Source organism: Triturus cristatus, chromosome 10, assembly GCF_964204655.1.
Source record: "Triturus cristatus chromosome 10, aTriCri1.1, whole genome shotgun sequence".
Taxonomy (NCBI): Eukaryota; Metazoa; Chordata; class Amphibia; order Caudata; family Salamandridae; genus Triturus; species Triturus cristatus.
In genome coordinates this window covers 508,859,017-508,931,105 of record NC_140593.1, presented here as the reverse complement: position 1 = coordinate 508,931,105, position 72,089 = coordinate 508,859,017, and the positions used below count along the sequence as shown (strand labels likewise).

The following is a 72,089-nucleotide window of genomic DNA, read 5'->3' as shown; positions in this document are numbered from 1 at the left end:
ATCACAATTTTTTTTTACATCCGACACTGAACTATACAAAAGAGCTGTATTAATTTTCATTTAGACATAATGCAGGACTTTTCACGTAGTATAATCTTCTAACTAACTTCCGCATTTCGGAATGATGTACTGCTAACATTCTTAAATGGTGAAAACGACTTTGACACACTTTCCTAGAAATACAAGCCAGAGAATGACCTTGCAACCCTGTATTTTTTCTCACTTTGCAAGGATCAAGTCCTTGTAATATCCTAATCTTCTGTTTCACAGTTTTTCTTCCATATTCTCTTAAGAAATTTAGTAGAATAGCAAAAGATTGTTGACGTATACTGCAAATACTACTACAATCTCATGTAAACACTGGAGCCTGGGTACGTCTCCCTTGAACTTCCTCAGCTATTACTTCTTCAACATTTCTAGGAACTATCTTTTCTTTTTCAATTGGACAACCATTTTTCACTTCATAACAACGACCACAGGTATCAACTGCATGCAGTAATCTATTTTGTTGAAAATAACTTTCTTCATTAAAAAAAGGTTCTGTTCTAGAAGTATGCTTCCATTCCCCGGAAAATATTTTATGAAAATTAGTTCTATTTACATTTCTTTTTCTTTTACATTTGTCCTTTATACGCTGCATTATTATATTTAAAGTCTTAAATCTTTTTAAAATTAAGATAAACAATTTTCTTTTCAATTCAAACGCATTTTCAATTACACTTAGAATCTCCTATTAGAACAGGAGAAAACAATAAAAGCAAATATTAACACATCATTTTACATATCAAATAACCAGGCCAGTAAACAATGCATGCATGTTCGAGAATTAATACAAAAAAAAAAAGATTTCATATTAAAATTTCAAACAGCGCTGATAGAGAATCAGCCTCCCATAATCCTCATCCTAGCTGAGCCAATTAGTTTAAAAATTTAGGTTAACCACAAATAACAAATAAAGTGACAAGTGCAATATACACAAATAAAGTGCAAAGTGCCATGTGCAAATCATGTTCACTCAAATTTTACATTATCAGACTTAGGTCATGCACCCATAGGGGACAAAGGAACGCCAAATAGTTCTGAATCTTACTACCGCTCCTACGCGTTTGGCATAAGCCTCTTCAAGTTTATAAGTCTTAGTCAGCTTATTTAACCAATGTTCAATACTAGGTTGTATACTGGTTCTCCAATTTTGCAGAACGAGTGATCTAGCAACTGCTATAGCAATTAATATAAAAGATTGCTGGTATTTTGTAAAGCATTTCACTTCTGCTGAGGAGCCATATAACACCAACATTTCTAGGGTTAAAATCCGAGACATTTCCTCAAAAACCCTTTTCCAGAAATTTTGTAAATCATTACATTCAAAAAATGTATGTAACCATCCCCCTTCCCCCTCTCTATTACAGCAGAAACATTTATTTGGGCAATTTAAAAACATTTTGGACAGTTTCAGAGGAGTAAAGTATAATAGCCATCTAGATAAAAAATTCATTCTTTTAAAATTGGCGCCTCTAAGAGCTTTATTTGCTAAATCATTTAACTTAGTCCACTCTTTAGTATTAAACTTGCAGCCTGTCTCTAAATGAAATCTTTTCTTTTTCAATTGGACAACCATTTTTCACTTCATAACAACGACCACAGGTATTGTAGTGATGATACCTATCTCCCTATGTACAATGCTAAGTTGGCATCACCGCGTTAGATGTTAGAAAGCCATCTTGACGCTTTTGCTGCTTTTGCAAGCGACACTGTTGTCACATGTTATTAATTGAGAAATGCTTACTCGACTTTGCTTCACATGAGAACTGTCTGTTGTTTAACATCCTTAACAGTGAGCAGCGACCTTGGTCTGTACATTGTGTAAAGAACCAGTCTGGGTCGCTAGACGGTGCATGTTTTTGTGTTCAGGTTGATCGTACCACTATTTAGCCATAACATGCACGCAGCTGCAGATACCTGAAAGACGAGTGCTTTTTAATATTGCAGTGCAGCATGTTTTAGAGTTGGTCGGCAGAAGAGTGTTCCCAGGAGAGAGCCTAGCTGATCCTGTGATGTGATTCCACTAAGCTGATCTATACGGTATGGGGTTCCCCATTCAAGCCTAGAGACCTTCTATTAGTCTAATAATAATACTATTAGTTTACTAGCGAAAGGAGGGTGGCTGATTTACACTGTCATTTTATTATGATTGCTCCTTTCATTTTCTATGGTATTGTAACAATGCTGATGGTTCTGATCTTAACCATTTGTCTGCTTATGTTAGCCAAGATACTGCATCTTAGGACACGAGGTTTATAAATTAAACTCTTTAAACTTTAACTGTGTCTCTGTTTATTCTGTTGTGGACTGGTATGAGAATAATAACGAAAAGGTATTTCTGATTCCCACCATTCCTGAGAATATTCTAAGTCGCTTGTTCTGGGTTGTCAATACATTGGGACCGCCGAGCTAGATCTCGGATAACGAATGAGACACTAAGCTAGTCGTATAAGGGGTTCTGGGTTCTGGGTTCTGAGGGGAGTTTTTGGTACACCACAATTCTCTGAGGTCCTGGGTTCCTGCGCATAGTTCTGTGCATAAGCAGAATCCATGTAACATGGCGCCCAACGTTTGGTCTATTATTTGAGACGCCTTAGTAGTGCTGATATTAGTCCACAACACCCTCACTCTGGTTTCCGGTTGACGGGAGTGACGGTTTAACCTACCTAGGTTTCGACTAATAGGTTCCTTCAAGCTTGATCATTAAAAAGGTTATTTTTCCTGAACCCTAGTGCTACACTTGATATCGTTGTTACGCTTTAGTGTGTCCTGATGGCGGTCCACATAGCCGCGCATAGTCGTGTACCTCTGCGCCGTCATTTGACGACGTATGAGGTGCCGGATGAAGGGATGGCTGTTATTTTTGTGGTTAGTGCTGATGCGTCATACCCGTATGAGTTGTTTTACTCATGGGTGACTTTTCCGGCGGTGGATGACGACTATACGTTTCACACCTATACTGCCACTCAGCTTCCTGCGGTCTATACCCCATATAGGACACAAGAAATTCCGATCTCTGCCTGGCAGCATACTATTTGGTTTAATGGCACCCTTCCCTATGCGGTTACACCGACGAGAATGGGCCCGTTGTCTATTGCAGGGGCCACATGGCCGGTGCTAGCCGGATTTACGCCTCATCCCCGCTATCTCACGGTGGCGGTGGCTGCGTTGCGTGTGCTCCACACTGCCCTTATTACAGTACATAGGGCTTTAGTGCAGTACGTGTCACGCACCGTACAGGCGGGGGCACCTGGTGTTGCGGGCCAGCCTACAGACCACCACGCAGTGGTTATTAGTCCTGTTATGGTTAATTCAGTGGTCGGCAAGCGCCCCACCAGTAAGGATGAATTTCCTTACTGGCTTGCTGAGAAATTTGATCAACTAGAAGCAGTTTTTCCAAATACTACTCCTGTGGAGAAACACAGGATACTCAACATTACTTTGCCTAAAGACCTGGTCCCGGATATGGCCGATTGTGACAACTGGGGGAAGGTCTTTGCGGCGACCTATTCGAAGTGCTATGGCACTCCGTCTATGTCTGTACTACCCTCCGTCATCAAGAAGGTTCAAGAGAACCATGGTGCGGAGGCGGCTATTGAATTGGGAATGAGGCTTGTCGACAGCTTCGATGTGGTTTGTTCCATGGTGATGGGCAACCTCAAAGGAGATGCCATGCAGTTCCAAGTTGGTAATATGCTGGAATTTGTGGATGTGAACGACAGTCCCAGGGAATTTGCAAAAATTATTGCGAAAGCCTACAGAATGGTGGGCCGTAGCGCCTTGGGTGTGAAACCCACCATGATCATTCCTGATGTAGTACAACAAACTAAGGTGAGTTCGTCTACTAAAGACGAAAAACCCAACTTTCCAAAGCAAAGTTGGAGAGCAAAGAAACAGGGGAAACAGCAACAGAAACAGGGCTCTCGTTCTGCCTCACCCGACCGGTCGATCAGTGACCGCACGTATGATCTGCGCGATCGTTTTCGTATTAAGTCACCTGATAGATTTCAGGTTTCTGAACAACGCTCTCCTCGTTCTTCACAGGAAACATCGGCTTCACAATCCGGTGGCGGAGACCGTGGGAAAGGAAGGGGTGCTCAAGGTCGTGAGCAACCTCGCCAGACCGACGGTAAAGGCAAACAGGACGAGTCTGCACGTCAAAGGCCCCCGTTTCAGAAAAAGAAAGCTGCTGCACTAACGGCGAGGTATGCCTCAGATGGTACGGACACAGCTTCTGAACCTGACATGGGCGCTAACGCTGCTAGACAGCGCGGCGGAAGTTACGGTAGTGCGGCAAGCACTGCGTCCATATCTGGAGGTGACTGCAACTGATACATTTGTGAGTGTTGAAACTGCTGATACCCGCGTGGCTCCCCCTGAAAGACTGTTTGAAATTGTCCTTTTGATTGAGGGTGACATACAACGCAAAGTTAGAGTGGTTTTTTGAGATAATCTGACCTCCACCTATGATATTCTTTTGGCGGAGGCTGATTGGCCCCCGGCTTTCATTTTAGATGCTCCTCGAGGGGAGGACGTGATCCTCCCGTCCTTTGGGCACACAGTGCCGATGGAACATTCTACGAGGTTGGCCGGGGAGTGGGCGCAGGTGCTTGCGCCTGCGTTGTATCGTAATCAGGTCTGCTGGGACAAATTTTCTCCTAACCATGAGATTCCGTTGCGGTCCACGCCCCAGCCACAACCCCAATATCCCATGCGTCGTGAGGCATGACCTCACGTCGCTTCCATCCTTGATCAATTGGAATATCAGGGAGTAATTGAAACATATGTGTCACCTATGAATAATCCTTTATTCACTGTGACAAAGCCTGACGGATCATATCGCCTAGTTTTGGATAACCGGCACTTAAACTCACACTGCCGGACGTGCGCGGTGCAAAATACCCACAGTTCGGCTCTCGTCGATAGTCTCGTGAGAAAACGGTTTAAAACCACACTTGACATTTCCAATGGCTTTTATAGTCATAACCTGGCCCCTCTCAGTTATGAGTGGACAGCGTTCACCTCGGGTGGCATTCAAAAACAATTCAAAAGGCTCCCGATGGGCTATAAAAACAGCCCTGGGGTCTTTGCTGCTCGAGTGGTCTCTCTCTTAGAGATGGTAGACCCGGAGGCGACTCGTATGTCGATGACATCTATCTAACAGACGACGAGTTGCTTCCACACCTTGCTCGCGTGGATAACATAATTACTATGTTTGCTGACTTCGGTTACAAGTTTAACTTTGCGAAGTCCCACATTGCCGAGTATACAGTGTTGTTCTTGGGATACGAACTCAACAATGAAGGTCGAGGATTGGCTCCGCACTTCCTTGAGAAATGCGCATGCCTCCGTGCTCCTACTACACTGAAAAAATTACAATCCCTGCTGGGCTTTCTGAATTTCGGTCGAACGTACATTCCTGACTATGCCCAGCGTATCAAGCCACTTTATGCCTTGGTACAACCTACTTTTTCCAAATCTTGCTGGCTGCCGGAGCATTCAGCTGCATTACAGTTATTGCAAGCTGACCTTCTTGCTTCAAAATACTTACAAACGCGTGATAACCACACTAACCTGGTCATTAGAATTGTACCGGGCGCAGTGGGTTTCACATACTTAACGTTCAATGAGGGCGACACCGTCCCCATTGCATAAAAATCACACCTGTCGAAAAAGTACTGACGGCAGTTCAGATGGCGATTCTGAAAGAACGAGCGCTATCACAAGGGAAACGTATGCTGGTGGTAACACCATATCCTGCCCTCGAGGCAGAGACGAAAGCTAGTGTACCAAATTCTAAGGCTTTGCATCCAAGGTGGATACAATGGGCCACTTCCTTGACTTCGCCGGACGTCACATATATCTTTGACGCGGCATTACAGACTCAGGAGTTCTTGCAATATGAATTCGTTCACCCAGTTCCTCTGTCTTTGCGCCCGCTCGAGGATTACCATTGTGTCATTTACACTGACGGGTCTGCGCAACCCGCAACTGGATCAAAGCACGCCTATTCAGCGGCTTGCGCAATTGTGGTTGGTACATTCGTAAATGGTGAATTCCAATCCGATGTTGTGCATACACAGTCATTGGGTGATTGTACCGCGCAGTTGGCGGAGCTTCGTGCTCTGGTGCTTGCACTGGAGTTTGCTGATCCTCGGGTTACAACTCTGATAGTAAGTGACTCGTTTTATCGTGTCCATGCCTACAACGACGATCTTCATTTTTGGTCTCAAAATGGCTACCATGATTCCAAAGGTAGCACGATTAAGCATAAACTGCTTTGGTTTCGAGTGGCAGATCTTAAAGAACGTCTGCCTCTCGTGAATGTAATTCACACTCTTGGTCACCCACGTGTTGGCGTCCATGCTGTCGGTAACAGTTTGGCTGACGAGGCAGCAAAAGCCGCAGTGGCGACATACTTAGTAGCAGCAGTTACAAGATCCAAAAGTAAGATCGATGATGACATCTTGGCAGCAGTTGCTGATTCCCAACGCGGACTGCAGACCATCTTTGATATCGGCAGCCCACGAGGACATGGCGTCCACGCATGCCGGCGTTTCGGCTACGGTATCTTTATTACAGCAGCGTTACTGGTGGTTCGACTTGTACAAACAAGCGTGCGCCTATGTTCTTAATTGTGACATTTGCCAGCAGATAAAACCTTCCTCTGCAGCGCGTCCACCTCAGACGCAGTTGTATATATCTAATAAACCACTTGTTTGTGTTTATTTAGATCATTGCGGTCCATTTACCTCTGATACTGCGTGCAAGTACATCTTAGTTGCAGTGGATTCGTGCACACGTTTTCTGTGGGTGTGGCCACAAAGGAGTGCTGATGCCCGTACTGTCAAGGATTTGCATGTCTTTGTTGGAAGTTTTGCGTGTGGTACCTTTCATTCTGATCACGGCCCTGCGTTCGCCTCTAAGACGTACAAAGAAGCCATGAGAAATTTGGGGGTCCAAGTCAAATTTTCGTCTCCATACCGGCCTGAGGGCAATAGTGTGGTGGAGCAAATGAACCGTGACTTAAAGCAATCTTTGACAGCCAGGGTTTTAGGTACTGGCCGGAACTGGCTAGGCCACTTGTATGACGTCCAACGTGCACTTAATAATCTCCCTAGAAGGTCTCTGGGTGGGCGGACCCCATACATGATGCTCTTTGGCGTATAAATGTTTGTCCCGGACCTTGATGGTCTAGACATGGCGGCGGCGGCCGCACCCTTTGACCTAGATGATCACTGTGCTGTATTGCAGAATCTTCAAGGAGCCAGAGGCACTCTAGCGAAGGAACACATACCCTCCACATCTGAGGCTGCACTTCAGATTCCGGTAGTCGGCTGGCTACCTCGAGTTGGTGACCTGGTCCATGAGAAGGTGGAGAACAAGAAGGAGTTCAGCCCCTCTTATCGTGCACCAGTTCCAGTGCTTGGAGTACAGGGTACACGTACAGTCATTTTACCTCCACTTCCTGGTCGCAAGGATACCAGGTATATCTCTATTGACAATGTCAAACTACAGCGAGTGGCCGATACTTCTTAGTATGACACCAGCGGTTTCTTGCCCTTCGATGCTGAGAAATTCTGTTGTGGCCCCTGCTTCTAACACCTTGCCTGATGTTGCCGTTGAGATGCATTCAGTTATTGGTCCTTTACTGCCACCAACGGTTGGTGGTCTGCCTGAAGATCCTGAGTATGCTTACCCTACAGAAGTCCCGGCGCCTCTTTTACAATCAACCGCGATTAACCAGTCACATTCTTCCTTTGACAATAATTCCATGACTTCCATTGCCGCGTCGAAAGTTTCCATTTTTGTTGCTTGGTTCAAAAGACATTTTTTAATTCCACCTTGGACTTACATTTGGCTGGTGCTCATATCTATTTTTTTGTTTATGTTCATTGGCTTTGTGGTAGTGTTTTTTAGACTTATCAATGGACACTACCTGAAAGAAAGATCTACATTTCGTTTAATTGATGGAACTTTGGCCCCCCACTCCTCATCACATATCATGAAAATGGACCAGACATTTGTGAACATTACCGCCTGGCCTGTCCGTGATGGGATTGCTTGGGATGCTGTTAAATTTCAAATTCATGGCCCCACTGAAGTGATTAATGTGCCAAATGTATTTCGTGTTTCTATGGGTGATGTAGTTAAACAGAACATCCACTCGGATGATTGGGATGTCAAAGCCATTGAAGCACTGTTTTCTGATTTGAAATATTATGCTGCATTTGATGCTGAAGATTTGTATTTAGATACTGCAAATTAGGATGAGCAATTCTGCTATCAACACTATGGCACACACTTCCTGCACAAAGCAAATACTTTTAGAAATGTTGTAAATTACACACAATGGGAACATTGTCCCGCCCCTAGGCTGGGTAGCTCAGCCACGTTGGTGAACAAATACACTTATTTTTCAGATTTCAGTGTGTCGAACCCGGCCTCCTTTTATTTTAAGGTAGCGCCTGAGTCTGCTTCTAAAGTTAGACTGACACACACCAAATTGTTGTATTCCAAGTCCTTTATGGACGAGTTGGCAATTGGGGGATATGATCTGTGGAAAGCTACTATCGATCTTAAGTCCCTTTGGGGTACTAAACCATGGCAGGTACAGGAAACGGAAGCTTTGCATCGTGCCTGTCTAATCCCGAATCACATGTTATTTTTAAATTCTTCAATTTTTCAGACCACCTGTTTTGGATTGGGTACTACTAAAAAATTAAATTCTCCCTCCATTCCGGATCTGGGTGCTTACCCTGGTTGGGGTAATCATACGGATCTTCCCCTTTCTAAGTTGCAGACATACGTGTCCAACACATCCTTCAACATTACTGATTTGAATCCGGAAGGGTGGTTGGTGTGGCAGACAAGTTCAGATGTCTGTCAACATCGTTTTCTTGGTTTCGAACAGGGGTATACACAAGTTCGTGTGGACCCACGTTTTGAATCCTCTCATAGTGTAACTACCTACTCCGTGGGGAAGGTATGCCAATCCTGGCTGCAACATTCCACTTTAGCGTCTGTTAAACTTCAAAAACGACAAAATAGATTTGAATGATTTTGTTAAGGGTCCTGCTACAGGCAGGTCCAAAAGATGGGTATATGCTATTTACAACGAGGTTTGGAAGCTGTCACAGATTGAGGCTGCGTCCAGATTACGGGCTATTGATCAAGCCAATATGGAAAAGGTATTGGCTGTAATAGATAATAGCATTAACACCCTGTCTTCCAGAATTTATACCTTAGATAATATTGTATCGTCTGTGTTAGAAATTGTGCAGGATGATTTGTCTGTATTGTATCATGGTCAAAATCAGTTGCGTTCTATTATGCAGTTTGCATGGACATTGCAAACGTTAAAGGCAGGGAAAGACCCGTGGGATTACATGAATGTTTCATCTTTGTTCCTCCCTTTTAATTTGACTGCAAAACAACAGTTTATGTCCATGAAAGATGCTACTTATTCACTACTGCACATTGAGAAATTAGAACCTTTACCTTTCTCTGTTGCTGAATTGAATTCTGCTGTGTGGCTTATCCACGGGTTGATCATGTTACCTTTTCCCCTGTTTAAATTTAGTTTGTGCATGAAACATTATGCGCTTGGCAGATATGAACAACTTGGTACTGCCTTCCTGCACGATGTTTGGTCCCTCCTATTCACTTATAGATGTGTGAGAGACGGTACGGAGGTTTACTTGAAAGGGGAGGAGTGTACTTCCACTCCAGATCACTCTGTGGTGTGTAGACACATTCAGTTACATGGTGCTTGTAATATACACGCCCCTAATTTAGCTTGCATCCTGAAAGGGATTCCGGTGCCAGTTATAACACCGTCTTTTACGCTGCTTGCTAACGGTAGTTATTTGATATTAAATAATGAAGCTTGCTGTGGGATGTTAGTGGGAATTCCTTACATAGTAACTGTATCACAGCGAGTAGTTTGCTGCAATAACGTCCTTTTCCCACACCCGCATGGCCGGCTCGATGTCTCCATCTGGCCTTCTATTCCAACCTTGAAAGCAGAGTTCAACAAGATGAGCAGAATAAGGGCTCTATTGTCTCAGAAAGAAGTCGCGTTGACTTCGTCCCGTGAAACATTTGTCCTTCACGTAGCTAACACACGCACGGAAGTACAAGCTCTTTTGAATACTGATCTCCCACTACATTTTGGAACCCTGATTCAGACTATCTTTAATGCCTCGTCAACAAGTGGCTTGGTTCATTTTTTTAAAATTGTGGGCTCCGGCCTCGTGACCTCCTTTCAAACTATTTTTGGTGTAATCCCCGCATTTTTCCAACGTCTTCGGAGGTCTCCCTTTGCTTCTCGCCCTCGTAGCTGGGGTACTTCTACTGATTTGTGTGCTGCGCAATGGCTGCACAACTTTTGTACCAAGGCAGCATGCCCCGGCTGCTCCATCTGCATAACCGGATGCTTGAATACTATGGCATTTTACCGTTGGTGACCTTAAGCAGCGCCTATGGATTGTCATTCCGGTTTCCCTTCTTTACTTGTGTGCAACCTGTCTTTCATTGCCTAGATTGTCCATTCCAATGGGCTCTGGATTTGTGCTTGTCGTCCTCGGTGTCTCCTGCCCCGGATTATGATCAGCTAATGAGCCCCTTAGTGGTTCATGAGTTGGACTGTTCTGGAATCGGGATTATGGCCTGTGCGGCTGCGCATGGAGTCTTTGGAAATTGGGACATCGGAAAGGCTGCTGCTGACTTCTTGAAACGAAGTTATCTTGAAGAATCCGCCTGTTGTCCGAGTGTGGTGCTTGAGGCTCCATTGATCGAGGAACACGTGTGTTCCTTCCCCTTGATTAACTGGATGGCGGATAATTTTGCAGAACGTTCCAATGATTTCCTCTTGGAAGCTGTTGCAACTTATTGTGCCTACACCTTGATGGATTGACTTTTTGCCCTCTTCCTTTCATGGTGCGTCCATCGATGTTACATTTTTTTCCCTTTTGTGAGGTGTTTTCCCTACAACATCATTTTCTTTTTTTCTTCGAACTTTTTCACTTACCTTATATGGACTTACAATTCATGCCCTTGGTTCCGTTCTATCAGACTTGAACTCTGCGTTCTTGAAAGTGCGCCCCTAGTGCTACGTAAAAACGTGCCGCAACATACGTTTTTTATAGTACAAACTGTCGATCATTGCCCAAACATAAGCATGATATCTTCAATCTCCTTGCAGAAAAAAGTCCTAGCGCAGTTTTTTTAACTGAGACATGGCTGCATGACAGCGCCGGCCCGGATGTTGCAATTGCCCTCCCCGATAACTATGCCATTGTTAGAATAGATAGGGAAAATCAGGTAGGGGGTGGGATTGCTATCATTTTTAACAGAGAATTTAAATGCACTTTGGAATCTGTATCTATTCCAGACTGTGAAGCGGGTCTTTTTAAAATCTCATTGAACCCTAATTTTACAATGTCAGGCCTTCTGATTTATCGACCCCCAGGCAGCCCTTCTCAATGGGTATCTAACTTTGCAAATTCTATTACTCCTTACTATATGTCATCAAGCAATTTTTCCCTGCTGGGTGATCTAAATCTACACCTTGAAGATTCCACTATCCCTTCATGCTCTAATCTGTTGGAAGACCTAGCTGCATTTAATTTGTCCATATTTAATTCCAGCTCTACTCACATAGCGGGCCATTTGTTGGACCCCATAATATCCAACATCAGGGAACTTACGTATATTGCCACCATACCCTCTGGGTGGTCCGATCACCATCTTATTAATTTTAGCATTACTCTTCCACCCACCCCCAGGTTGGAACAAAACACTGATGTCACTCTCAGGAAAAATTGGAAGTCAGTCGATATCGATGCTTTAAACGCGGCACTAAAACATAACCCTCCTAGCCTAAATTCCAACATGGACCGCGTAGCAATAGAAACACAAAACTGGCTAACAAATGCAGCAAATAATAATTGTCTGCCCTCTACTCGCACCAAAGGGAGTAGGCATCGTCCTCCAGCCCCATGGTTTAACGACAGCCTTAAAATAGAAAAATCAAAATGCAAAGTGCTAGAACGCAAATGGCGTAAAAAGTACGATCCTAATGCCAAAAGAAGCTATCATGAAGCCAGAAGTCACTATCATGCTGCCTGTACAAAAGCGAGAGCTGCTTTTGTCTCTAAAACAATTATCGAAGCAACTAACATGCCCAAAACTCTTTTTTCCAAAGTTAAGTAATTGGCGGGCGCACATACCACAGCTGTCGCTCCCCCACTAAGCACACAACAATGCCAGGCGCTAGCTTGTTTCTTTACTGAGAAAATCGATAAAATTATCTCAGACATCAAGACAAAAAATTCTGCTTCTGATCCTCCCCCTCCTTCTGACCCATTTTTTCCTCAGCCCATTGCTCTGGGTGAAAATTTACTGGAAGTATGGCCTACTCTTTCATTAGAGAATTTGAAAGGAATCCTAAAGACTGTTAAATCCGGCTCCCCTAGGGACCCCATCCCTATTAAAATTATTAAGAAGTTGGATGACCAGTCTTTGGAAATCATTGCCAATCTCCTAATCTTATCGCTCGATCTCGCCACTGTCCCAGCCATATGGAAGCATGCCATGGTGACGCCCCTTTTGAAAAAGCCTCCTGCTAACCCAGAAGTAATGGCCAATTATAGACCTATATCTCTGCTCCCTGCTTTTTCTAAATGTCTTGAGAGACACGTACACTTTACTTTAGCCACTGTTGCAGAAGAAAATTCCCTACTCCATTCTTCGCAATCTGGCTTCAGGGCTGGTTTCTCGACTGAATCCGCCCTGTTAGGTGTCACTGAACACATCAGAAAACTCCTTGATCAAGGCCAGACGGTTGCACTTGTGTTATTAGACCTAAGTGCGGCGTTCGACACCATCTCTCATGAAACGCTTATTAAAGAGTTATATAGAAATGGTGTAAGAGGAAAGGCTCTGGATTGGATCAAATCCTTCCTGGCAAATAGAACCTTTCAGATTACATCTGCACAAGCCATGTCAGACACCCTACCTGCATCACATGGAGTGCCTCAGGGGTCCATCCTGAGCCCTCTGTTTTTTAATATCTATCTTAAACCTCTGGCAGAATTTGTTGAAAAGTTAGGTCTAACGCGTATGAATTATGCCGATGATACCCAAATCATTTTTTCCCTATCTGAATCTTGTCCCCACTCCCCGTCGTTACTCAAGGAAGGACTATTAAAAATCCTGAACTGGATGACAACTAACCAGTTAAAATTGAACGGCGACAAGACGGAAATACTGATTTTGGGTAAGGACCAAGCTCTCTGGAATCCTGCACATTGGCCGGACCAGATGGGCATTTTTCCCACCCCGGTACCCCATGCTCGAAATCTGGGCTTTATATTGGACAACGCCTTATCCATGGACAAACAGGCCAGTAAAGTAACCGGCCTTTGTCTCACCACAGCTAAATGGTTGAGGAAGATCCTGTGGATGTTGCCAGTGTCAACGCAAAAGACCGTAGTCAATGCCCTTATTACATCAAGGCTTGACTATGGCAACATCCTCTATCTGGGCGCAAATAAATCTGTGACAGGTCGATTACAGGTAGCACAAAACGCTGCGGTCAGACTCCTTTGTAACATACCGAAGAACTCTGGAGTCTCGAACCATCGTCGGAATCTTCACTGGCTCAGGATAGAGAGCAGAATCCGATTCAAGGCCCTGAACTACATGTTCAGAATAAAAGCAGGAACAGCACCAAAATATCTTCAATCTCTTGCCTGCCTCTATGTGCCCAAGAGAAACCTCCGGTCACAGACAGCAGCCTACTTCTGCATACCAAGGTTTAAACGTGCAAGAACAGGTGGTAGATCTTTTGCCCATCTGGGACCCTCCTTGTGGAACACGCTTCCCCCCGGTATCCGGAAGGAAGAAAACTACTGTAGGTTCAGAAAGCTTGTAAAGACCTGGCTGTATGAACAATAACCACCAAACAGTCATCCCTTCCTCTGTCCTCAAGCTAGCTGTGTCTAGGCGCCGGGAAACCCTTGTTGGGTAGCTGTTGCGCCCTATAAATTGATAAAATAAAATAATAAAATAAAATATAGTGGTCCGATCATGGGGGGGTGTAGTGATGATACCTATCTCCCTATGTACAATGCTAAGTTGGCATCACCGCGTTAGATGTTAGAAAGCCATCTTGCCGCTTTTGCTGCTTTTGCACGCGACACTGTTGTCACATGTTATTAATTGAGAAATGCTTACTCGACTTTGCTTCACATGAGAACTGTCTGTTGTTTAACATCCTTAACAGTGAGCAGCGACCGTGGTCTGTACATTGTGTAAAGAACCAGTCTGGGTCGCTAGACGGTGCATGTTTTTGTGTTCAGGTTGATCGTACCACTATTTAGCCATAACATGCACGCAGCTGCAGATACCTGAAAGACGAGTGCTTTTTAATATTGCAGTGCAGCATGTTTTAGAGTTGGTCGGCAGAAGATTGTTCCCAGGAGAGAGCCTAGCTGATCCTGTGATGTGATTCCACTAAGCTGATCTATACGGTATGGGGTTCCCCATTCAAGCCTAGAGACCTTCTATTAGTCTAATAATAATACTATTAGTTTACTAGCGAAAGGAGGGTGGCTGATTTCCACTGTCATTTTATTATGATTGCTCCTTTCATTTTCTATGGTATTGTAACAATGCTGATGGTTCTGATCTTAAACATTTGTCTGCTTATGTTAGCCAAGATACTGCATCTTAGGACACGAGGTTTATAAATTAAATTCTTTAAACTTTAACCGTGTCTCTGTTTATTCTGTTGTGGACTGGTATGAGAATAATAACAAAAAGGTATTTCTGATTCCCACCATTCCTGAGAATATTCTAAGTCGCTTGTTCTGGGTTGTCTATACATTGGGACCGCCGAGCTAGATCTCGGATAACGAATGGGACACTAAGCTAGTCGGATAAGGGGTTCTGGGTTCTGAGGGGAGTTTTTGGTACACCACAATTCTCTGAGGTCCTGGGTTCCTGCGCATAGTTTTGTGCATAAGCAGAATCCCTGCAACAGTATCAACTGCATGCAGTAATCTATTTTGGTGAAAATAACTTTCTTCATTAAAAAAAGGTTCTGTACTAGAAGTATGCTTTCATTCCCCGGAAAATATTTTACGAAAATTAGTTCTATTTACAATTCTTTTTCTTTTACATTTGTCCTTTATATGCTGCAATATTGTATTTAAAGTCTTCAATCTTTTTTAAATTAAGATAAACAATTTTCTTTTCAATTCAAACGCATTTTCAATTACACTTAGAATCTCCTTTCTGTCTGCAAAATGCTGATCTTCTTTTATATATTTTACATTTTTTTAGTAAATTTTTGAGTACTCTACTTTTATAGATTCTTTTTCGAATTTCAGAAAATTGTTTCTTCCTGCTTCCAACTTAATTCTTTTTCTGATAATCCAATTTTCCACTTTTTTGTATATTTTTCTTTTCATTTTGTTTCACTGTCCTTGTTGTGTTTGTCTGTTCTTTATTTTTAAAATTGGAAACTGTTTTTGCAAGTTTTTAAAAAAATCTTTACTTCTCTTACCAGAACACCTTTTCTTTAAAGATCCATGCTGTAGTTGATCTAATTGCTCTTTTCCTTTTTTTTTTTAAATAAACCTCTTTTCTTAGTTCTCTTTTTCTTTGCTCTTTACTTGTCATTTTTACTCTTTCTTAATAATTATGCAAAATATCTGTAAAATAAGAAAAGTTTTGAAAACAATTTAATATAATTAAAATAATTATATATAAATATTCACATGTATATCTATAAAAATACATACAAAGAAACTAGATCAATAATTTTAGCAATGGAACTGTGCTACCTGCATAATTGTAGTAGTGTATGAGTAGTGTGAAAGATACTAGAGCACAGCATTAGTAGTACACATCTAATTGTAGAACTGCATGGTTACAACCTGTATCATTCCATGAATACATGGCTAGTGACTAAAATATTACAATACTACAAGGAGAGTGCCTGAGTGCATATATAAGTGCTTAGGTATTAGCGGAGTGATAGGATAAGTAAATAGTGCTGGATGGGTGAGTGCATAGGACTGACAGGAGGATTCCGACACTGCATAGGTACTAACTGTATATTTAGAGAAGTGTACCAATACTATGTAGCTGGTTAAAGGTCTGCATGGATAGTGCACAGAATATTGTAGTTCTACTTGTGTAGTGGCTAGGCCATTCCATAAGTACATAACTAGTAACTGGAATGATTACAGTGCTGCAAACAGAGTGCATGATGAATTTATAAGTGCTTAGGTATCGGTAGAGTAATAGGGTAAGTAGATAGTGCTGGATGGATGATTGGAGAAGTGCATGACACTGACAGCATGATTGCTAAACTACATGGCACAAAGAGGGACACCTGCGGGTCGGTTAGCAGAGGAACAGCTGCAGGCCAAATACTATAGTAAAATGTACGGGCCGCCTCCTTGCAAAGAGATAGGTACGACCGGTAATGTCGGAAGAGGGAGCATGAAGGGGATATCTCGCAGAGAGAACTGCGGTATATTTCCAGTGTTGGCTTGCAGAGGTACAACTGCGGGCCCAACGGCTCACAGACGAAGAGCTGCGAGCCGAATGATGGTTTGCAGAGGGAGAGCTGCAAGCTGGCGTGCTGGCTCATAGAGGAAGAACTGCAAGCCAACTGACTGGCTCATAGAGGGACAGCTGCAGCCCATGGGCTCGCAGAAGGAGAATGGCGAGCCGACTCACACAGGAAGAGCTGCGGGCCACCACCTATAGAAAAAGTTGCAGGCAGTCGGCTCGCAAATCATAGGTGCGGGACGGTGATGTGGGGAGAGGAAGCGTGATGGGGGTATCGTGTAGACAGAGAACTGCGGTATATTTCCAGTGTTGGCTTACAGAGCTACAGCTGCGGGCCCGACGACTCATAGACGAAGAGCTGCGAGCCGACTGGTGGTTCGCAGAGGGAGAGTTGCGAGCCGGCAGCTGGCTCATAGAGAAAGAGCTGCAAGCCAACTGACTGACTTGTACAGGGAGAACTGTGGCTCGTCGGCTCACAGAGGAACAGCTGCAGGCGAACTGGTATAGGGATAGCTTCGGGACGGTAATGTGGAGAAAGGGATCGTGAAGGGGGTATCTCGCAGAGAGACAGAGCTGCGGTATATTTCCGGTGTTGGCTTGCAGAGGTACAACTGCGGGTTGGCTCGCAAAAGAAGAGCTGCGAGCTGAACAATGGTTTGCAGAGGGAGAGCTGTGGGCTGGCTAGTAGAGGAAGAGCTTCGAGGCGACTATCTAACTCGTAGAGGAACAGCTGCGGCCCATCGTCCCGAAGAGGGAGAGCTGCGGGCTGACTACTTTAAGGAAAGATGCGGGCCATTGGCTTGCACAGGCATACGTGCGAGACACTAATGTGGAGAGAGGGAATGTGAAGGGGCTATCTCATAGAGTGACAGCTGCGGTATATTTCCAGTGTTGTCTTGCATATGTACAACTGCCGACTGCCTAGCAGAGAAAGAGCTGCGAGCCCACCAGTGGTTTACAGAGGGAGACCTACGGGCCATCGAGCTGGCTCGTAGAGGAAGACCTGCGAGCCGACTCGCTGGCTCGTAGAGGAACAGACGCGGCCCGTCGGCTCAAAGAGGGAGAGCTGCGGGACGGTGATGTGGGGGGAGGGAGCGTGAAGGGGGTATCTCGTAGAGAAAGAACTGCGGTATATTTCCAGTGTGGCTTGCAGAAGTACAACTGCGAGCTAGCAAGCAGAGGAAGAGCTGCAAGCCGAACGATAGTTTGCAGAGGGAGAAGTGCGGGTGGCGGGCTGGCTCGTAGAGGAAGAGCTGTAAGCCAACTGGCTCCCTCATAGAGGAACAGCTGCAGCCCATGGGCTCGTAGAAGGAGAGCTGCGGGCCGGCTTGCACAGGAGCAGCGGCGGGCAAACTGCTATACGGAAAGATGGGGCCGTCGGCTTGCAACTCATAGATGCGGAACAATGATGTGAAGAGAGGGAGCATGAAGGGGGTATCTCGTAGAGAGACAACTGCGGTATATTTCTAGTGTTGGTTTGCAGAGATACAACTACGAACTGCCTCGCAGACAAAGAGGTGCGAGCCCACCAGTGGTTTGCAGAGGGAGAGCTGTGAACCAGCGGGCTGGCTCGTAGAGGAAGACCTGCGAGCCGACTGGCTGGCTCATAGAGAGAGAGCTATGGGCCGCCTCACAGAGGAACAGTTGCGGGCCAGCGGGCTTGCTCGTAGAGGAAGACCTGCCAGCCAACTGGCTGGCTCGTAGAGGGAGAGCTGCGGCCCAGCTCACAGAGGAAAAGCGTGGGCCAAGTAGTATAGGGAGAGCTGTGGGACGTCGACTTGCAAAGAGATAGCTGCGGGACGGTTATGTAGGGAGAAGGAGCGTGAAGGGGGTATCTCGCAGAGAGAGAGCTGCGGTATATTTCTAGTGTTGGCTTGCAGAGGTAAAACTGCGGGCCCGAAAACTCGAGTGAGAGCTTATTCCTAAAACCATGTAATCTTTCAAACATATGTCACGTCCGTTTCCTACAATCGAAACTGATAACCACCTTCTCTATACACTACAGTTCCCACGAACATGCCAAGAAAAGTATAAGTGCTATTTTTTCTACTAGATAAAGCTCTATTACTTAATTTTTATAAACACTACAATAAGATGCACAAAATAAAGAATATGAGATGAGGAGAGTAAACACAGGTGTTGATCCTAAACTTTAATTATACCATTCCTTTAATATACGTATATTCAAAGGTTTCAATGGGATAAAAAAATGACGGTTGTGTAAAGCCGGTAGCAGTGTTCAGCACCGGTAAATCCGGCCCACTTAAAGGCCTGCATATATTCAGCACAGAGACACAATCTAACACTTTTCCTCACTTATAATAACAGTTACTTTACTAGTGTGAAAAAATCGTACAGAAAATTTACTAAAACATTTTTTTTCTTTTTTTCTCTCACACATTGATAAAATATCTCTTGTAAAGAAACGCCCCTCTCCACCTTTATTTCGTAAGAAAAAGCAATAAATAATCCCTGTTGGACCTATGTCCTAGGGGTAGCTTGGCCCAGGTCAACAGGCTAACATCTCCACTTGGCCTTTCATGCTTGCATCCTACTCAGCTCACAATCTTGCGCAGCACCACCCAAAAGAAAGGACACTACACTGTACTTTTTTTAGAAAAAAGGTAGAAAAGTTTATCTTCCCTTTCCAAATGAATCAATTTGGTTTTTATCCTCTACATTCCAGTTTCACAACATTGCATTATGTTCTAAATGGTAATACTAGTCAACATCAGATTGGCAGATAATTCATCAACACAGGATAATGTAACCCAGCGCCTTAAATTCCAGCCCCAATTACAGTACCACGTTTATCATGTACATCCCACTGGCAATCAAATGGTTATATATTCTGTACAATCTTCAAGGCAGATGAGTACATTACAGCTATTTCAAGATCCTACAAGGTCTTTGGGACCAGATTGTTACTCTAGCAAGTTTCCTCCAGGGTATACACGATAAGGGCACCCCCAGCGCTATTCTCACATCCCCCAATGCGCTCGGAAACAGTTGGATGCACTACGCTCTATACTCTGATGTACCAGGGATAGTCTTATGCAGGCTGTCAGTTCTTGTCCTCTTGTTGAAAGTTACCCCCAGGAGGCCCAGCTTACACTATGCCTGGCTTCCTCCTCACGGGGTGCTTCACGGAGGCAGGGGCCGAGTTCCTGGCTAATTTCTACTGAAACCCGACATTCAAGGGGGTTCTCCTCAGGGAGGGCGAAACCAGGGACCTTTTTCTTCCGCCCGCCTCCCCGGGATCTTTGCGACTTGCAGGCTCCCAAGTGAGCCGAGGCCCCGCTCCACAGCGCTTCCCCTCCCAGTCCGTCGGCCTCACCTCAGTAACGGTCTCTGGCGGAGTTCAGCGCCGGGGGGAGGTTGTCCTCAGCTCTTCGTTGTCCTCACACCCCCGACACCAGTACTTCGAGCCTCCGCTTCGACTAGAGGCGCACCCGACGCCGCCAGGAGCAGCGCGGCTCTCGGGGGGCGCGGCTTCCTCACTCACCCAGGAGCGGCGGGGGCGGCGCTCCAAAATCCACCCCCGTCACGTGACACTAGTCAGGCCGCTTCAGAGCTCGACACAGCCCCCGTTTCCTCAGCGCAGCCTCCTCACACTCCCGGCTGCGTCGCTGGCCGGCAACTGGCACACTAGAGCCCCAGATCTCCCCACAAGGCCCCCAGAGACTTCAGGGACACTTCTAGATCCGGGTCCGCGGCAGTGAGTGTTCCCAACTAAGGTTCGTGACTGGGGGGGGGTCAAAGTTAAACAGGCGATCTGCACACCCAGGCGGTCACATTGATAAGCCAACTCCTGGGGACTACAGCCAAGTCTCCTTCCTCTCTGTCAGGAGGATGATCAGTCGATAGTTCTGGAGTCCAGTATCCCAGGGGTCTACCAGGATGTAGGAGTGATAGTCCAGGAGGGGGTCTCGCTTCCCTGACTCTCTTCAGAGGTCCTGATTAAGTAGGAGCGTCCTGGGTAAAGGTGACCTCAGACAGTGGCCGGGGACAGGGACAGGTCAAAAGGTCGAGGGTGGTATCGGCTGAGGAGGGAAGGATCGCAGAACCTCAGAACTATCAATTTCCCTCTCTAGCGCAGCCACCTCCCCACTCAGATGCCTTACTCCTGTCTACCTCACAGCCCACCTATCAACCTAAAATGGCCGACCTACCTCACCCCTATTTATAACCTGGGCCCTGACTGACCAGAGTGGTCCAGAAGGTTCCGGAACCCCTCATGATAGTCTATGGCCCAGGTCCTAGGGTGACAGTTTAATCCACCATTTTGTGACAACACTAAATCCCCTCTTCCATTTTAGTGAGACACCTTGCACCTCACCCTCAATTAGTGAGAATGGGGCGCCCAGAGCCTCTACGTCTACACCCAAAAAGTTTAGTAGACAAAAAAATGAGAAGGTGAAAAGGGACATAAAAAAAATTATAAAATGAGGAGGGAACTGCCAAAGGGCTGACAGGTCTAACAATCCCTAACTACTAACACGGTGCAGTATACCCAATTGTAAAGCACAAACACTATTTAGATTATATCTTAAAACATCATCAAATGATTCTAACCATGCATACATACAGAAAGCAACATGTACATTTACTTTGTCCATTTGCTCTCCATGCAATCTGTGAACATTTTCAACAGGTTCGCAGTTTAACACCTGTCTTCACTTATATTCAAATATACCTCACAGTGTAAAATATAACATCACAACCAATGCATATCTAATATTTCCAACATAACACAGTGCAGTTTTTTACCAATGAAACTGATTGCACCATTCTCTATATAGTACATACCCTACCAATATGGCAAAAAACTTAGAAGTGCTATTTTTATAATGCAAAGAGCTGTATTAGATTAGTTTTATAAACAGTACGGCTGGGGGCACAAAATGGTGGTGAGAGCTGGACAGAGTAAATAAAGGTGTAATTCCCAAACTTTTTATGTATAGTCCCTTTACTATACATATATTAACAGCTTTAAGTGGAATGAAAAATGTGGCAACTGTCTTAAACGGGTGGCGGAGCTCAGTACCAACAAGACCTGGACCACTTAAAAGCCTGCGTATATTCAGCAGACAAACACACTCTGAAAATTACCTTCACTAATAATCACATTTACTATACCACTGTGAACAAAATCGTACAGAAAATATACACAGAACATTTTCATTTATTTTTTATCTCTCACATATTTATAAAAAATGTGTTCTGAAGAAACACTCCCCAACAACTTCCATTTGATAACACCAAAATTCAAAGCCGCCCAGTAACACACCACTCTTCACTGATATTGAAATCTACCTCTCACTATAAAAAATACCACAAATTGTCCACATAACATTTCTGTTTTTTGTTCTATCTCTGTTAAGTTAATAACACATGAATTTTCTACTCTTACCCCTTCCCCACTATGTCCACACTAAGCATAATTTAACTTACGTTCGTAGTTGGTATGCAGATACCAAATGTCACAAAAGCATGCAATTCCTTCTTTGTCACACAGTACATGTAATGCACCGCTCTCATCAAGAATGGAATCAGTAATGGCACAATTTCCCTGTTGCTCCACACATAAATACATGTAAAGAACAAATCAGAATAGTTCCTTCATTTTTTCAAATCTTCTCTCTATTGGTTACTTTTGAACTTTCCATATAAACAGTTTTTTAAAAATTTAAGAACACAGGTGAGAAATTCAACGTATTCTGTCAACACACTTTCTAGAACATTCTACGACACGTGCAGGTTAAAAGTTCACCATTGTTTTAAGTTCAAACAGTGCCTTCCAAATGCAAGTAGCAGGTGTGGTTGAACTGAGCAAATGTTATCCTATCATATGTACTCCACGTTCAAACTGCTTTTTATTGACCAATGATAAAGGTGCTTTTCGACAAACTAATATGCACCCTACTTTTAAGTAAACAATGCTTTTCATCTCCCAATCAGTTATTGTTTTGTATGGGACAAAAAAAGTTGTTCCCCATCTTTAAACATATCTCTTATTCTACGAACGGACTGCATGAGCTACAGACATCTATCCATATCTTCCAGCTATACCTTCAAAATGCTAGTGTGGATCGTAGGACATAGCAATGTTTTATGGTGCAAGAGGTATGCAGAACAGAGACATATTGGCTTACACCTAGGTTTACAAAATGTGGACATTAAATGGTTTGGACAGAGAGGATTGAAGTGGCACCAATTGCTCCCTTTGGTTAAAACCTGTTTGCATCTCCAACACCCTGACCTCATGATTGTGCACTTTGGTGGTAACGACCTAGGCACATTGATTGGGGTAGGTTTGGAAATGCTAATGAAGGACACCTTTCGACAAGTGATGTTGCTTTTGCCTCAAACTGTCTTTGTATATTCCAATATATGCCAAAGACAGAAGTGGAAATGGTCAAACCAATTTTATCCTCAGATTAAAAAATCTAGGAAAAATGTCAATAAAGCTGTGTCTGCATACCTCAGAGACCATAGAATGGGGTCGATCTACAACAACAACATATGTTTTGATATGGCCGGTATCTACAGAAGTGATGGAGTACACTTCACAGATCAGGGAAATTGAGTTTTTCTGAATAACCTGAAACTGTGCATCCACACTCATATGTAACTCAAACCAATAAACACAAAGGCTCTTTTTAGAGCCGCCTTATATTCCCAATATCGGTTCGCAGACTGACAGCTGCGATCCGGCTAGCACACGGAGACCTGCGGGCCATCGAGCAGCCTTGCAGAGGGAGAGCTGCAGCCCCTGGGCTCGGCTTGCACAGAGAGAGCTACGGGCCATCGGCTCACAAACACAGAGCTGTGAGCCAATGGACTTGTAGTGTTTTATGGTTTAGGGTAGTACAGTGCTGTTTGGGTAGTGTAGAGGGTCGTGCTGGGGGAAGCATTTTACGGTTTAGGGTAGTGCAGTGGTGTTTGGGTACTGTAGGGGGTCGTGCTGAGGTAGTGTTTTAGGGTTTAGGGTAGTGCAGTGGTGTTCGGGTACTGTAGGGAGTCATGCTGGTGGTAGTGTTTTAGGGTGTAGGGTAGTGCAGTGGTGTTTGGATAGTATAGGGGGTCGTGCTGGGGTAGATTTAGGGTTTACAATAGTGTAGTGATGTTTGGGTAGTGTAGGAAGTCATGCTGGGGGTAGATTTAGGGTTTAGGGTAGTGCAGTGGTGTTTGTGTAATGTAGGGGGTTGTGTTTTAGGGTTTAGGGTAGTGCAGTGGTGTTTGGGTAGTGTAGGGGGTCATGCTGGGGGTAGTGTTGTAGGGTTTAGGGTAGTGCAGTGGTGTTTTGATAGTATAGGGGGTCATGCTGGGGGTAGATTTAGGGTTTATGATAGTGTAGTGATGTTTGGGTAGTGTAGGGAGTCATGCTGGTGGTAGATTTAGGGTTTAGGGTAGTGCAGTGGTGATTGTGTAGTGTGGGGAGTCATGCTGGGGATAGTGTTTTAGGGTTTTGGGTAGTGCAGTAGTGTTTGTGTAGTGTAGGGGGTTGTGCTGGATGTAGTGTGTTAGGGTTTAGGGTAGCGCAGTGGTGTTTTGGTAGTGTAGGAGGTCGTGCTGGGGTAGTGTTTTATGTTTTACGGTAGTGCAGTGGTGTTTGGGTAGTGCAGAGGGTTGTGCTGGGGGTAGTGTTTTAGGGTAGTGCAGTGGTGTTTGTGAAGTGTAGGGGGTCGTGCTGTGGGGTAGTATTTTTGAAAGTTGTATCTGCTGTTAGAGAGGTGAAGGACTTGAGAAACCATCCTTGAAACTTTATGTTATGTATAATACATGTCAAGGCATTGAACTCTATCTCTCCCAGGTTAATAATGTTTGGGAAAGATTGCTCTTGACCAGGTTCTGCAAGGGCTCTATCAGATGGAATCTCTGTTTCCCTTTGGGACAGTATGGCTCTAAATGTATACTTGTGATGGTACCTACCTTCAGACACTGATGCACTTTACCCTTTTCTGTAAATACTATGAACCTTTTAGAAGCAGATTTGTATTACCCATTTTATAAACTCTGGGCTTTGGAAAATGTGGGCCTGCATTTCATTATCTTTGGATTGTAGGCGATCCTGCTGTGTGTTGTTCTGTGGGAGCCTTTTTTTAAATGCATTGCGTTAACGTAATTTGGTGAACTTTTAATGCTATTATGTGTAATGTTTTACTCATTTATATGATGTTTACTGTGTATTTTATGTGATGATTGTTCTTTTATGATTCCTTTTAATAATCAAATAAAGAAAGAGTTTAATTGAATTGATTTGAAAACGTTAGTAGGTGCAGACCCATACTTGTTCATCCTGGCACTATGATGGCCTATTCTATGGCACAGATTTAAAAAGCTGTGACGCAATGCAGGTCAACAAGCAAAGTTGCTGCGCTGTGGTGAGTCAATCGGAGCTGAACTGTGCCATTTCTACTATGAAAGTGTGCAGTTCTGCATTCTCTCTTTCTCTCTCTCTCCACTTACTGCTGCCAAGAGCCAACGCAGGCACCCTTGTTCTATTGTGCAAAGGTGCCCTCGTTGTGGTCAGCATAGTTTTTGTGCAGGAAGGGATCTCTTCATGCCCTAAAACTATTCTGAGGCAATTTCCCCGTTGTGTGTGCACACATGCAATCAGGAAAAAACTAGGAGAAATACAAATATTCTCCTATCGCCTCAGCCTCAGGGAGGTGCAGGAGATTGGCCCAAAATCTATGTCTACATGTCTTTGCAGGAACGGATTTGCATAAAGGCCCACCGATCAATGTACTGGAATGTCCATGCAACCACCATGGAACGCCTCCTGGATGCAAAGCAATGGAAGGCAGTGCATTGCGCTGCATTACTTCTCATTACAACCCAACACAAATGGACATTGGCATTGGTTTGTAAATACTTACTTGGATTTTGCGTTGGGTCTGTGTTAAAAATGTAACGCAATCCTGATGCAAAATCTTTGTAAATCTGGGCCTAGATGTGAGAACAGGCGAAAATTAGTGCGTGTGCTAAATGCTTTAAACCCCAAAACAAGATGGAAACAGACGCATTCCCTCTCCCTTAACCCTTCTTTCATCGCCAAGCTTTCTTCCACATTTTGTGTGTTCTTCCATTGTTGGGCATCTTTGCCATCCATTCCGTATCTGTCTTCTTTGCTTTTTGAAATACACGAGTATTCACAAACTAACGCCCCCTACACAATCACTGCCTCACTGCTCCGTCCACTCTCACACGATAGATTAAAATTGACCTGCCTTTCTCGAGTTTTATACCCACCAGAGCCAAAACAGCATTTCATCCGCCTAAGGTCAGTAGATTGGACACAATCGAAGTGTACATGGGTAATATTTGTAATTTACATAGCTTGGAAGGATGATATATTGGTCTTCTTGGCTGTTAAACAAAACTGACAAATTATTACAGTAGTGAAAACACAAACCAGAGTCTGCTTTGAACCATGCTTTTTGGATGTTATTCCATGGAATAAAATCGTGCCGGTTTGGAAGGCGAACGAGATGCCGCGTGACCAGTGGCCTACAGGACCGGCCAAAGACCAACGCGAACTGCAAACATGATAAGAAGCCCCGAGTCAAACGTTAACACTTAACTATAGCACCTTAACAGAACTTTTAACCTTTATGAACTGCATGTCTCTTCTTTTTTTTTAGATGCTTTTATTGTAATGCAACGGTTTTAATTAACTTATGCAAATAAATAAAATTACAAATTTCAGTGGTTTGTTGCGAGAGCCAGGGGTCCTAATGCAAACAACAACAAGCATTGGCATAGCCAATAGGTCTCGCCTTTGGGACCTTATAAGTGTTTAGTTATCCAGCCCAATATCCTTGGTGCAGCAACATCAACTGTTGCGTGGCTAAACACTTATAAGGTCCCAAAGGCGAGACCTATTTGCTATGCCAATGCGCTTTTTTTTTATTCTTTAACCATCCAGCACAGCATTGGGGATGCTGTTCAACCACTGGCAAATACAATAGGTCTCACCTGTGGCTTTGTCAATGCTTGTTGTCAAATATCATACAAACACATACAATTGATCTGCCCAGCTTACTTCATTGCATAATGAGTTGTGTCACTTTAGATTGAAGTCCAATGCCAAAGATGTTTCACTACTGCCAATGAAACACTGTAAAAAAGACGTATCATATAAATCCAGATCCAGCACCAAAACAAGCACAACCAACCCAATGTACATCTGCACCCAGCAGCAGGACAAGGCTGCGTTTTTTTTATCAAAGACCACAGTTCCAAACAGTCTTGCAGAGCAGGGGAAAAAGGTTTAATTTAGGATGGTGTATTCTGACATATCTTCCTAAAGAGTCATTTTCAGAATTTAATTTTTTTAATTTCTAATTATACACAACTAAATTATCGCTATTCATTTACCAGATACACCTAACAAGTATGGGCAACGCCAATAGGTCTGGTTTAGATAGATATATCCGTTAGTTGTTGTGTGACGTTTCTGGACACAGTAATACAAAACTCGGAGACAGACACTCTTACTAGTAGCAGTGTTAAGCACCGGATTATAGTTTACATGTTGAAGCCATGCCTTTAATTACACAGGCCTCGCCTTTTAGAAAGAATTCCTTTTTATGCTTCTGTGTCTACGTCCCTTATAGAGACAGGCTACGCCTACACAAATACACAACTTATCCCAATTGAAGCACTGTAACCACCATTCGGAATCCAGTTGAATTGCCGAAATGATAGATGCTCTAACAGCTGTTTAAAGACAGAAAACACAATACCTGAATTTTGGAAACTGAAGGGTAGTACTAAACAAAAACCTAATATACGCCATACTCTTAAAATAAACCTTTAACAGCTCATAAAGGATAGCCCAGAACACTTCTCTGTGAAAATTCGCACAATAGCAGTTTGGCTTGTGCTGGGATATAGGTGCAAAATGTAGAGTGGGTGAATGAGTGTGTGTGTGTGAGTGTGTCATTTTACACTAAGCATATATTTCACTGAACATTACAGCATAAGTTTTTTTTTGCGACGTTATTCATGAAACACTGACGTGCTTTGCTATTATTTCATCATGTTAATTTTTTGGGGGCGTTTGCACACTGCCCAAGACAAGACAGCCACCGATGACAGCGAATACATAAAGATAAGCCCATCCCTAGCAAAAGCATGACAGGCTTACAACTTATGCCCTGGTAATGAAAAGGAGCTCGTTAAATTAAAGCAATATTCTGCCTCATTAAGAGCCGGCACCTCAACTTGTATGTCGAGATCCGGGAGTGACAGACTATAACGCTGCTCACCTTGGTAAACTGCTTTACCACAGAGGCGAAGGTTTTACACAATTCGTGAAGCATGGAGAAAGACGACGGGCTATCCCAGGCTAACACGAGCAAGAACAAACAAAGATTCATCGCGGTAAAGCGCGGCGCGCACGCCCGCGCACATGCACTGTAGCTTTAGGCTGGCCTGGTAGCACTTTTTGGAGCCCTCTCAATAAGTCTCACCAGACCAGCGCATGCGCTGGGTCAGGCGAGACCTAAAAATGGCAGGGGCGTAGCTTTAAGAGTGGATGTTTGGGGTGTTACACCCCCCCCCCCAATTTATCTATTCTCTAGTAAATAGTTGGGTATAGGCGTTTTCAGTCATTTGGGATAAGTAGTCTGTAGGATTCCAACTGGGATACTTACATACACACACAGAAAAAATCACACACACACACTGTCGTCTGTTTTAAATGTTAAAAAATTGTAGTTATTTAAAAAAAAATGTTTTTTAAATACCCCTTACAATCTGGACTCCGCTCTTTTCCCACTGCCTCTTAAACTGTACTTCAGCATTGCTTTCCTCTTAACCTATTTTAACAAGATATGCCAGCATGGTTGTCGGAAAACCTGAAGCTCACAGCCCCTAACCTTACTGGCCAATCTACGCCCCTGGAAAATGGGCCCTCTGGCCTCTGTTTGGATATGGAAAGACTGCTTTAACTGAGGTGCAGTTGGTCCCTTACACCTTTGAGCCCCGGTGCCACTGCACCTGCTGCACTAAGGATAGCTATGCCCCTGAGTGTGACTAGCTACCTCTGGGGCTGTTGGCTCCTTGCCTGTTCACTGCTACAGTAAAGTGCGCATGTGCAAAAGAACCGTAAGGCTCTGGGAGCAGAGCAGAGAGAAATTGGGTGCAGGCACTGACACTCCAAATTGTGGAAGTCTGAGTGAGACAGCCTTGGCCCCTATAATCAGGGCCACTGGAATTATGCAATTCCACCTCCAGGCTCTAGAACCAACCTCCCTGGCATTTTACTCACAATTATGGACCTGCCACACAATCCATCATCTGTTGCTTCATTTGCATTTGTTAACAAAAAACTGTTTCTAGCTCAAACGGCTCAATAGTTACGAAAAACGGTGCCACGGGTAGTGGTGAAGTGGCAGGCATTTTATAGTGGTCAGCTTTCTGTTGCTGAATTTAGGTGTTAAAAAGAAACGAATGAACTGCAAACCAGACATAGACAGCGTTACCAATGTAAAAATTATTATAATGAAGTAATAGTGCAACAAAATGTGCCGCATTACACCACATAATTTGCCTTTTCTTACCGCATTATTTAGAGAAGCCGCCACATAACGTGTTCCTCCCCTGCTGTATAATTCCAGTGTCACTGCCTAGAATTCATTATGGTACAGATTCCGAAAGTTTGAGGAAAGACTAGGCCTGGCTTACTCTTGTACTATTCCTGGCTTACTCGTGAATTTTAGGAGTAAGCCAGGAATACTCTTGGTTTATCCCTACCTTATTTCTATAATTCTGGGGGAAGGCCATGAGAACGTCGTTGTAAACATTTTTGGAATCGAGCACTGCGTGTGCCCACTTTTACGTTGCTGGTTTAGGAGGAGGGCTTGGCTTGTTTTCATTTATTAATCAATATTATTATTATTTTTTTTTGGGGGGGGGGGGGGTTTTGCATCTTTTATATAGCGCGAACTCGACCCGAAGGTATCGGAGCGCTTTACATGAGCACCGTATTTACATTACACATTCAGGCACAGGGAGATTAAGTGATTTGCCCAGAATCACAGGATGTGGACCAGGCCCGGTTCTAGAGGGTGGGCCGGGTGTACCAGGCCCACCCAAACATGAGCCTTGGCCCTCACAGTGAATCTGCCAACGATGCACAACGATAATCAAACATGTACCAATAACTCTGGTGATTTATGATCCTGCTGGAGAGCAATCATTTTGTCTGTTGGTAGTTTTCAAATCCAGATAAACTGAATTTTATGTGGATAGCTCAATGGGTTACTGCCTTTGTCACAGAGACTGTGCATGTTCCCCCTTCTTCCTAAATCCTGAACAATCAGCATGAAGAGGCCGTTTGATTTGCATATCAAAAGAAAGTCGAGGCTTGTGTGAAATCATACAACGCAGTGGACTTGATAGGCTACAAAGCGAGGCAGTATAGCCCATCGTGTCAATGCGTCTGCAACTGCTGTGTGCAACATTCAGCTTAGACGGACATTCTTACTGGACCAGCTGTGCCTTTCATCCCTCTGAGTTTGAAATGGGCACTGTGAATTCGGGGAGATATGTACTCACAGATGACCTATTCCTGTATGGTTGTCCCCTGAGAATGAGTTACAATGTGAAACAATACTGTGGTGCTCGCCTAAATCCTTCTAGACAGCACTCCCCAATCAAACCAACATACTTCAAAAGGGGCATTTTAATTTAAAATAAACACAAGATTTACTGCACTACTGTCCCCTACAGGTACAAACAAACATACAAAAATATACATAAAAGCTAACAACTTTTGACTTTTTACAAAGTCATGCAATTGATAACACATATTAAAAACATTGATTTGTGTTTTTTACACAGTCACTTTCTGTCCAGGACTCTATCAACTCAGTGCTTTTCATTGGCATGCTGCACTTATCACTTTACACCCAACAATCCCTTCACAACCAATAGCAGGTCAGAACACTGATGTGGACATGGGGGGAAGACTTACCTTAGAGGCAGTCACCTTCATTCATTGCATGGCCTATGTGCTGGAAGCCTGCACAGCGGGCGTGTCTTTTTAAGTGCTTACTGGGAACAGGTGGCGGACAGGGTCTGTCTGAATGACAGCCAGAGGGTTCACACTTCAGAAATGCTTATTTTCTTTTATATTGTGCGCATGTAGTCCGAGTTGAAGTCAGAGCCCTTTAATAAAAGGCACACTAGACACTGTACATTATGTACATTCGGAGCTGAAACAACGAAATCACGATGCCTCATCAGAAGGAGTAAGTGCTATATAAATAAATTGCCATTCACGTCCTCATTACAGAAGTGCTCTCTCAATGAACAAAGGTTGTGCGTGAAGAATTTGAAGACCAGCAGGACGAGGGAGCTTCATGGCCAGAAGAAGCGCGGGATTTAAAACAACCATTTGCAATACAATAGGTCTTGCATTTGCTAGAGTTTGAGCTATTGGCATTGTATATGACAATGCCTTTTATTTATGTGTTGGTTTTTAAAACATAAATAAAAGGCATTTTCATTTACAATGCCAACAGCTTAAACTCTTGCAAATGCGAGACCTATTGCATTGCAAATGCGTGTTTATTTAATTAGCAGTCAGGTCATTAGGGCAACTGTGGAATATACTTTAAAGTGCGTTCCAAATATATTTATTGCTATATTCAATGTTTCAACTCTGGAGGTGATTTTACTAATATTTTTTACCGGGAATAATGAAAGTGGAGCCGGATGGTGGCTGGTATGGGGCTGTGAACCAAGGTCAGCTGTGAGATAAGATGCACTGGAAAGGGGTGGTAGAAAAGTAGATAATCAAGCCTGTAAGGGAGCACGCTGCAGAGTCTGGGGTCAGGTGGAGGTAGTAATGAAGAGGGGTTCTCCCTGAAGACTCGCACAGTGGGATCCTGAGTAGTGTCACTTGCCTGATACTCCCACCTCAGAAACCTCCTCTTCCCATCAAAGGGACATTACATGCAAAAAAAAACATTTTGAGTGTGATAACATTTAGAAAGAGATTAGGAAAAGAGTGCATTTTACTGGTGTTTGTAAGACTAAGAAGAGATAAAAGACGGCCAAGAAGCAGGCCTGGCTAGACCTATAAGTGACATATCGGCCCCCAGTGGCCCACCCAAATGCACCCTTGGCCCACCCAAATAAAAATTCCTGGAGCCGGGCCTGATGTGGACGCGACCTCGAGGCTCGAACCCTGGTTTCCTGCACCAGAGTAGGCAGTTTAAGCCGACGGACTACATCCTCTCCCCCAATCAAAAATGTTGAAGTACATACTTGAGTTAGTGGGTTTGGCCTCATTGGTTCAGGGAACAGTTAGCTTCTGGATACTATTTATCAAGTAAACGCGTTGCCTGCAGCTCATCCGGTCAGAATTCTGCTGCTCAATGATTTGACAATGGTGTTCCGGCACTTACACTTCTAGTATATTGGAGGTCGCGCCGCTAGGTGGCAGTCATTCCAATGAATTGGAATTAGTCTGAGCAGGACACAGAAATGCCTCCACCTGCCTATTCCCGTTTCCCTGATATGCAAATACCTGTATTAACTTACGTGATGTGAGAGTCTGTAGGATAAAATACGGAAGATGAAGACCAGAGGGAAGTCTTATGTTAAAGGCAATTCCGAAAGTCACAACAATATGACAATATATAAATGTCCAAAGGTAGTGGAACATTCACTCTGGGCTACCGTCAGGCGGACCAAGTAATCACGCTCCCTGGCCGTGTGGTAAAGTAAAATGTTGCTGCGCGTCATCGGGCGCGCGCACATCATCCGCACCGGTGCTAGTACGGGTTTTACTAATCTTAAAGAAACAGAGACGTCTGAGAACCTCTTATAATGGCTTCTAGGGACTCGCCGCCCCGTGTCAAACCAAAATAACTGCAATATTCGGGACTACGAATATATTTATGATCAAAACTTTTCCATGCCTACAAAGCGTCCACGTTTAAACGAAGCGACCACATGCACCCAATCCACCTACATGCACGCAAACTACCCAAATTCACAACAAACCCAGACAGCCCCACGGTTTAAAAGCCGCCCACGAAACCACTTAACGAGCACACCCAGTTAAAACCATACTCGCACTTCACCCCATCTTCACAAAATTCCTAAAATGGCACACAAACCACCCGCTGGCAAAACGACCATCCACCTGCCCAAACCAATCGCATACAGAGAACCAACTAGATGCTCAAACACCAGCCACATACACAAACATTCTGAAGTGAAGCGCACATCAGACGCATGCACACAAACCATCGACACAAACTGCCATATGCTCACAAACCGTCCGTGTGCGCATGAACCGCGCACATGCGTCATAAACTACAGACATGCACACGTGCCCTTCAAAAGTACACATCAACATGCATCTAAAGAGCTCACTGAGAAATAAAGTATCCTTATGTACAGAAATGGCCCACGTGTTCACAAAACTGTTCGTGTGCACAAGCCACCCGCATCTAGCACAAGAAGCGCAATCAAACACACAACCAAATGCATACAAAGAAAAACTAGAACGCGCACAAACTACAAGACAGCGCAGGTTTGTGAAAGTAAAATATAAAGTCATTATATATAGATAGATTCTGGATGGATGAATTGGTGCATAGACAACTATGATGGATGGATGGGTGGGTGGATGGATGGATGGGTGGATGGATGGGTGGATGGGTGGGTGGGTGGGTGGGTGGATGGGTGGGTAGGTGTATGGGTGGATGCATGGGCGGGTGGATGGATGGATGGGTGGGTGGGTCTGTAGATGGATGGATGGATGGATGCATGGGCGGGTGGATGGGTGGGTGGGCGGGTGGATGGGTGGGTGGGTGGATGCATGGATGGATGGATGGATGGATGGGTGGGTGGGAAGGTGGATGTGTAAATGGATATAATATTGTCCAACCATAAGAAACTACAAAGTTTAAGTGAAGCAGGAGTGTTCAAGCGGGTTGGGTGTGCTAGACTTTAGGATAATCTCTATTTAAACGAGCGCCATTTAGATCAATTGTAAGTATACATAAGGTAAGTAACCATCATATGAAACAAATGGCATGGGTTCCAGTCCACGAACATAAATTGAACACTCTTTGTTAGATGCAAAGCGGTGAAGACGTCACAAAAATCTCACCGCGTAAATCGCAGGCCTTGGTACACTTACTAGATGCGGTGTTTATAAACATGTGCAAACGATCCCCTGTGCTTTCTATTGGTTCACAGGCATAATTCGTGGGAATGATGTGATACTGTAAATTATGGGGAAGTTTTCACTGTCATGGCATACTTTCTGAGAATTCTGGTCTTATGAAGAATGGATTTATGAAAACAAACCCTGCCAATGGATTATTTCCGCGCCAAAATCGGGCAGAGGCTGCAGTGCATTTTATTTGACTAACTGGAATGGATAACCTGTGCATTGTATCCGTCACGTGCTGCTGAAGGCCGTCCGCAGCATACTTCTGCCACAAGTCCTTCATTGTGTTTTATAAAGAGAGCGTTGCACCTGCCTCGGTTTAAATCATTACTGTGACCTTGGTGGTTGGTTTTATGCAAAGGCCAAAACATTTGGAATGTTGCTTGTGCCCGTTATTAAGCGTTGTGTTGTGGTATATATATATAGCGCTTCAGGCCTAGGCGAGGCTACGAAACGCTTTTTGAAAAGAGGTACCATGCGCGGATTATCCCAGGAAATGACCGTGCCCCGGAAGCTCATGTGCACACTCTGTCCTGCAGGAGGAAGTTTCCGTGCATGCGGTGAGGCCAAAAGCAGAGATTGATATGGCACCTTTATTGGAGATGTATCACTTCATAAAACGGCAATGGCGTGCGTTAGCAAATTTAACTCAAATATGAATTAGAAATAAATCACAAGCAATGGATTCATATTCCTGTGTGGCACCCGTTAGATTCACAGCGTGGCTGCTGAGTGACAGAATTACGTCGTTGATATATCACGAAACATTAGCAGGTGCTGGACAGAAGGCGGTGATCCAGGGGCGGCTGCAACCAATCAGAATTAAGTATCTGAGGTACGGGCAGGTGGTTCTAAATCACGATATTTTGGGACATGATAAAGAAATGTATGTTCTCCTGCACGCATGCCTTTATAGGAGAGCTGCATCAATTGTCCATTGCTTTAGTTTATAATTATATTTTGAGATTACAAATCGCGCCGCATAAAATATTTGTGTGGCTATTAGTCACACCGTTCGGCTCACGTGTTTAATACCCTGTTTTTAATAAGCTAAATGATATCACAATTTCGATGTTTCCAATATCAGGTGTTATTGTTAAACAATTACCGAGAAGGCCTCGCTGGGACGCGAACTCGTGCCCCCAGATATCGGGAGTCAATAGTCTCTAAAATAACCAAATCTACCGATCAAAAACAATTATTACTGGGCTGTAGGCTTCAAATTACGTTGCGTTTTTTCGAATAAGGTGCAAAGCGCATGAGTGTGTTTTTTATTTAACAGCATTTGCTGTAGATGTACAAGTGGGTGCTCCTACCCTGTGCAGAGGAGCTTTGTTTTTATAATGACACTTTTAGAGAGTTGTCACTGTGCTGGTAATGTTCCCAGCAGTCCAGTGTCAGTGGCACGCTGCTAGTTTTGTGGTCGTGCCCAGGGCTCGGCACACAGAGGGCCCCCGTGTGCCGAACACATGCCCCTTGTCTGCGGCTCCCGGAGCCGCTCCCTCGCAGATGTCTCTGTACCCTAAGCCATTCTAGCACTCACGTGAAATCTTTCTGCAGCTCCACTCCCCCGCCCCGTTTGTTTGGTTTCACATTTGCACGTCTCCGATGCTGCGATTACCAGTGGTTCTCAGGGCCAGCTTGACCTGACCCCGGGAGCCTGAACGCCCTCTTGAGGTGGGAACACGGAAGAGCCGCCGGAGTGATAATGAAAGTCGGCTTTCTCACGGCTCTGTGTTCTTCTTGAGCACCTCACGTGATCTTATTTATGTTTTTATTTGTGCAATTGAATATAAGGCAAACTCAAGCCAATGGTATTGGGTGCATGAGCGCCATTTACATTACACAAGGTCACATTCATTTTTTGGGCACAGGGAGATTAAGTGATTTGCCCAGAATAATTCTGGTGGAAATACCAGTTTAGTACTTCTAATCACTAGCAAAGCCAGTGGGAGTATCTTCAGTTTCGAGTCCTACTTAAACGATTTGAAGCTTGCAGTAGGGATAGAAACATGTTTCTGTATACAATGTGTTTATGAGACCGAGAATGTAATGTACGGTGTTTTGGTATACTTTGGAGATGTAAAACACTCCCTTGAACATTGCAGCGCGAGCTCTCCATAGGAGGCGAGATTATACACCAAACGGGTGAGTGGGGACTGCTCTTCAGGGCAAGACAAAGGCCACTGTACGCATATTTAAAAGCACTGCTAACACGAGGGAGGAAGATAACTGCACAGTCTAGCCAGACCTAAAATGTGTTACATTTGTTTCAGCTGGTACCATATATAGGTCTTAGGAAATATGTTAAATTACTATTGTGAATTAAAAATATATATATATGACTATGTGCCTAAAAATCCATATTGCCTACTGGTTCTTGTACAGAAAGTTTCAAGGGTTCGTCTAGAACTGCATAGAAAAAGGAAAGCGTGCCAAAGGGCGACTCGTTCGCAGTGGGCACTGGAGAAGTCTTCTATAAAAATGAACCGGAAGCGAAATAGACAACAGTGTACCACCTACCGTATGGAATGAGGTTGTCAGTCAACCGCTGGGGAGTGGAGCGGCATGAAGGTCAAGAAGCATCGTGAATTCCAGGGCGCGTGCTATTTTGTCGATTGTCTGCGTTTATCGTGAACAAAATTCTGCCCTACACACCTCGGTAATTCTCTTCAGCCCCAAAATTCCTTTTACGTCAGCTCATAGGCCCTGATTTCTCAGCTCTTATCTTACTTTCCATATTTTCTCGTGTCTTCTTCAATTTTCATACACTTAATTTTGAATCTCACCAACTTTTTGTAAGCATGTAAATTGAACAATTCAAATTCAAATTCAAAAGATGATTTTTGATCTACAAAATAATGGAATAGCACAGCGTCGACATTTAACACCTTTTACCAAAAATTCAAAATTATAATATTTTCTGAAAATGTTATCTATTGCATTGGTCTATTAAAAATACGAGTAAATCAAAAGAAATTGTCAGCAAATAAAGCAAATTAACAACTAGAGTTCGGAATAAGGAGGCGTGACGTGACAGCTGTTCATGTGTGAACATGGGCAGCATTTGCAAAATATAAAAAACAAAAAGATAGAAGACGAAAAAAGTCGCTCACAAATATGGACTAACAAATAAAGACCATACAACAGTATTGATGCTCCTAATACCCAGAACTGCTTGTAAATTGTACGCCTGACAGAATTTGGAATCTCGAACAGATCAAAAGGTTTGATGATAGAATTTTTTATCGTCTGTATTTTACAATCTAGGTTTTGAGTTTTGAATTCTGTAAGTACTAACTGTATATTTTGACATCTGAAAATGTAGCAGAGTTGCAGGTACAACAGTAAAGATGTATAGAACACAGCGGAGACATTGCGAGAATCCTGACTCATTTGTTTTCATTTTCTGTACTCCTTTGACCTTCTTGACACCCTTCTTCAATCATGCTTAATAGCTGAATTCTGATATGTGGTCCTGTATTTCATAATTCTCGTTGTTATATCACATTAAAAAAATGTAGACCCCATTTATTGATCGACATAATAAAAACATAAAATTATAAGCTGCTCACCATCTAAACGGAAGTCTGAATGGATAAAAACAAATCAAATGATTTTGTAGTGTGCTTTGTCCCGACACTTCGTAACTCTTTAACGAAATGCCCTCAAACAAACTTAAAAGTGTACACCATAAATATAGTATAAAACAGATTTATTTTACATTCCACCATGATTGATGGGATACGCTAAATAATAATATAGCATGCATAAGTAGAGGTATCTTTTTATAAATACAATATACAAAAATAAAGACAGTATACAGTCTTATGACATTTCCAACAGAATGACCTTCCATGATGATGTAAACAATGTAACAAATATACACATATATAACAAGCACAGACATTTACAATGATGGATAAAGGAGCGGTGTTCTTAGGAGTTCGAGTCTATTAACACTGATTGAACGTGTAGTCTTCTTGGCTAGTGTGCTCCGGCTCTGACTCTTGGCAAACAGAGCACTGTGGAAATTAAATTACCAAGATGCCCGAGACGCCCTTTCCTGCTGTGCTATCAACAGAGAGCGTGTTCCACTTGGGCGAATTCTTACTATTATATCTTGGCACACTAAAGGCAAAATTGTGCAACACGTGGAGCCAAAAAGCGGTTGACCTGTAAAAAAGAAAACACTAAACGCCATTGGCGGTCCTCCCTCGTGGGTCTTGGTGCAGGCCTTGCTCCTGCAGGTGTTACGGGTGCCGGTGAGTTGGTACAGTCCAAGAAGGGGGGTGCCTGGTTCCGATGCCCTTCCCTATGTTGACGCTGGTCGCGGGCTCGGTCTCGCAGTTAAAATGTTTCGGGTAGGTCGGTGCAGTCCGTTGGAGGGGCCTTGAAACGGCCTCCCCGACCAGCAGTCGCTCTAAAAAAAACTGTCTGTAGTTTGGTACGGTCTTGAGAGGGGCGCGTTGAACGTCCTCCCCTCTCAGTGAGTTGCGTAAACCGGCGACCAGTCTGCTGGACTGTTGGTAGCGCCCGCACAGGGGTGTCACTCCCCGCGTGCTCCCTCTGTGACGGCGGTGGGCGCAGGGGCGCGCGCTGCAGGGCCTTGGCCTGCGCCATGTTGAGTCCGTGGGCTCGCTTCATTGCTGCGCCGGGGGCGGTTTGCCCTGACTGCTCCGCCGGCGGCTGGGGCTGCTGTCCTCCTCTGCCGAGGAGCAGTCGGACGAGTGGTAGGAGCCGAAGCGCCGGGCTCCGAGCTCCTCCTCGTCGTCGTCTTCCTCCTCCGCCTCGTCGTCGTCCTCACTGTCCCTGTAGTCTATGGGGAGGCGGGAGTCGGCCTTGTGCTTCGCGTAGTCCGCCTCGGCCTCCTTCTCGTCGCCCTTCTCGCCCCCTTTGGTGCTCTTCTGCTTCTCGGCCTCCTGGGCTGCCTGCTCCTTGGCCTTTTTGCTCCTTTTCCACTTCATGCGCCTGTTCTGGAACCAGATTTTCACCTGCGGTGTGAGAAACGGAAAGAGGGCGTTATTGGTGGTGGTGAAATGGAATTATTAACCCAATCCAGGCATTTAGTGGTTGTACTGTTTGCCATATAGGCTGCTCAACGAAGCAGTTTTTAGATATTTACATTGTAAATGGACAATTATTTGCAGCACTTTGAGGACCCTCATTGCATGCCATGTTTTATTCAGAGCCGATCATCGCTACCGTAACATGCTTCTAAATTGTTTCGTTAATTTAAACCACTTTTATAGGGGTAGTTTATAAATGCCATGTTTTTATCCTACTGTGTGGTTTAATACTAACGTGACCAAAGTGTGCGCAGGTCACACTTTTGGTAACTAGAGAGGAAGGGCATAACCAAAACTAGTTCTATATTTACCCTTTGACCCTTTTCGGAGCAGAGGCCGAGTCTTTATTGATAAATCAGGCTTTTTTGTCTCGCGTAATTACCAAGGCCTAACTTCTCACGATGAAGATTATTCTGGGCTGGAGATTGGCAATTCCGTGAACATTAAATTGAGTATTCCTGATAGAGGTCTGCACAGGGGAAGCTCTGTATGAGATTTGTATTGCATAGTTGACAGTAGCGTACCCAGTGCCCTAGTGTAAGGATGGAAACTGCCCCCCCCCCCCCGGCTGCTGTATGCATTATGAACTACAGCAATAACCAAGTTTATGGGTCGGTGAAAGTGCACCTGCTAAGCCAATTAAAGTTTCGCCCCTGGTAGTCGAGATGCTGCTCTGAAAAAAGCCACACCCTGTACAGAATACAAACTTAAAGAGAAAACATAGGGTATCTTGTTGGTTAAAATAAGATCAATGTATTCCGGCCCTCCCAGTTCATAGCTTGTGAACTGTAGAAATTGTTTGTCTCGTTTCTCCCACCTGCTTCGCATCCGCATACTCGTAAACGGCCCATCTAGTGAATAATCATCACCCGTTTTCTATTAATAAGTATAATACACCTTTTTAAAGAGCAGCTAATGGTCTAAATAAAATATGAAATTCTAAATTAAGTGAAAGTACTTGTCAGTCTGTAATTAATATTTAATTGAAGGATGGTAAAACAATTAACAGGAGCCATCTAAAACTGGTGGTTTTCACTTCCCTAAATGCGTGCAGAATGCACACTCTTGATAAGACCAATGTGTACAATTAAATAAAATACAGTTCATAATACTAGCGCTGTGACTCCTATTCAACTTAGTGTGTTCAAGGGCTTTGCTTTTCGGATGCCAGGTTAACTGCAATGCGCCCACAAGGGCAAGCATACTAGCGTTGGGAATGAATGAGACAATTGCGCAATATGTCCCCGTACAAATAGGGTACATAACAGACACCAAACATGAAGATGTCTTGTACACACTTTAAATACTGCATGTTTTGTGGGCATGGGTAACCTTCATAACATGCAAACGTCTAATGCATTATATTCCCAGATGCCCGATTGAAATAAGGTCTCCTACCTCTTGCTAGTGAACAAAAAAATCCGTCCTCTGTAGTAAAACATATAGTAAACAAAAGAACATTTTAACCTGCTCTACAGCGTCACATTCTGGCACTAAAGCCGAAGTGCTGGATAGTGTCCCGGGATACAGAGTAAGAGGTTATCGGGAACTTTGGGATTTGCCCCACTGACTATCAAAGAGGGGGAGTTTTAATAAAATAAGGGTTTATTAGTTATCTGATAGAGAGGAGAGCGACACGGAACGTGTGTGTGTGTATGAGAGAGATCGGAGGAAAGTGTGTGTGTGTGAGCGAGAGGCAGTGTGCGTTTTTGTGGGAGACAAAGTGTGTGTGTGCCTGTGTGTGAGAGGCCATTCTAAGAACCTGAATTTATTCTAACATCCCCTGGCCAGAGACACCCCTCTGTGCTTCTAACACCCCCTGGCCAGAGACACCCCTCTGTGCATCTAACATCCCCTGGCTGGAGACACCAGTCTCTGTTTCTAACATCCCCTGGCAGGAAACAGCCGTCTGTGCTTCTAGTATCCCCTGGCTGGAGACACCCGTCTGTGCTTAACCACCCCCTGGCTGGAGACACCCGTCTGTGCTTCTAACACCCCCTGGTTGGAGACACCCGTCTCAGCTTAAAACACCCCCTGGCTGGAGACAGCAGTCTGTGCTTCTAACATCCCCTGGCTGGAGACACCCGTCTGTGCTTCTAATATCCCCTGGACGGAGACACCCGTATGTGCTTAGAAACATCCCCTGGACGTAGTCACCCGTCTGTGATTCTAACATCTCCTGGCTGGAGACACCCCTCTGGACTTCTAAAATCCCATAGACGAAGACACCCATCTGTGCTTCTAACACCCCCTGGCTGGAGACACCCGTCTGTGCTTCTAAGAGCCCCTGGCTGGAGACACCCGTCTGTGCTTCTAACACCCCCTGGCTGGAGACACCCGTCTGTGCTTCTAACATCCCCTGGCAGAAGAACCCGTCTGTGCTTCTAACATCCCCTGGATTGAGACTCCCGTCTGTGCTTCTAACATCCCCTGGCTTGAGATACTTGTCTGTGCGTTTAACGTCCCCTGGCCGAAGACAAGCGTCTGTGCTTCTAACATGCCCAGGCCGAAGACAAGCGTCTGTGCTTCTAACATCCCCCGTCTGTGCGTCTAACATCCCATAGCTTGAGACACTCGTCTGTGCGTCTAACATCCCCTGGCCGGTGACACCCGTCTGTGCTTCTAACATGACCAGGCCGAAGACAAGCGTCTGTGCTTCTCACATCCCCCGTCTGTGCGTCTAACATCCCCTCGCTGGAGACACCCGTCTGTGCTTCTAACATCCCCTAGCTGGAGACACCCGTCTCTGCTTCTAACATCCACTGGCCATAGACACCCGTCTGTGTTTTTAACATCCCCTGGCTGAAGTCACCCGCCTGTGCTTCTAACATCCCCTGGACGGAGACACCCGTCTGTACTTCTAACATCCCCAGTCTGTGCTTCTAACACCCCCTGGCTCGAGGCACCCCTCTGCCCTGTCCCCCGGCTGCACATGGTGTGATGCACCTCCCCTCTCAGCGCCGCGTACCTGGGTCTCCGTCAGCATGAGGGACGTGGCCACCTCGAAGCGCTTGGGCCTGGACAGGTACTTGTTGAGCTTGAACTGGTGCTCCAGCTCCAGGAGCTGCTGGCTGGTGAAGGCGGTGCGAGGCCTCCGGCACTTCCCCAGCAGGTTGGACTGCGCCTGGGCTGCAGAGAGAAGATGGACTACAATTAGAGGAAAGGGGTTATTTCTCTGCCCGGAACAACAAGTCAACACACGCCGCGCTGCCCTGCGCTCTGCGGCAAAGGCTGTTGTATATCGCATATGCAACCTATGTCATCGAGCTCATGTAACATAAACATTCTTCCTGGACAATTATTCACAATTCGTGCACACAAGACCTACGATTAAGTAAAGAGGTCCCGAAAACATATATATCGATTACATTTTGTGTTAATCCTGGGACTGGCTCGTTTATTTTACGTCATTCCTCGAAATACGTTTGTCTTATTTTTTTAATCAGAAACATGTACAAGCTGCCCCAAAATTAGGCATGTTAAAGCATTCAGACGCTTCCAGATTACAACGTGTACTTAATAAACAAACAAGTTGAACACGGGTTTAAAACTGGACCCGTGCTGCACAGGTTTACACATTAGATCTTAATTGTAATTCTTACTGACTATATGCCAAAAGCCCAAAGGGCATTTAAACTGGTTCTTTGAATTGTACACCTCACAACATATTGAGTGGAAACTACACCTGAGCGGCATATACACATACACACACACATTTCTAATGTCTATGTAGTTTGTATTGAAAAAAGGTTTACCTATAAATAATCTTTAATCTTTGTTCTCTCTCTCTATAACATATATATATATATATATATATATATATAGAGAGAGAGAGAGAGAGAGAGAGAGAGAGAGAGAGAGAGAGAGAGAGAGAGAGAGGGAGAGAGGGAGAGAAAGAGAAAGAGAGAGAGATTCTTTCTCTCTCTCTATAATATATATAATATATTTATGTATAGAGTGTATATATATATATATATATATATATATATATAGAGAGAGAGAGAGAGAGAGATTCTTTCTCTCTCTATAATATATTTATGTATAGAGTGTATATATATATATATATATATATATATATATATATATAGATAGAGAGAGAGAGAGAGAGAAAGAGAGAGAGATTCTTTCTCTCTCTCTATATATAATATATTTATGTATAGAGTTATATATATATATATATATATATATATATATATAGAGAGAGAGAGAGAGATTCTTTCTCTCGCTATATATATTTATATATATTTATCGAGAGAGAGAGAGAGAGGGGGGAATATATGTGTATATATATATACACACGTGCGCACACACACACGCACACACACACACACGTTCGAGATAAACAAACACATCGTCTGTCTACCAGTCCCTCGGACAGCCAGGAACCTGAGAAGATTGGACAGAACTGAGTGTGTACATTGTAAATTGTGAGAAGTGTTGCATTGTGAATTTGCATGAAAGTGAGCTAACATGGCAACAAAAGGTCACCAGGAGGCAAACGAGAGGCAAGGAAACAGAAGTCATGTGTATTCGTATTTCGCTGAGCCCTGTTGTCTCTCCTGAAAATGCGAACGTAGAATGGATTCTTTGATTTCCCAGGAGCCCCTCCGGGGCCGTACAATGAAGGGAAGCGGCTCCCGAGGGAAGGGCACTTTGCCCATCCACGGCAAACGCCCTTGATTTAGTTATCGGAGTCAGGCCGACTCCCAGGCCGGTCATACATTAGGGCCTTAATTAAAAGATATATACTTGCGCGTGGCTCGGGGGATTCCACACTCCATTGAATTGTTTTTTAACTAAGGGGATTACACGTCCTGTCCGGACGCCCCCTGGAGTACAGGGGCTGGTGACCACCGAGGGAGGAAGAGAAGGCCCTAATTTATACCGTGATTAAGGAAAGTAGCGGTAATATGGGAGATCGGCCGCTGCAGGTGGGTCATTTGTACTTCACCCTTCAAACCCTCGCCAAAAATCTCCATAAGGGATCGTGCCGTGCACTAAACAAATTAAAGGCCGTGAAAAATGTGCCGCGCGCACCATGTGATTTCTCCTCAAGATCATATATTCCGCAACAGATGTTCCCTTCTCCAGCTAATTTTTCAATTATGCTCCGGACACGCTTAGGGATTTAATGAGTGCTCTAAATGTGAGATATCGGAAGGGTGAAACGTTCACCGGCCGCTAGTGGCTCAGCCAGTGTGCCGTGGGTCCTGCTGCAAGGATGGAAATGAGCCCCTGGCTGCGGGTTGAATTCTTAAATACAGCAATAATCGCGGCCTCTGGGCCCCGGCGCCACTGCACATGCTGCACCAATGGAAGCAACGCCCCTGGGGGCCATGGGGGAAGTGGCTCGGCCAGCCTGCGGGGCAGTGGGAACAGGCCGATAGGGCAGTGTTGACGCATGGGCGAGAATAGGTGTAATCTGGGCTGTAATGTTTGCTCTGCCAACAGTGTGAAGGAAAGCGGCCTGTGCTTTGTGCGGCTCCAACAGAGGCACGTGAAAGGGAGAGCTGTTTCTGGAAACAATCACAAGCCTGTTGGTTATTTAGATGTGTATTCACTAGCCACCTGTTAAACTGTATGTTTGTCTAATCTGCTTCCATATGCATATGCTTTTAATCCTGGTTACTGGATACACACTTGTCTACCAATCTGCGAAACTATATCAGTTGTGTAGCGCCTTAACGCCCTTCATAGTGTCGAGAACAACAAAACAGTGAATACATAGAACTGTGTTTTTCGGCTTCAGGCCTCAAGCAGGACCAGCCCGTGTGAGGGAGGCCCCAATCCAGACTGCACGAACCTGCCTGATGGTCTGAGCTCAAACAGTCACACGGTCTAGATTTCCTCGTCGCCATGTGATTTTTCTCGGCCTGTGTCATTAGTTGTCTTCACTGCTGACATTGCTTGTTTGCGGCTGCAGGATTCTGACAGCTTTGCTAATTGTTTTTCCCGACGGTGTTACTTTTTAAACAAACCCCATTCAGAGCAAAACAATGAAGCTTTCTCTGGGCCCAGCGTGTGCTAACTGGTGAATTCTTTCAAGCGAGGACACACTCCACGGCTAAAACAACTCAAAGGCTCTGTGAAGTAAAAACACTCCGGATGAGAGAGGGGTCGGTTCCGGTGGCGTGTGATGTTTACAGTGGGTGTTTGCAGGGATTATCCGAGGCCTGTGACCTGGGATCTATTGTCGCAGGTAATACATACATTTTGTCAGGCGCACAATGGGGCCTGTTTGATATAGTTTGATGGCACCCACCCAGGTGCACCAGCGGGCAGACCAGCCGTGCCGCCACAGTCGACGCTGTCCCATACCCGTGGGACCTCCCACTGCTGGTAGAGATACAGTGACACTTCCATAAGGCATCCACGCACTGCCTATTGTGAGAATAGAGTAACATCCACTGGCGAACACTGCAATAAACAGGTCTCCCCTCGCTGTTTGATCTCCCACATTACCTGCTTGTCTAATGAGGTGGAGATTATTATTACACTTGCAATCCTCGATGTATACAGCCAATCCCCGATTGTAATACACAGTGGAAACCATTGCCGGTAATGAGGCAAAGATACAGATCGTTGTCTTCCAGAGGACCTTCGAGGATTAAAGGGCTCTCGGCTCACCGGTCCGAGGAGCTGACAAACATTCATGAGGCCACCGAGATCCTGAGATAGCTCAGTGGGTGAATGCGGCAGACACGGTGCGTAATCTTGCGCTCACTGGATCGACTGTGAATGAATATGACGTTAGGTGCAGAAAGGGGTCACGACCTTCCTGCTTTCCTGTCTGTATACATGTGGCCGAAGAGTGCAGAGGGGGCACTAGATGAAATACAACCTCACTTTAGTTAGAAGGAACTGCCTAGTGTGTATCATACGCTGTGTACAGAGACGTCCCCGAATACACGTCTCTGTAGCCCTCTGCTTTCATAGCGCCTTTATACAGAAACGAGTTAGCGCTGGAAGGCAATCGGCAACACACAATTCAGTTTGGGATGTGCAACATTTACATAATAATAATAATAACAATAGTTATATTTGTTATTAAGATGACTTCCAGTTCGTTTAGATACTGCCACCACACCATGAAATGCTTCACTATTCTTCTTACTATGACACTGTATCATAAACATGCCCTTAAAAGTGCAAACAATCTGCACTGGAGATGTATAGAGGTTTGTAGGGGGAGAAACGACAAAGTGCAGGTTAAATGATTTGTGTTATGGAAATCATTTGTATCACACAACAATCTAACAGCGTCTTGGAAAGAGTGACAACACCAGAGTGTAACATCGCTCGTATGCTCACGCTTACGTATGTTGTGAAGAAACGCCTTAGGCACTAAAAGGGCATTCTTTTTCATTCTACCAGGCGCTCTATTAAAGACGGCCTTGATCGGGGTAATATAGATAGCAATAATTCAGATTTCTAGCAGCTTTTCACATCAGCAAATACAGTGAATGTCAAATTGAATGCGACGGAAAACAGAGGCAGAAGAGTCACATATAAAACGACTCGTGTATAAACACTGTGACCGTAAGATGTGTACAGTCCGCGCTTTTACCGCTATCAGGCTGCGTCTTTCAACCGCTTCCATTTTTTCTTTTATCTGTTGCACAATTTAAATGCATTTCCGTTGAAAATGAGGGAAATTGTGAAACACATTTGTGCTCCTCTTTATATATTTTGTACTGGAATACGTATCATAGTTTGAAATATTAGAGCGTTTAAGGTACACAATACTTGCCCAGTTTGTGTGGGCGAACTAGAGTATGTTTTAACAAATCTATCTGGAGTCACGCGCATCCAACATGTTATTTATTCCCGTGCCACAGCACGCATGATACTTGCATTAGATTTCGACGGCAATGAGTAGCCACGGGTTTTACCTACGTTTATTGTGAAATGTTATGTATCCCACTTAAAACTGACTCACATACGAATGGGTTCAGTCTTGTAAAATGTTCTTATGTTTTGTAAACAAAACATAAAATGAATGTGTCAAACGGGAAACACTATTGGATTGATACTTTCTGAACTGTATATACTTTTGTTGTTTTATTTTGAACATTTAACAAATTATCTAGTCTGTTTGGATTTCAGATACTTTATTTTCCTGTCCTACTTGCATTATAATCAAATATCAACTGAACGTGTCACCAATCGCGAGTTATATGTGTCCATTGTCGATATCTTTGTATACGCAGGTATTACGCAGGCTGTCGGCACAATGTATTGTAATAATGCTCTGTTTGGGTGTACATATTGTAAAGTAGGCCCTCATTTCACGTGCTCTGCTGTCGAATTCCATTTTCATGTCTTGTTCTGATGTTAACATGTGATATCTTAGTTCCACGGACACTGTGGTAGGATGAGTTATTGTAGAAGGCACTGTAGCTTATTTCCCCGCTGCTTTACTGTACATGTGTACATACAAGTGGACTCTGTTTTACTCGGCATTTTTCTATACCATATACTACCGTCTCACGCGGTGGATTTGATGAGCAACACATATTCCTGCCCCATTTTATGTACGTGTTTCCCCGAGAATGCAGCTCACACCCCTCCTCTGCGTATGTGCCCGTTGTCATGTATACACCAGTCTATGTAATTGACAGGTTTTTGATTTGGTGCCTCTACTCGCTAGGTTTGCAGAAAACATTGAAACGACTCCCTGTGAATCGGCCTCTCGCCAGAATGTACACAGCACATGCTCTTCTGTGTGTATGTACCTCACTCTTTGAAAACTACACAAGTGACCTTTGTGTGTGTGCCGACCTCCCTTGACGTAAATAACAGCTGCAATTGCCCACGTGGGTATATCCAGCACATATACGTGCCCTCTATGTGAATGTGTCGCACTAGTCAGTAATACCCCTCTCGCTTGCTCCGGATGCACCAGGCCCTTTCTAGAAGCACCGTCTATGTTCATGTACCTCTGTATGCCAGTGCATTACTCAAATGCCCCTTTTGTACTCGCCTCTCTCTTGTGATATACGTGGCAAACGCCCACTCCTCTCTTTACGCTCATGCCTCCCTCTGATAATATTCCCTGACCACTTTCATGGATGCCCCTGGCTCTCCATGTAATCAGCGTAAGTATAATTTCCTGCCTGCGCGTGTGCTTCACTTTCTGGGTATCCACAGCACAAGTCCCTGGCTGTATATACTCACTATTTTCCTGGAGTGCCTGCATGAACTCTAGCTCTCTCTTAGTGTACACGTTGTAAATCTATCTTGCCTTCTGGGCTTGTGCTCCGCTTTCGGCGCGTACACAAATACCTATCTGTGCAAGTACCCCATTATTTATCCTTCATGTGTATACAGCGCGTGCCTTGCCATTCCTCCTGTATGCCCCCGGCTCCCTATGTGAATACAGCAGAAGACCCTCTTCGCCTCCGAGTATGAGCCCCACTCTCGGGGGTATACACAGTACATTATCTACTGTCTCACACCTGGAATGTACACACACACTGCGTTCCCCATCACTCTCCACGCAGTCTTTAGTTTTCACTGCACAAGTCTCTCTCCCTATAGGTATCTGTTCCATTCTCAGGTTACGCATACACATACATGACCTAGTGCCTCGCTCTTGGAGTATACACACACGCTGCATGTCCTACCACTCTGCAAGCAGGCCACTGTCTTTGGTGTACAGTGCACAAGCCCCACGCCCCCTGTGTTACATGCATGCATGTCACACTGTGTATACACAGCGGTACTCACAGTTGAAGTCGGGCATCTTGGGCAGCATCATGCCGGCGGTGGAGGCCCTCAGCCACTGGTCCAGCTGGAAGGTGCCGGCGCTGATCTTCAGGGGCTCTGCGGGCGCCGAGTGGTGCGCAGGGCCCGGCGGCAGGTGCTGCGAGTAGTAGGAGAGCGCGGGGTGCAGCGCGGCCGCCGAGTAGCCGTACATGGGGTGCCCGTAAAGGCCTCCGCCCCCGCCTCCCGCCTGCGGGTGAGGCAGGCCCAGGAGCGCCGGATGCTGCGAGTGCGGGTGCTGCTGCTGGCCTCCCATGTAGCCATGCTTGGGCAGCAGCCCCATGCGGTGCTGCGGCGGGGCAGGTGGCGGGGACGGGCTCTCCCGTAAGCCGCAGTCCTGGTGCTCGGAGGTGACGAGCGCCAGAGGCGAGCTCTGGGGCCGGGGAGGGTCCGCGGCCAGCAGCGCATCGATACGGAAGTTCTTGGACTTTTCCATTGTGTGGCCCCGGGGGTTCCCTCTCGGCGTCAGTCACACGGAGCCGCGCAGTATCCCAGTCCCTGAGGCCGTCGCTTCCGCTAACTCCCCCGCGGTGACAGTTCTAACCTGGGGCCAGAGGCAACCTGCTCACTTCAAGGCCCGTAGCACGCGCGCTCATTGGCCGCCTCCCCCTTTTGACGCATCCGAATGGTCTAAATAGTTGTGAGTGGACCACCAATCACACAACAGTAAGCCAAGACATGTGTGAAAAGCCCACCTTTTGAGTAGTGATTAGTGGCCTCTACGGAGCTGTCAACGTAAAGTGGCCCCGCCCCCTCGAGGTTTCACCAGAAATGATTGGTGCGCAGCTTCGAGATGTCATTTAGACTCCACCCACGAGTTGTCACCTGGAGTGGCTCCGCCCTTCTGTGGACATTTCCTTACTGGATTCCCACAGGAGGAGGCAGGCCTCACGGGCACTGGCAAAAGAAAGCTTTATTTGTGCCCTGGGAAAGGGTCAATGCTGAACAAACTTACGGTATCTGCTCATTAAATGAAGATGGAGGAGAACAGAAAATATTTACCAAGGATTTTGCACCACAAGCAAGCAAATTTAAACACCTGAAACGCCAAATATGTCCTAAATCTTACCCCATATCTCTTACTTCATTTCTTCTGATGTTGTGCCTGTTGTAAACATTGTAATTCATCGATAATTGGTGCTTGTTATGAATGTATTTAACATATTTTTGTCATGTAATTTTCGTCATGTAGGTTCCTTTGGTCGTGTGGTAATCTCTTTGAGAAATAAAATGGTAAGCCAGTGCCTCGTTCGTTCGTGTCCTGGTTTGAAACAATGTTTTTTATAGATTAGTCCAGTCACCGCTTTGGCTCAAATGTTAAAGTTCTCCTCATGGATTTCAAGGCCTAACTAAGTACGTTCTCAGAGAAGCGGTGCCTGTTTTGGACTAAAAGATTACTGCTTCTAACAAAAATAAATATTTATATGCATTTCAAAATGTAAGACTACTAAAGCCTAGTAGTCATTTAAGACTGGTAAGCACGAGCTCGCTTTGCAAATTGTGACACTCGCAGGTTTTAGCTGCCAAAACCCCTCCACAGATGTTCAACAACTAACAGAAAGGCATCGGCATCTGTCTTCTGCAGAATATAGACACGTCATGCCGAGGTCGGGGTCTCATTTCAGAGGAAGTTATACAAACGTGTAACAGATGCAGGGCTCTAAGTGGGCCGGGCCATGACGGTGCGCAGCACTAGCAGTTTTAAAACCAGGCGCTGAGACAGGTCGCTATCGGGCCCTCGATTTTTGCCCTCACCCTCAGCGTGAAAAAATGGTCTTGGTAGCCATCATTCTTCGTGTATAATGTACATTCAGAGCGATTGCTTTATGTCTGCTGACATAGACATAGAAGGTATTCTAATTACCTGGTAGTGGTCTGAATGCATGGGAAAGATGGGTGGGCATGATAAAGTTGCTGTGTGGACTCCTGCTGCCCAGCATTAGCAGCTTCTGGATATTTTCAAAATAAAGCTAATAAAAAAACATATTTTCCAAGGCTTTTATTTAAAGTTCCTAATGGAGCATTATCGTCATACATAGCATCAGAGGCGCAACTAGAGCCAAATTTCGGGGGGGGGGGGGGCTGAGCAAAAATTTCGGGGGGGGCTGAACTTTAAGCAATTGGCAGAGTGGAGCTGCAGGGGCTCTTAGAAGGGGTGAAACAACAGCGAGGCCTCATCAACATGCAAATGGTCGTTTAAAGACCTGTGAAGTGCTCGGGTGCGGCTGCTTTTTTGCCCGGGAAGGTGTCTCATCCCGGGCTGCCACACGCGACGGGGGGGGGGGGGGGGGGGGGGGGGGGGGGGAGGGGCTGAAGCCCTGTGAGTCCAATGGGTGTTGCGCGCCTGCATAGCATCCCTCTCCAGCAAGAGGAAGAGAGGACGCGCCGAAAATCGATCATATTCAACTGATGAGACCAAAGAAGACGCCTTAAAACGGGGAATAACGCACTCTATTAAACCCTTCTCCCCCCGCAGCCCTGGGATTACAGCGTTCACTGCAACCGATGCAAAGGCCTGTTGATTGCATTCTGGTTTTATTTTTCGTTCATGGCACCCGGACTGTGATAAACTCTTTGCTCTAACATCCTACTCTACTTAGGTGACCTTGTCAGCAGATATACACAACCATCCCTGGCCTCTCATACTCCACTCTCTTACTCTGACTGACCCCTGCACGCTGGGTACTTACTGTCATTGCAGCGTGTCCCTCGTCGAGTGTTTTTACAGCTTCACCCAGTATTGCTGTTTTCTTACTTTTCCATGGCTGGCAATATTTTTGGGATAAAACTAAATCTGTACGTTAGCTGTTGGGCATCATAATTCCACATAACACTTTCAAACGGAAAGTTTGGATTTCTGTTCAGTTCGTTGATAAATAAAAGTAACCCCAACAATCTCCGTTAGGCGGGTGCGTGCAGTATGAATTTGGGAAGTCTGTAGTAACTAGTCCAGAAAATGAGTCCGCTGTTTAAAAATACCCGTATTTTTCCCGAAAATGTCCTTTTCAGACTCACTATTTCTAATGGTACAGGCAAAAAATTCTGTAGAAATGTATGGTTTAAAGTTATGGTTTTGTGAAAAACTGTTTCTGAACGTGTGCAGGGTTGTATTGCCCTCTATAAGGCCACACACTTTGTTACCTAGGTCTCGTCCCTTTTGAGCACCCCCCCCCCCCCCCCATTTCAGCCCATTTAAGCACTGAAGAGATGTTTTAAGATGGGAAGCGAAGATGATTACTTGGTGCCTTGCAGACCACAGCGTACCCCACCGTCCCGCCCAATAACCGCTTTCCGCCCTACATATCAGTTATCTCGTCGATGGTGGTATCGCTTTATTTGTACCGATATCAACAGAATTCCGCCTTCTTGAAAGTACACATTTTATTCGGGGTAAATGACATTATGGCATCGGTCGGTTACAGTTTGCTTCACAAGCGCGTACATTTAGATCAGTAAAATTCCTTGTCTTGTGCATATCAGCATCTTTATACCACCGATCGTGCAGACTAATGGAAGGTGCTGATATATTTTTATATTAGACGTTTTAAATCCCCGCACCAGAAAGGTGAATTTGGCCAAGCTCTCTTGCTTGGCGAAACCAGCATTTCTAGTGTGGTTGTTGTCTACGATGACGCATTCATGCCATTCATGGGCAACCGCCCCCACATTTTCGTTTCCAAGGATGGACTGGTCCACCCCAATGGTAATGCTCGAAATTTAGAAGAGATTACTAGGCCCACGTGCAAGTTGCACACCCATTCTAAATGCGGCAAGTAGCCGATGTCACAGAAAGGACAAGGCACGCTCCTTTTTAATTCATTCCCCTGGTTTATTTTTAAATGTGGCCTCTGGGGCTTTGCCACTCACTCGAACAGACCCCGGGCCTGCACACTTCGCGGCCAAACGAGTGCAATCTGGTTGTCTTTTCCCTGACAATGTGTGCGCACCGACACGGCTGGACTGGGCGCCGCTGAAGCAGCCTTGGGAAATGTTACCCTTACTGCCACGTGTCGAGCCCTGGTCCGACCCTCTTCCCGAGTCTTTCCCCACCTCCCATTTTCTATTATAAAGGAGTGTATTTTACAGAACAGCGTCAGATACATTTCTCAACACGTTACAGGAGGGAATGCCATCAGATATTTAATACTTCAGCCTGACGCAGTACTCCAGAGCATTACACAGACACAGGAGCATTATTTCTCCGCAGCAGCAGTTCATGCGTGTGGCGATATAAGTGTGTGCGGCTCCCTCGAGGCTAATTACGGTATGGATGGACGCAGGCCGTCGCAGCCCTCCGATCCCAGAATGCACTCCTGCCCCTGCACACCAGGGGTTTGTTTCCCTGTGTCCCGCCCGCGTGGCTCGTGCAGTCCAGGCACTCCAGGAGCATACTCCCCTCGAAGGCCTCTTTATTGTGGGGCTTTAGATTCATTGTTTCTCCGCGCACAATTTTATAATGGCCGTTTTAAGAACGTTCCATCTAGAGGGCCACTTCGTTAACAACGCGTTATTCCTCAGCAGAGGGCGATACCATTTTAGACTTTAGCACAATGGCGTCAAATTATTTTCAAGAAGTGTCACCTTTGTTTTTCAACTTTATGACAGTACCAGCCTTAAATCACGAAGCGGCATTGCATCGAGACTAGCAGACAGACCCAACAGACCACCCCGAGGGGCGTGTCTACCAACGTGCAGCAGGTGCAGTGACACCAGGATGCAGTGGTATGAGGAGACAACAGGATCTGAAATATGGCTGCCTTTTACAACACAAGCCTGGCCTGTGGCTTTCCCCTCTCATGCTTTAGGCCCACTACGTTCTTCGTATGCCACTGTCGCCCCTGGAGCTTTCCCGATGGTTGGCCACTATTGAAAATAAGGAGCTAAAGATGAAATTGGTGCACAGCGCCTTCCACCAAAAAGCAGAGCTACCTGTGCTACTGGCAGTGCACTGGTGCCCCATTGCCAAATGGGAGAATTTCACAATGCACAATTGCTGCTTGCCAGGACAGAAGTGGGGGCACACGGAGTAGCAGGCGTCCACACTGCCAAGAAGTTGGGTCCCACAGAAATAAGCTGACATGTCCCGGTGGAATTTTCAGACACCAGGACTTGTGCAGCAGCGCATGCATGTTGTCTACTTTCCATTTCCAGCAGCAACGTGCAGGCAGCAGGGGCGAGGTTTAAAAACCCGAAGATGGGCCAAAGATAAAGGCTGAAGTTAAGGGGCCATCAGGCCTCCTTTTGTTCGAGAGTCCTGACTGGAGGGCTCTGGAACCATAGAACCCGGACCCCCCAAGTAGTCCCCCGCCCCAACCCCCATACAAAATTGCCAGAACATGAGTGTGGGTAGAAAATGGCCATGTTTAATAACTAACACGGGGACGCGCTAATCCTACCTTTTCACTCGCCGTGAGGGGAACGGCTGCCATTCACCTCCTGCTTGCCTCCAACGTTGCATCATTTCCAGCCGTGAGGGGAACGGCTCTGCGGTGGGACTGCCCATCCCAGGGGGCATTGCGCCGAGGACGCACCGGACATCACCAGAGGCCGCCGGAGGCCCTCAAAAGCACTGAGCGCCTCCTGCAGCGCTGGAGGCGCGCGGGCTCGCCGGGCTAAGCCCGGGCGAAGGGCGGGCCCGTCCGTGCCCGTCAGGGGCCGAGGGAGGCCGGGCTGGGCCACCTCTCTTCCCTTTCATATATTGTTTTTCCGGACCCTTATTTGTAAGTACTCCTAAGAGCACTATACATTAACAATATTATGGCCCTGAGGGAGAGCAGAAGTAAAATGGGTACCGGTACCTTAACCGGTACCCTTGATAACTTTATCATTAGGGCCAACTCAGTTATTGACCAAGGGATTACGCTGATGGAGCGGCGGGTTTCCCAAGACTTAGCCATTGCTAGAAGATCCTCTTTGGGGTATTTAGCTAATGTGTGGTCTCCTAATTCCCATGGTCAGTCTAGTGGTAATACTGTTCCGGTGATTTCTGAATCTATGCACGCAATATCGACTGACCGAGATTTGGATTGCATTAGACCGGGGGAGCAATCAAGGGTCTTGGTTTCACCAGCTCTATCACCTCCTATAGTGGCTAGCCCTGTCAAGACTCCTAATACCAGGCTTTTACGGGAGAGACGCCAAGGGGCAACTACAAAGCGCAAACAAGGCCAGGTTTGCGCCAATAAAGACAAGAGAGGGAAGTCGATAAAAATAAATTGCCTATCACTGTACCTGTACTTAATGCTAGGAAGCAGGCCATTACTAACCCTCCGGACACCCTTGCCGCATCAGTAGAACATTCAATAACTATGGGAACGATACCACAGGTTAAGGATAAGGATAATTGTGAGGGGGTGAGGGCGCTGATTGAGGACGCCATTTTAGCCAAACGGAGTGATCTATTTAGCCTTCTCCTTCGCCCAGTAGAAGCCAGATTAACTAAGATTGAACAGCAGCTTAATGAGATTGGACTTGTTTCCTCGGAAATTCTAGATTTCCAAAAAAAAGATGTTATGCCTAGATACTTTGTACCTTTCAATGACCATGGGGGAGGAATTGATGTTATAGAACCTGCACCCCCCGCAACTGCTACTCTAGTTTTACCAGTCTCAGTTGCTGCATCACTGAAGATATCAATGGCAGATGTGACCACGAACCCACGGGTTTTGAAACCGGTTCAGTCTAAAGAGGGAGTTGGGGCTTTTACAACTCAGGCCCCTTCGGGCAATATTATTATTGATTTGCCCCCGGAAGTGAGTCCCTATCTGGTGGTTTTAACAGGGGTCCGGAACTGTGTAAATCTGGTCAAGAATCGTTTATGAGTTTAAAGAACAAAGTTGTCGATTGGTTAAATAAATTTAGGCCATTGCCCCCCCCCACTTCTCTAGTAAAATACTTATGGTCCGTGGGGTGTCTTGGGTGGGACATTTGACCAAGGATATTAGGGGTGATTGTGTTCTTGTTAATTTTAGGGATCCAAGAACCGTGGAATATATTTGTAATTGGAAAACCCATTGTCCAGGAGCTACAATCCAATCCTTTCCATTGTCTTATTTCTATCCCCCCAATCATTTCCCTACACAACAGGATGAGTGGACACTAGTTAAATGGAAAGGGAAGAGAATGACCACTAGGGGTTGGCAAGTGTACCCGCCCGTTTTGAGTGAGATTCCCGTACAAAACAGGTTCAGTGGACTGGAGACTGTCGATTGACAACAGGCGAATGGGGGAGCTCCCTTGGGTACTTTCTCCCCCTTGAGCGGTAACAGTACAATCCAGGGAGGAGTAGCCCAGTATTTACGTCCTGAACCTCCAACTATTGTTTCTGTGAATGAGGGTGGTAACACTGTGATAGAATATGGCCCTGCAGTGGCTTTTACCAAGAGGGATGCGGATCCACCCAGTATAGTGAAGGATGAATCAGGGAGGATGGAGGTGGGTTTCTCGAATCTAAGGCCCCAAAAAGGTCATGAGTACCCACCCTGTTCTATTGTTAGCTGGAATATTGCTGGCATAGCTGCCAAAGATGGTTACCCTGGTTGGGCCGAGTTTCTTAGCTCTTTTGACATTGTTTGCTTTCAAGAAACCTGGTGCAAAGAAAGTGTCAGCTTTTCTGTCCATGTTTCATTTAATCTGCCAGCTCTGGAATCTACATCTGGCAGACCGAAGGGAGGGCTCCTGGTTTTGGTTTCTGTTAAAATTCCAATTGAGGTAAAAAGATACCGGACCGTTGAGGCCCACTCACAGATCCTATGGCTTTCAGACAACCAGGGTTCTAATATTTTAATTAATTTTTATAACAACGTCTTCGATAGCTCAAGGTACAGTGCTGTGAATGAGTTAGAGGTTGCCCTAGAAAATGTAACGTCTGGGGCCAATATCGATTTTAACTATATTTGGGTAGGGGATTTTAATATATCAACTTGTATTTTTTCTACCATGGGGGTTTGTGGGGTTAAGAACCATTTTGAGGAAGATGATCTGCACTTCCCGCATAATCTCTACGGGGAGGCCCTGAATAAATTAGTGGCTTCCCTTGATTTGGTAATTCTAGAAAACGCAAAGACTGATCAGGGTGATACTATCCCCACATTTACGGGCAGGAATGCAAACACAGTGATTGATCACGTTTGAGTATCATCCCACATTACTCCACTGTGTAAACCACCCAAGGTCACCGATTATATGATGAGTGATCATAATTGCATTATTACTATCATCTTTTTATGGAAGTATAGAGCTTCTCCCCCGAACGCTCTGTGGCGAATATAGAAGCTCACAGACCGAATGGCGTAAGAATTAGATGGAAAGTAGAAAAAGCGGAAGGAGCTATTGAATCTATAGTTAAGGATTGCCGAGGAAAAATTATTGCTATCCTAGAGTGTGATCGTGAGGCCAATGACATTGTAAAGGATTTTATTTTCATTAATAAAGTCATCGAAAATAAATTTACTAAAAATGTCTCTGGGAAACTAGCCCCCAGAAAAGGTTGGTTTGACCATGGTTGTACTACTAAATTTTCAGAGCTTAAGCAGGGCTTGGCCATTAGGCCTAGAGATAAGACTATGGTCAACAAACTTAGGCAGAACTACAAGACCGAGGTAATGCGGCGCAAGAAGGAGCTACAGCAAGAGGCCTGGGACAAATTGACTCAGGCTGCGGAGACGCATAACTGTGCTCTATTTTGGGCAACAGTCAATTGCCCCTTTCTCAAAGACGATATGGTACCTGAACTTACCTCAAACGTGAACAATGTTACATGGGTAACCCACTTTTCCACTATTTTTAATTCTAATTTATTGTCCGAGGACAATAGTGGCGGTTCATGGCCCTCTATCCCGCTGAATGTTACCGTCTTAGAGGTCATATCGAGTATTAAAGCGAGTAAGGGGGGAAAGGCACAGGGCCCTGATGGGGTCCCTATTGATGTCTATAAAGCTTTGCCTGACATGTGGGGACCACTGTTAGCCACGGTTTTTAATGCTGCCGTATGCTATGGGGTCCCACCAACCTAGGAAGAATCAATTATTATCCCAATCTATAAAAAAGGTGACAGAGGGGATGTTAAGAACTACCGCCCTATCTCTCTCCTAGATTCCTCGGTCAAAATAATGAGTAGGGTTTTATTGGCGAGGTTGGAACAATGGGCTGAAGACAATAGTATTTTGGCTAGTACCCAGTATGGTTTTAGGAAGGGGCGTGGAACCGTGGATCAGTGTTTAAATTTGAATCTCCTTATAGGGAAGTATACGCAGGCCAAAACGGGTTCCCTCTATCTCTGCTTCGCTGATCTGAGTAGTGCCTTCGATATGGTGGATCACTCGATTCTCTGGACCAAACTGTTAGAAATGGGACCTCCAGAAGGTATTGTCTTCTTTCTTGCCCAATTATACTCTAATCTTCGAACGAGTATTCGTTATGGCTCTACAGGGGAGTGTACGACAAAGTTCAGGGTATGCCGGGGAATTAGACAAGGATGTGTTCTTGCTCCACTTCTTTTTACGCTTTTTATAAACGAGGTAGATGCTGTTTTAAAGGGGGTAAGCGCGGATGTCCCCAAGATCAATGGCCTAGATGTACCGGTACTGTTATATGCTGACGATGCCGTGTTACTTGCTAGGACTCCATTAGGGCTTCAACGCCTGATGGATAGTTTTTCTGCTTTTATTGAGAATAGAAAACTACTCATCAATAAAACCAAAACTTTTATTATGACCTGTGGGGTAGGGTCTAGGAGACTTAAATCCTTCTTTTTGGATGGATACAAGGTCCAACAAGTGGATAAATTCTGCTATCTGGGAATCACATTCGCTAAGGATAGCAGATGGTCCTATGAGACTATTAATGTACGGACTAAAATGGCGAAAAGTGCCCATGGTATTTTTAAATTTGCTGCTAAGCTTGGGGAAAGACGTATTTGGGATATGCTACAAATTTATAAAGCTCGTAGCGTTTCTATTGCCCTCTATGGTGTGGGGGTCTGGGGATTTACATCCAACAGCATCTTACAATTAGAGGAAAATCTTTTTCTCAAAAGGTTACTGTGCCTGCCCAAATCAGCCCCAAACGAATTAACCCATAGAGAGCTAGGGATTCATCATTTATTCAACTTGATTTCCCTAAAGCCACTGATGTTGTGGCGTTCTGCTTGGCTGAAGGAAGAAACTTCCCTTAATAGGGCTGTTATAACTGATTGTCTTTCCCTTGATAATTATCTTAACATTCCATGGTTAAAATATGTTGTATGTAGTTTTAGAGATATTTATGGAATAGATGTTACTGTGGATTGTTATGCTGCTTCAGTTTTGTCTAAAGCAGAGATGAAGAATATTTTTATGACTTATTGGGGGGAGAGACGGAAGGTGAACACTGGTCATCTAGTTACCAGCATATTTTACAACAAAAATGCGTATGGTGATGGCTACCCAATTTATCTTAGTAATGTTACTAGAGCCTCACACCGGTTTGTGTTGACCAGACTAAGACTGGGTTTTGTACATAACCTGGTAGCCTTCCCCTCCCCTAAATCACACCCTGTTGGTCCCTGTCCCTGTGATGGCACTTCTGCACAAAGCACTTTGCATCTACTTTTAACGTGTAAATTGTATCATCATCTACGAATATACTTTTTATAACCAATTTTTGTTAAATATGGTGTAAGGACTGTGTGCGATTCAATGAAATTGCTTTTTAACATGTATGAAGCTGATATTTGTTTTTTTACTGCTACCTACCTTTTTGAATGTATGCATTTGAGGAATAGTATGATGTTTTAATTATTGAAAGGCTCAATTATCTCACTGTATCTAGTATGATGCTATTTGGTGACGTTTGTTTATATGTGCTTTTATGGTCATTATTGCAATGTATCGAACAAAGCTTTAGAAATTGAACTAAAACATATTCATAAACATGACAAAATATTTTTTTTAATTCATTTCATAAATTCAAACTTTACATTTTAATATTTACAGGTGTTACCTTTGATCATAACCACCGGTTATTAATTATCTACTTACTCCAGCACCAAGGGGCCCTCTGGCTCGCCCCTCTTAACTGAGAACCACGCAAGGCGCAACCCACCTGCGTCCTTGAGCGGTGAGCCCCTAGCCCTCGGTTCTTGTCCGTCCTTTCCGGGGCCCACCCCTCTACCACCAGGCTGCCAAGGAGGCGCTCGTGACCTGGCGCCCTTGCCTCCCCAGCCGGTGTCCCCATTCTCTCTGCGAGGAGCTTACCATCTCTCCCCTCAGTGCTGGCCTCGGGAGTATGTAAGCAGGCCTCCCGTTACCCTGGAAATCAATGTTGTGTGGTCTCTTTTCTGCCAAGAGCTGCCCCTATCCTACCCCAAAACCTCCAAATCAAGGGACGGGTGGGTGGGAGATAAAACGACGTCCGAGGTCCCCAGGATACAGGTGCAAGAGAGGGCGCCCAGGTGAGCCCAGGGGCTAAATAGCCCCCACCTCGACTCCACCCCTTCCGGGCCAGGCCCCGACCGGACATACATCACGACCTGACCCGGAAGCACTTCCTCCGGCCAGTAGCCCACCAGGCTACTGGCGTGGACCGTAGGGGGGAGTGTGGCTTGGGGCCTGGGGGGCCGGGCCCTAAAGACGCGCTCACCGAGGCTCGCGCTTTTTATAGAGCCCGGACCCCCCAAGTAGTCCCCCACCCCAACCCCCATACTCCCACAATCAAAATTGCCATAACATAAGTGTGGGTAGAAAATGGCCATGTTTAATAACTAACACATATTCATAAACATGACAAAATATTTTTTTTAATTAATTTCATAAATTCAAACTTTACATTTTAATATTTACAGGTGTTACCTTTGATCATAACCACTGGTTATCAATTATCTACTTTCTCCAGCACCAAGGGGCCTTCTGGCTTGCCCCTCTTAACTGAGAACCACGCAAGGCGCAACCCACCTGCGTCCTTGAGCAGTGAGCCCCTAGCCCACGGTCCTTGTCCATCCTTTCCGGGGCCCACCCCTCTACCACCAGGCTGCCAAGGAGGTGCTCGTGACCTGGCGCCCTTGCCTCCCCAGCCAGTGTCCCCATTCTCTCTGAGAGGAGCTTACCGTCTCTCCCCTCAGTGCTGGCCTCGGGAGTATGTAAGCAGGCCTCCCGTTACCCTGGAAATCAATGTTGTGTGGTCTCTTTTCCGCCACTAGGGTGACCAGGGCCCACAGGTCCTTCACCCTCACCACCTGCAAACAAGCTCTCGACAAAAGACTAAATCCCTTTGATCCATGCATCCGTGCCAAAGTCTGACAAATGTACGCCGTCTTGATGAAACATTATGTCCCCTGCGATCAGTCTATGTGGGATGTGACACAAGCGGCCCGAACTTGGGCACAACCTGGCCAATTCCCCATTGCCTCACCGACACATTAAGGGCACGAGATCGGGCTCCGGTGGCCCTTGTCCGGCGAGGCATCATGCAGGACCATGCAATCAGTGTGTGAGGAAATGTCCTCCCTATCCAGGTGAACTCAGTCAGTAAGGTTTCCTTGACTGCCAAGCGTCCCAACTCCACCATGTCGTTGCCGCCCAGGTGAAGGGTTACCAAATCCGGGGACTGATGTCCCTCGCATGCCCACGTCTCCTCGATCAGCTGTTGTAGCTGCCGGATTCGTAGGCCGCCAACGCCCCGCCATAAGAACGCCGTCCTCTTCAGACCCGGTGGTTTAGACACTCGCTTCTGACGTAGACGGACAGTGGCACGCCGCACGAACGAGTGTCCCAACACCCATACCACCTTCGAAGACATACTAGTAACAGGAAAGAAATAGAAAAGTCAGCATGGACAAGTCGGGTGTTTTACAGTAACTCGGGCCGCACATAGCGTTTGAAACACGCTGATGACCAGCGCCCCACCTTATTGACTGCCTCAGTTGGTAAGCCGGTGCCTGCTGCCAGTGTCGCCGCCCCAATCCTAAATGAATATGAAGAATAGCCCTTAGAATTCAGCCCCAGACAACCCAGCGCTCACCCAAATACGGCCCTGAATTGAAACCGTGACACGCAGTCACCCTGTTCATGTATGAACAGGGCCTGCCCCACCCCTGATGGATGAATTTCCAAGTATGTCCTCATCCTAGCAACCGGGCAGGAATCTTCCCCAGGAGCGTGGCTCAACCGAATCGTGACCCCCTTACCCAATGGGTCCGTCTTGGATTTCCTCAAAACCACGACCAGGCACTCTTGCAACAACTCTGTGTCTTGCCACTGTAATCCTCCAGAGTGATCCGCTTTGGAAGATCCCACCAGTTTCCCCAATCGAAAAGCCCCATAAAAGGCTAGGGAAAAAACCACCCCGAACAGGATGCTCTCATAATGGGAGGAGCATACCGTCTGTAGTACCCCCAGAATATCACCCATGGTTTTGACATCTAACGGTCTCCTACTATCTTTCCTGACCCCTTCCAGCCTAGCCCAACCTGACAGTGGTTTCCTTAGTACAAAGGCTGCGCCGGGGTCTCGCTCGCCCGCTAATTTAGCGAAGAAGCCAATCGCCGCCACATGCGCCCTAGCATAAGATGCTGGCCTTCCTTGATTCTTCAGAGCTAATAGAAATTCGCAAAGCACCCCTGTGGAAAAAAGGGCCAACTGGCCTGCGCGTTTAGCAAATATCCTGTAAGCCTTGAACTGTTGCTGGTACGTCCTTCTAGTACGTTCGCTCAAAGAAGCTCCCACCAGCCCTGCTAGTGTGGGGCTCCAATCCTCCACAGAGATGTCGGGAACCCAGTCATCTGCTCTTCTGCCTGAAGGTGATACTTCTGGAAATCCTGCAACTTGTAGCGAGACAAAGCGTCAGCAGCCTGATTCTCCACCCCAGGGATATGATCTGCTTTGAAAAGCAGATTGAGCTTCAAGCAAGCTAACACCAGATGTTTCAATAGCCTCAGAACGTGTTTACAAGTAGCTCCCTGCCTATTGACTGCCTCGACCTCTGCCATGTTGTCTGACCAAAAGATTACAGATTTGTTCCTAAAGAACCCTGCCCAGATGTCCACCGCCACTATTATGGGAAATAATTCCAAAAAGGCTACATTCCTGGTCAAGCCGCTCTCATGCCAGGAAGCTGGCCAATCGCCCCTGAACCAGTGAGGCCCCAAGACCGCCCCAAAACCAATACTACCGGCTGAGTCAGTGAGCAAACCCAAGTCAGCGCTGGATACAGCGGGTTCTGGCCAAATTACCTATCCATTGAAATCACTCAGGAAACTGCGCCAGACTCTCAGGTCCTCCCTCACATCAGGCTGAAATCGCACGTGATGATATCGCTGAGTCAACCCCACCATAGCCCGGGCAATCAACCTTGAGAAAGGGCGTCCCATCGGGATGATCCTTAGGGCAAAATTCAATTGACCCACCAACACTTGAAGCTGATGCAGCGTGACTTTGGGCCCGGCCAAGGCAGAATCTATTGCTTTAGAAAAGGCTTGTACTTTGTCCCAGGGCAACCTGCATTCCCCCACTACAGAATCTATCTCAATCCCCAGAAAATTCATGCAAGTGGCCGGGCCCACCGTCTTCCCAGGAGTCAGTGGCACGCCCAGCTCCGCCATCATACCTACTAGCTTATTCAATGCCTGGCCACAAACTCCTGATGCTGGGGGGCCCATGATCATAAAGTCATCTAAGTAGTGTACTAGATCCCTATGCCCTGTTCTGAAGACAAACAACCACTCCAGCATAGAACTGAACATCTCAAAGTACTTGCATGATACTGCGCAACCCATTGGCATACACCTGTCATAGTAATATTGGTAATTCAGCTGGAAACCCAGCAAATGATAATCATCGGGGTGAACTGGCAATAGCCGGAAAGCGGACTCAATGTCTGTTTTAGCCATGACGGCGCTGGGCCCCAGGCCACGCAGCCTCAGCAGTGCCGCGTCAAAGGAAGCATATGTCACAGAGCAAAGGGACGGGTCAATGGCATCGTTCACTGATGTCCCCCGCGGCGCTGACAAGTTGTGAATCATCCGGAACTGGCCTGGCTCCTTCTTAGGAACCACGCCCAGCGGTGAACACACATACCCAGGCAACGGAGGAGCAGAGAACGGGCCAGCCACCCGCTCAAGCACCCTCTCTTTATCGACCTTCTGACTAACCACTGCAGGGTGCATGCGTGCGGACAGTTGATTGTTGCAGTACCCCACCGGGGGCATACCTTGTGCCGGAATGCGGAAGCCCATGGAGAAACCTTCATACAATATCTTGGCTGCTTTCCTATTCGGGTACTGATTCAGCCAGAAAATTAGCTTCCCTAGATCAACTCGCGTGGGCAGCTCACTGTTGTGGGGGTTTAGACTCTCTTCTCTTTTCTTTGGACTTCTTTATACATTTAAACTCGGGATGGGAAGGGTAGCCGCAGTAGGCACAAGCGTGTTTGAACTTACATGCCACGGGGGGCCAGGTACACGTCTTCCAATTAAAAGCCCAACATGTTCCCTTTTTCTCCCCCCGTGCCGAACAACCAATTAGTGATTGACTCCTCCACGGTTTCCTCTCTCTGAAGGAACCGTCTTTCCCATCCTTCTCCTTAGGTTCCGCCTCCCTCCTCTTTGGTCTAATCAAGGAGAATATGTCAATAAAATCCCCTTTCCAGATCTTCTCCCTTGTGTCCTGCGGAACGTGCAATGACAATTTCCCCGGTTTAGATAACACTGCATCATGACTACCACTTGGTTTTGACCCGCTGTCTACCTCCTTGGTTGCACACTCTCCTGCCTTACCTGCAGTAACCCCCGTTGTCACGCATGGAGCGGGGGCCGTTTGACCCACCGCCTGAGGGGGCGTGCTTGCATCCTTCTCCTGCGCTTTACCCAAAAGGGCCACCTGTTTGTTCAACTCGCCGATCACATCTGGCGTGCCAATCGCTGGCGCCCATGGCGCTACCGTTGCGCCGTTACTACTCGGGCTTCCTACTGGGGGTGCGCCCAGTTGCGCTAACAGTGTCGCCACCGTTGCCAGTATGGCCGCTGTATTCGTTTTCCCCCCCTCTGCTGCTGTCCCTGTTTGTCCTGAGTATTGTATTGTATTGTATTGATTCTTATATAGCGCTGCTGTGACCCTACGGGTATCCTGGCGCTCTGATATAGCACAAATATTACCGGTGCGAGAGATTAAGCAGGTTGGAAGGGTTAGGCTTTCGGAAGGAGCCATGTTTTAGCTAGCTACCTCTGGTACTGCGATGATTGGTGGAGCAGGTGTTGGTACCAAGGCCTTCAAAGCCCCTCTAATCTCTGCTAAGATTGTACTTACATCGTCCCGCCCTTCTACTGGTGGCACACTTCCTACCTGTGGGGGTACCGCTTGAGTAATTGGCGGGGCCATGCTGGGTAATGCAGGTACCCCGGGTACTGGGGTAGCAGGCACAAGGCTAGTAAGCCTCAGTGCGGATGGCTCCACCGGCATAGGAAGCGCAGGTTCGGGCGGGTTGAGAACTGGCGTAGGGAGCCCACTAGACAGCGGGAGCACCAGCTGCTGAGGCATTACCGGAGGGTTAGGTATATCTTCTGATCTCCTGCCCCCCTTTCCTTTTTTGGTCACCTTAGGTTTTTTCACTAAAGGTGGAAATGCTGCCTGGGTGGGACTATGGTTCTCCGGGGGCGGGCCCTTTCAGCCGTCTCAGTGATCTCCTCACTATCGGACACTGGAGCCTCCCCCCCCTGTTCATCCTCACTCTCCTCCTCATCCCTGCCCAACTTTTCCAACACCAACTTCAAAAGTTGTGCTATCTCAGACTCGCCCCCTTTCCTCTTTTGATTGCGTTTAGGAGGCATTGTTATCCCTCCAATTGGGTGGCAAAACTACTGAAAAGACCCCACTACTGAGATGCTCTACGCTGGCTAGCTGCAACAATGCTCCCTAATCAATCAGAGCGTATGAATGACACACTAACGCAATCAGCAGTCGACTGCGCAAATGATGCTACACCCCACCGTATGCCCTGCACACCGCAAATCAAACAATATTGCTGTAACAATGCTCCTTAATCAAACAAGAGCATGTTGCTCACAATCAATAGTTGACTAAGAAGCTGATGCCAAACAATCCCAGCTACCCCCCACCGTACACCGCAAATCAAACAATATTGCTGTAACAGTGCTCCTTAATCCCACAAGAGCGTGTGGCTCAAAATCAACAGTCTACCAAGAAATTGATGCCAAACAATTCCAGCTACCCCCCACCGTATACCCTGCACACCGCAAATCAAACAATATTGCTGCAACAATGCCCCTTAATCAATAAGCCCGTGTGTTGCTTTTTATTCTGCACGCGCCTGTTCAAATGCGGAGAAGCACGTATGTAAGGAAGGAGCGTTCGAATTTCCCGCCAAACTGCACCCAATACTACCCGCTCCCTTCTCCGTAAGGCCAGAGAATCACCCCCGCAAAAGCGCGCCAAGGTTCTGATGCACGCTGCCTGATGGCGATTACCCGCTCTGGCCCCACCCTGCCCGCGCACACAGTCTGGCTAGATTCAGCGCGCTAGCGTGTCCGGATCCCCCGAGGGAGGCGTCCAAGTTACCAAGGGGACCGCAAGCAGCCACCGGCACCCGGGGCGGGGAAAGGCAATTAGTTTACACAACGCTTCCCTCGCGCCAACCACCAGCAGCCACAAAGCGCTCCCCCATGCCCCAGACACCTCACCTCCGGATCTAGACACCAGCAAACTTCGCGCCGCCTGGACCTCACTCGCGCACTACCGCCGACCGCTTCCCGAACTCCAAGCCGCAGAACACGACGCCGCAATGCAAACGAGGACGACGCTGCAAATTAAAGACGGTTCAGAAGAGATAAAACGACGTCCATGGTCCCCAGGATACAGGTGCAAGAGAGGGCCCCCAGTTGAGCCCAGGGGCTAAATAGCCCCCCATCTCGGCTCCACCCCTTCCAGGCCCCGACCGGACATACGTCACGGCCTGACCCGGAAGCACTTCCTCCAGCCAGAGGACCGTAGGGGGGGTGTGGCTTGGGGCCTAAAGACGCGCTCACCGAGGCTCGCGCTTTTCACACACTTAAATACAAATGCAACAGAGGGGAAACAAAAGCACACAGCTTATCACCTCCCAGGTACTCAAGAGAGGCATGCCTCTGACTTTGTTCAGTCCCTGTACATAAGTGCATGCACTGTAAGAATGTCAGATTTGTTGGCCAGTCCCAATATTTACACAATTAACAATTTAAATAGCGCTACTGACAAAAAATCATATAAGTGTGTAAATCAATGTACAAGATGAGTTACAAAAGACAGTGAGCAGTCACATGTTCTTCATAGCTCACTGTGCTATATTTGAAGGATTACAATTTATTAACTGCAAGTAACAAAAGACTGTCTGTGTTAAAAACAGTAACTCACTTACCTATCTACATAAAATAAAAATCTGTCATCTGTATGTTACATGATGTGCTTTGCAGGAGACACAGTAACCTTCTATACTGCTTTGATTCAAATCGGTAACTACACACAACACAGATCTCTCCAACAAAAGCGTTAACCTTTAGAGTTAACTTACCATTATTACTATTCCCTGAGATTTACTGGGCACACAAAGATCTCTGCAGCAGGTGCCTTAACCCCATAAAATATTTTAAAATGCAGACTTTGCAACCAATCAAACAGAACAGATCTACTACCATGCTTCTCCTGATTGTCGATTTCTTTGTGACAAGATTATAAACATAAATAAATCTATTAGTTGAGGCCACTTTTTTGGCACAACCCGATGCAAAATTGCACTTGTTAAATCTCGTAACACAATTAAATGTACTCATGATATACCTGATAAACATATGTGTGAGGTCTTAATATTTGTTGACACTTCTTGTGATGTCACTTCCAGTGCGGTCACTTCCTGTGATGCCATGTGCTATGTCACACGCTGTGATGGCACGTGCCATGATGTCACTTGTATATTGCCTAACTTGGTTAGTCCCCCCACTTCATTTTTGTAGGACTTGTGCCCTACTGCTTGTCTGGGGTAGGTCGGCTTTTGTTTTGTTTTCTCACACATACACACAATGAACATGTTCCTGCTTGAAAATGAAGCAAAGTCACTGAAAGAGCTGAGCGGGAAGAGACTGGACTGAAATGTAGCACTTAGCTTATTTGCATAAAAAAATAAAAGTGCAGGGGTCCAACGTGTTTCTTAGGCTCCACTGGCACTGCCAAATGCTGGGTTGCAGAGTACCTAGTCTTGATTCCACCTCATGCTTCTTTCTTTCACCGCCCTACACTTGCAGTCCCTTCATCCCACCCTTGCAGGTTCTGTTCGTCTTGATTTCTCAATTGGCTACTATTTTCCTTTCTCCTCTTCCTCCTTTCTTTGTTTTCTGTGTATTTCTTTTGCTGTGAATGAAAAGTCTAGTGAATGGAACAAAATCCAAGTACCCAAAAATGAGTGCTGGAACCCACCACCTGCAACCTCCGGCATGAATTAAGCATTATAGGAATGTAACAGGAAAGTATGGTGTCTGTGCTTACAGGTGTGCAGTAAAGGAAACATTACAATATGTAATACCAAACTCAATCACTGTGCATTTCATTCATACTCTGAAAATGGAAATGCAACATGGGAGATCAGTTAAGAGCAGAGTAAAGCCCACAAACAAATACAGACAAAAGGGGATGTGAAAAGGCTGCCAAATGAGACAATATCTAATGAGTGTGCTCCCCCTGGTCTCCACGCCGCTCTCCCCTGCCTCTGCCTAGCGCCAGAGTCTACAGCCTCACCTCCTGCTGCAAGACCGGGGTCCTTCCGGGTTCAGGGCCACGGTCCACCTCCTGGTGCTTATGCTGGTCTGGGTAGTTGGTAATTGGTTTTAGAATTGGTGTTCATTGTAGTCACGGTATCCTGACACATGTATTTAGTTCCTCTGGTTTCTCTTCAGTTACATTTTAGGCTTCTATTTACTTATTCATTTTGTTGTTTGACCAGTCTTCTTTCCTGCCGTTTTCTCTATCACCCGCTGGTTCTCACTGGTTCCTGCCTCCAGCCTCCCGCCTCCCTGACAGGCCCTCCCACCTCCCAGGGACCACATATGCAGGCCGATGTGCGACCCCAGTGAGCTGCCTTGAGCTCCTTGGGCTCCACTCCACTCTTCTCTGCTTTTACCTAGCACCAGAGTCTACTGCCTTGCCCACTGCCGCGAGACCTGAGTCCTTCCAGGTTCAGTGTCACGGTCTGCCTCCTGGTGCTTACAACAGTCTGGACAATTGGTTTGGGAATTGGCATTCATTGTAGCCACGGTATCTTGCCACATTTATTTAGTTCCTCTGGTTTCTTTTCAGTCTAATTTCAGCATTCTCTTTACTTATCCAATTTGCTTTTGACCTGTTTGCTCTCCCCCCATTTTGTTTTCCTGCCTGCTGGTTCCCACTGGTTCTCGCCAGTCCCCGACCCCAGCTTCCCCCCTCTCTGACAGCCCCTCCTACCTCCCAAGGTCTACTTATACAAGCTACTGCGCGGTCCGACCGCTGGTGCGCCGAAGGTGTGCCAACGGCAAGCTCGTTGGCATCCATCTGCGGTAAACATCGTTTACCACAAATCCTTTTCCCCACAGGCTATTACAATGCGGTTGTTATGATGACCGCTTTGTAAGAACGCATACCATTACCCTGCAAGTCATAAGAATGACTTGCGGAGGGGTCAGAAGGTGTTGGATTTAAAATCCAACACCTTCCCTACTGTTGCAGAGACTGGCATTGCAAAAGTAAATTATACTATTCCAACATTCAGCGCCCCCCGAGAGCAAGTCGTTGTTATGGCTTGATGGGTAATGGTATGTGTTCCAACACGGTCGTTGTAACGACCACGTTATAATAGCCTGCACGGAAAAGGCATGCGTTGTAAGGAGGCATATTCCCATCTGCGCCTGGATGGTGCCCAGCACCAGTATCCCTGCTTCTCTCACGATCCACCGCTACACCTCCAAGGAAACTCCTGGACCCCAACAACAACTGGATCATGTCCTCACCACAAACAACCAAACGATCCTTCACCTGCCACCACTGCCGCTTTTCCTGCTACACAGGACCAGCTGCCCACACTGGACCCCGCGCTGCTTCCACTCAGAAGAGCACGAACAACCCGGAACCACTTCAATGCATCCTGCTAAATGCCCGCTCCCTCTGCAAACATGCCACGGAAATCTGCCACACCATCACCAGTCTCTCCCCTGACGTGGCCTTCATCACTGAAACATGGCTCAACCCCTCCTCGAACCCCAACATCGCCACAGCCACTCCTGATGGCTACAAGATGATACAGTGAGACTGCACAAACAAACACGGTAGAGGCATTGCCATAATCTTCAAGAAACTCATCCGATGCACCGTCATCAACGACCACCCAACGCGTCTCATAGAACACCTCAACTTTGTACTACAAATTGATGATAAAACCACGATAAGAGGCACCGTTGCTTGCAGACCTCTGGGACTCCGACCAGACTTCTGCGACACCCTCTCCAACCTAATCATCCCCCTTTACATTGACTCCCACTACTACCTAATGCTCGGCAATCTCAATTTCCATATCGATGACCCCAAGGATGCCACTGCCAACTCCCTCATGGAGAACCTCAACAACACTGGCTTCACCCAATGACTCACCAAACCCACGGACAAACCCAGGCACACACTCAATGCCATTTTTACTTCCAGCCACAGACTAAAGTTCACCCACGTCACAGTACTCACCTGGACCTACCACGCCATCATCCACTTTACCATCTCCGATGCCCAGCACACCATCGCCAAGCTCCACAGCGCTTCCCACCACACCTGGGGCAAGGTAACAGAGACTCAAGGGACTCAGCCCCTCAGCACCACACAACCTGAAACCTCAGCAGATCTTGACCTGGCTGTCCAGAACTTCTCCACCTGAATCAACAAGATGCGCTGACAGAGTCGCCCTGCTGAAACCAGCAAAAACCAACAAAACCTCAAAACAAGCCAGCTGGTACAGCCCCAGAGCTCTGAACCACCAAGCGGAACTGCTACCGCCTCGAGAAGTGATTGCGTGTCACTAAGCACCCCTCCGACAGAGCCGCTCACAAAGCAGCCCTCAGCGACTACTACCTGCGCGTCAAAGAAGCCAAGAGGGCAGCCATTGCTGACCGCATCGACACCGCAGCCAACCACACAAAGGAACTTTTCAAAATTGTCAATTAATTCTCCAATCCGACGGCCACAGAGAACACCATCCACCCCTCCCAAGACCTCTGAGACACCCTCTCAGTCTACTTCCACAGCAAGATAGTCACCATCTGCAACAATTTAGTCTCCCAACCCACCACTGTCAGCCTCGATAACCTCAATCAAAAAGTGAACACCAGCAGAATGATAATTACCTAGACTCACCACTTAGACCACCACAACCATCATGTCATCCATTCACTCCGAAGTGCCCACTGACCAGTGCCCCCACCATTTGTTCAACCTCAGAGCCAGCCCAATCAACACAGAGCTCACCAGCACCCTCAACTCCTTTATCTCCACAGCAACCTTCCCAGACAGATGGAAACATTCAGAGGTGAAACCCCTCAGAAAGAAGCCATTGTCCAACCCAGCAACCTAAAAAATTACTGACTGATCTCTCTGCTCCCCTACCCAAGCCAAAGTACTTGAGAAAGCCATCAACCAACAGCTCACCGAATACCTGGAACTAAACTACCTACTCAACGCCTCACAATCAGGATTCTATGCCTACCACAGCACTGAGACCGCACTGATTGCTGCCACAGATGACATCCGAACTCTCCTCGACCATGGAGAAACCGTTGGCCTGATCCTCTTTGACCTCTCTGCGGCGTTCAACACCATCTCACTCCACAGCTTCATCGACAGACTCCACAACGTTGACATACAGCAAAACACCCAAAAGTGGATCGCTTCTTTTGTTTCAGGAAACACAAAGAGCATCAGACTACCTCCCTTTACCTCCGCACCCAATCTCACGTGCCACTCCCAAGGCACATAAGAAGGGGTAGGTTGTTGGTGAAGTTCTCCAATGGACAACCACAGTAAAAATGTTAGTGTTTTTCTCAGTGTTTCTCTCAAGGAGCCAATGACATCCCCCTCATTGGGTCAGTGACTTTATGTTCTGCAGGTACACTTATAGGGTACTTAGTGTTTGGACACTACTTGTTCCATTCTTGGTCCCAGACACTTTGCAGATCAGTTATAAATTTTACAGTCTTGAAGAATTGCCCTAGATCACATCTTGACTAATTAATGGCATGAAACATGTTGACCGTATAAGTCACCAGGGATCCTTGTCCCCATTGGTGACATCATGTTTTTAATGTCAGGCATACTTATGGATTAAAATTTGATTTGAGACTTGCCTAGCATTTTTTAAGTCACTGATCACTACATCTTTTAGGCAAAAAA

The 72,089-nt window shown here is 45.9% G+C and overlaps 1 protein-coding gene across 2 annotated transcripts; it reads right to left on the bottom strand.

The window, feature by feature from the left end:
• Nucleotides 1–37,559: 37,559 nt before the first annotated feature.
• Nucleotides 37,560–49,325, bottom strand: MNX1 (motor neuron and pancreas homeobox 1). Of its 2 annotated transcripts, none has more exons than XM_085630118.1 (3): nucleotides 48,640–49,325; nucleotides 41,879–42,057; nucleotides 37,560–38,835 (listed from the first exon to the last, which is right to left on the bottom strand). In XM_085630118.1, exons 1-3 carry the CDS (start codon nucleotides 49,109–49,111, stop codon nucleotides 38,485–38,487), a joined length of 1,002 nt encoding a protein of 333 aa, XP_085486244.1. In that variant the 5' UTR covers nucleotides 49,112–49,325; the 3' UTR covers nucleotides 37,560–38,484. The 2 variants fall into 2 exon arrangements, with proteins under 2 accessions (XP_085486244.1, XP_085486245.1); XM_085630119.1 differs by having other exon boundaries at nucleotides 41,879–42,039.
• Between the last annotated feature and the right edge of the window lie 22,764 nt (nucleotides 49,326–72,089).

Bases quoted from the DNA above. Each gene is read 5' to 3' on its own strand.
- MNX1 (XM_085630118.1), bottom strand. From the start codon at position 49,111: ATGGAAAAGTCCAAGAACTTCCGTATCGATGCGCTGCTGGCCGCGGAC. The intron at 42,058-48,639 runs GTGAGTACCGCT...CTCTAATTGTAG, and splicing joins CAAGATGCCCGACTTCAACT to TCCATCTTCTCTCTGCAGCC. The intron at 38,836-41,878 runs GTACGCGGCGCT...CTCACACCGCAG, and splicing joins TCATGCTGACGGAGACCCAG to GTGAAAATCTGGTTCCAGAA.